We start from the raw sequence: 72089 nt of genomic DNA, 5'->3' as shown, positions 1-72089 counted from the left end.
GCAAGAACAAGGAAATTTCAGACCAACAGCTTTATCCCTATTATCCAGCAACTAACCTAAATTGTGCTGATTAAATCAAGGCAGAGAATGTCTTACTTCAACTGAAAAATATTTATTTTCAGAAACTAGTACTTTTCTATCCTATTTTTAGGGATGTTAGCAATAGCAATAGCACTTAAGCTTACAGTATATAGCACCTTAGTGCTTTACAGCATTTCCTTGGCGGTTTACAATGTGTTATTTACACGTTGCCTCCAACAATCTGGGCCCTCATTTTACCAATCTTGGAAGCATGGAAGGCTGAGTCAACCTTGAGCCTTGTCAGGATTGAACTGTAGGTTGTGGGCAGAGCTTGCCTGCAGTACTGCTATTTAACCACTGTTACACCGGGGATCCTGTTGGGCTTAGAATTCCCATTGATCAAACACACTAGCTCAATTCACAGAGTCCTGCTGATGTAGTGACCTAGAGTCTGAGGCTGTTCATGCCTTGGTTGACTTTGGATCAATTCTAACAGTACTGAGTGACTGTGTCTCTTCGGACACCCAGGGTTGGGGATGTTACTATTGTTGATTTTGGATGGGGCTGCACTTCCTTATTCAAGACTGGTACACAATTTGGAGGTCCTTCTGGATCCACAGCTACTGCTTGAAGAGCAGATGGCAGTTGTGGCTGAGAGTGCATGCCTGAATAATTAGGTTTGAAGTTCAAATTTATTTATTTATTCATTTATTCATTCATTCATTCTTATTTATTTATTTATTTATTTATTTAAAACATTTGGGTCTTATAAGCAGCTCTTGGCAAGCCCCAATCAAAATCCAATAAATTTCGATAAAAGACAGGTAGAATGCTGCTGTGCAAATACGCACACAGTGACACATCAGTAAATATAGGGGAGCGAGGTCCTGCCTAATTGCAGGTATGGTAATTCAGAATTCAGCCCAGAGACAAATAGAGGTTCAAAGAAATGGAAGCAGCAGAAACAGCAGGGTAGATATAATCCATAACTATCTAGGAATCAAATGCCAAAGAAATTAGCCAATCAGTATTAATTGAGGAATTGAGGATCAAAGAAAGCAAAGCATAAGGAACAAAGATCTGAGGTGGGCAGCTGCTGTTGGCTGTTTTTCAAGTAGTCCAGATGCAAGTGTTGGCATACAGGTGTTGGCATCTTTGCAGGGTTTTCCAAAGTTGCTTTCAGAGTCTGAGGTTGGGCATTTTGCCATCTTTGTCCCCTGGTTTCTCCCACATCTATTCCTTCTGATTATGTGTGAATCAATTCCAGGTGGTTGGTTGCTGGCTGGCTTTTCAGGCAGGTGATCTGCTGGATTAGGTCCCTGAATGACATTCAGGCTATTCATTCTTAAATCAATGAATATTTAGGCTATTACTTTTCAGCTTGTACTCTATAATGCAGTGATTAAATGTAAAATTAGTCCTCATTTAGTGACTACAATTGGCAACTCTATCATTAAGCAAAGTGATTGTGACCAGGACTATGCTTGTGATTTTACATCCAGCTTTTCTTTCACTGCCATAACTGTGATTGGTCACTAAACATCTGTTGTTAACAAGATCTATCTATGGAACACATACACACTCAACTATCTGTACAATACACACACATAAGGCATGCTTCTGTAGAAACATGCATGGTATATACTATATGCAAACTGTCAAGAGTTGGGCTGAATCTCCAAATGTGTTGGCAGGACACGACAGAAGTTTAACATTCTATTAGCACAAGAGAGAAAAATGTTAAGACTTATACAGGTTGTATGAAGGATGAGAGCTAAGAAAGTGAATATAGCCTAATGCAATATTTTATTATCTCCAAATAATTTTGAAAGGTACAGAATTTAATGATAAAACTTATTTGCCAGACAGTCATGTCTATGTCATTGAAGCTATCAAAACATTTATGATCTCCTTGGTGGTCTTCATAGGTAGAGGTTTTCCTCTGCAATTTTGAAGGAATGCTTAACAGCCTGGAGATTAAGACCTCAATCAATCTGCATGAATCTAATCACTTATTAAAGCCACTCCAATTAGTGACCATTACCACGTCTTGTAATAATGAATTTCACACATTATGTATTTTGTGAAGAAATATGGCCAGTTCTCACTTAACAACTGGTCGCTTAACGGTTGTTCAAATTTATGGTGGACTTCCGAGAAGCTGTTTATGACCTGATCCTGAAGATACAGTCTTACAACTGACCACAGGGATGCAGCAGTTCCCCCTACCTATCTCCCTCCATGACTCCCACCAGATCCTGAAGACTTTCCCCCCACAAAATCAGGTCCCACAGGCCTTTTCCCTCAAACACTGGATCCCAGCAGGCCTTTCTCTCCCCCTCTGAGCCTCAGATGGCCTTTTTCCCACAACAGGCCTTAGATCTGATTCCCATCCCATCAGGGCCCTCATTTTCATTTACCTTTTGAGAACTCCTATGAGGATCAAGCAATCGGAGCCACTCATAAATAGCTAAAATAAGCAACTTTATTGTTTTCCGCTTATGTTACAAGAATTTACCCAGACTACTTGCTTTCCTTGGGAACAACCATATAAGTCTTCTGGGGAAATCCTGGGGAAATCAAGCTAGGTTGTGGTGTCTCAAGATGTGGGGGAAGTCTTGGGAGGCCTGGAGTGGGCAGGCATTTGCCTGTGCTAGGCCTACCAAGACCTCCCTCATCCATGAGGCTCTGCTTAATGATTCACACATTTGTTTTAACAGCCACATCAGGGAAAGCAGGGAATAGGGGTCATTAAGTGAGGCCATCTTGGTCAATGTGGGGAACAGAACAGAATTTCAGTTAATGATGTAGGAAATTTTTTTATGAAGTGATGACAATGCTGGCAATTTATTTTCAGTCCCTTTCCTAATGGTACCTAACATAAAATTTGCTTCTTTTTTATATAGATGCTACATACTGAGCCTTATTTTCATCTTATTCATTGTGCTTTCAAATTTTTTTTATATTTATTAATTAATATTGTAGAATTAAGTGGCTGACAATAATATAAAAAGAATAAATGTAATAAATTGAACCTCGCAAAAACAACAGATATCCCAACCCTGGTACCACAACACAATATTCGTCCATTGGGCTCCCTTCTATCACTTCTATACAAACTCAGTGCCTGGCAAAGAATCAAGTCTTTACAGCCCGCTGGATGCCTAATAGGATGGGGGCTTTCTGAATTTTTTGAGAGAAGATTTTCCAAAAGGTTGGAGGAGCCAAGGAATATGCATGTCTCTGGGGAAGAAATACCAAACTGAAGACAGTTTGCCATTTGCCAAGTGATGACTGCAGTGGAATGAAGAGCTAGCAAGTAGACCGTTCCTTTGCAATTCCTCTCCAGAGAAGGAAAAGAGTTGACATTGCCCACAAGTTCTTCAGATAGTTGCTTCCTGTGAGAAGATCAGAAGATAAACAGTATTAGGCAGTTTTAGTTCTCTGGGAGTTAACCCAGTATATAGCCATTTTGCTTAAACTATAGTCAGGGCGTTTGGAAGGACATTAAGTTTGCATACTTCTTTTTCCAGTCAGTTTTGGGATGGGATAGGGGAAGAAGTGATCATTTGTTTTATTTTAAGAGAAGATGAAAAGTTACTAAAATTGTTTATACTTGTGATAAAGGTAAAGTAATTTCTTTACACATTTCTTTTTCTTTACTATAATATATCTATATCTATATCAAGAGAAGGGGGGAGGGGTTGTGCGGGAGGGAAGGATATAATATATATGCTAATCCTGCCAAGAACTAAGTGTTTGATCCTGACAGGGCTTGACTCAGTGTTCCCTCCTTCCAAGGTCAGTAAAATAGGACCCAGATTGTTGGTGGGGAATATGCCAACTTTGTAAACTGCTCAGAGAATGCTGTCAAGCACTATGGAGTGGTATATAAGTCTAAGTGCTACTGATATTCTTACTTTTTTTCTATATTTCTTTTTTTTCCTGTATTTTGTATTTTTACTTTATTTCTTAATTTGTATTAGTTTTTAACTTGTAAATTGAAATTTTCAATAAAATTACTATTAATTTTAACCTGAGCCTTTTTCATGCCTTTTTTGTCTCTTGATTGTCTTGCCTACTTGTTAATCTATTTCTAACATTGGCCTTATCCTTTACATTATTTTCTGAGAATCTACATGTTTTCAAAGTGCAGGCTGCTCAGCATCTATTGGTTTTCCTCCAGGGATCAGTTTAAAAGCTGCTTTATTATCTATTTATTATTAGCTAACAAATCTAAAATATTCCTCCTGGTACTGCCAACTCATCTATATCATGAGAACTATGAACAATGGCTGAAAACTGAATCTAAGAGTGGCATTTTGGCAACCCTGAATTTTATCCTACAGTCTACCTATAAAGTAACTTGGGTTCCAAGACTGTCTTATTATCTCATGAGTTATTATCTCATATGAAAGTTTACTGAATCAAAACCATTCTTTCAAAGCTTTGCACTTATCTAGGGTTTTAGTTTTCTTTGTTCATGTTGATGACATGAATTAAATGCTGTCTGTCACTCTGATCTCAATTCTAAGTTTTTATTATTAGCCTCATTTACTTCTCCCCATCTCCCCATTCTTTTGCTTGCTGATGATGAAGGCAGCTATTCCTGAAGGAAATAAAAGAGGGAATAATAAAATTACACAGAATAATCAGTTAAGAATATCAGTAGTATGAAGGGAAGATTGGATTGGGCCACCAGTGTGGCTCCTGATCACCAAAATATTATTTCACCTTTGCTTTAACCAGGCTGGGTCTCAGGTTATGGCTCTTCTCATTTCAGACTATAACTTAGCTCCATTAAATCTAAGGTACATAAATCATCAGTGTATGGTTTCAGTTGTGTTCTGGGATTGTTTCCATTACTCATGCAACCCCTCTCTTTACAAATACAAACAAATAAATGGGCCATAATAGGGGATACCAGATAAATCATTTACACAATGGCTTTCTGTACTTCATTAGTGAAACCTGTTCTGCATTGGAAATGATGAATCCAAACAATTCTCAATAAAGTGTTCCACAGAGAGCTGATGCTTCTGCACTCCACCCAGTTAGTGAGAAACAGACATTGTTGCCAGGATTCACGGATGTATTTCACTGCTGAAGCATGACTTTATTATTCTTCCATCTTCCGTCAAGAAGATTACAACCAGATAATTGATACTGGAGCACCACACATTTAGCAAGTTTCTAGTTAATGACAATATGGACAAATGCCCAACTGGAGAATTAAGCTGGAAAAACTAACTTTATGGCCTGTTTTTTGGCTACAACTTGACACAGCTGAACTATTGCCCCCCCAACCCTCTAAAAAACAAATGGCTTAACGGTTTTGAAGGCAAGTCAAGACATATCAAGCAAAAGGACACATTGTTTTAACTTTTATTTGCTGCTCAGCTTCTTACAGAATGCCAGATGGAAATCCAGGACTAGAGGTGGTTCAATTTGTCCAGAATCATAAGGCAGATTACAGTACCATTGTTCTCATAAAAGGCAAATGAATTAACTTCAGTGCAAGGCAATTTAAAGGTCAAGAAATGTTATATTGCTCTGTTAATGATAGTGTCATGCAATTTGTGAACAAGTTTCTCTTTTGGACATGTGTGGTCTGATATTATTATTATGTAGAAGTATTTCTTTGATTTCATGCACCATTTATGTATTCCGATTATTCCAATATGGCTAGCAATCAGTCCCTAGAATAAATTTTAGCCAAGCTGTTCATTGTCATGAATGTAAGATAGGGATCCATGTTATTTGTATCTATTCTTTCTCCCTTTCCCTAAAGTAACTTTATTCATTTCAAACCATAATCTATTAATCATTCTCCAAATCTGGGCTGTCCACATCCTAAAACTGTTTCTTATCCAGATCTCTAGTGTTGATCTTCAAATTATACAGTATGTGAAATTGTAAGGAGAAAGTATATAACATTATGAATCTGGCGTTGGACCCTGATCTCTCCTAAATCCCTGCCTGTCTGCTTTTTAAAAAAAATAAAAATGAAAAGCAAATGATGCATTTTTTTTTAAAAAAAATCATGATTAAAACAGTTTATAACCTGCAGGTAATGTCCCACCAGAGTCATTTTATTGGAGAGATGGGTAGCATATACATTTCATAAATAAGTAAATAAATAAATAATAATTGTTTTGAATTCAAGCATTTCCATTTAGGTTAAGAAAGAGAAATCCTTATATATTGGAAAGTTTTGTAGGCACATCCCAGCTCTTTTGCCTATAAAATATTTCACTGTATGAGTATTAAGGAAGAGATTCGATTGTTGCCTGAATAAAGACTTAGTCATACCTAGAAATAACAGATACCTAAATGTCATAGTGATTGAAAGCAGGATCCAAACCAGTTATTATATTAAAGAAAGTCTGCCCAGTGATGGTTTTTTAAAAAGTGTGACAAGGAACTTTGGGGAACTGATGGAAACCTTTTGAAGCCTAAGTAAGACAATCAGTTTAAGTTGCTGCTTTGAGCAACACATGTTGAAACTCATCTGCAGTTTGAACAATTTACCTGTCTTAATTTAAATATACATGAATCCAAAGAGAAAATTCCAAAACATCTGGCCCCATTTGTCCTTAAATGATCTTCTACTTGATGTGTATCTGTATAGGGAATATGTAAAGCCAAGAATAGGGCTCCACCCGGACTAGATGATCTACCCTGGTGAGGGGAACAGCAACGAGCATATATGGGTGTCAGGTGAAAGGTAGAGAGAAAAAAGACTACCAGGGGTGGATCGAGCATACATGATAAGAACATGAGCGTGAATGTACCAATATAATTGGTGCGACCAAAGGCCTGGGAAAGAGCAAGTAGGGAGAGGTGGTTCCAGATCATTGAGATGATCTTGAAGGTGTAACCAGCGGCCTTGGAAAGAACATCAAGGGAGGAGTTACAATATATGGACATGAGAAGCAGAACTGTATGCTTTCAGTGGAAGGATAGAGGGCAAAAAACCATCAGAAGGTTAAAAGAGGTATTTCAGTGTTCCAAGTAATACCCCAAACAAAAGAAGACTCCAAGACTTGAAGTTCCTCAAAGTTCCATTTTATTAGAGATGTCATATTGACACATCTGGAAAAAACTGAATCTGAAAGCTTCCAGGTTTTCCCCACCCAAAAGAAAGTCCAAATCCATGCCCAGCACTCACATGTCCATCACATGGTCCAATCAATGAATGGTCCTGATTAGAGATGCCTCCCAGTCACACCCCTTCAGGTATAGGGCAAAATGTCCTTGACTCTTGGAGAAAGGAATGTTATTATGACTATATATCACCCCTGCTCCATACAATCCCCCCTCCCAGTTTCCCACAGCAGCACTGGTGGGATTCAAATAAATTAACAACTGGTTCTCTGCCCTAATGACCGGCTAAGTGGGCGTGGCCATGGTGGGCATGGCCAGGAGGTTTGATAGGCAGCATTTGTCCTCCTGCACCCCACTGGGAACATAAAACAGGCTGTGGGAGGGCACTGCTCCCACATTTTGGGCCTAGTAGGCTTCCCTGCAGCCTCCTGGGAGCAAAAATGGGCTGTGAAGAGCCCATTTTCCACCTCCCTGGGCTCCGGAGGGTCTCTGGAGGCTGGAAATAGATCCATTTTTTCCATTCACAAGCCTCTGTGAGGCCCATTTACCACCTCCCTGGGCTCCACGTACCCTGCACTTACCTGGGATCCAAAATGGGCTGCATTCCTGGGAGGAGCGGGGCAGGGCCATCTGGTCGTTGGAACTACTGGTTTGCCAAACCAGATATAAAATCAACATCCAGTTTTCCCAAACCAGTCTGAACCGGCTGAATCCCACCTCTGCACAGCAGTAAATGTGGCATGCCTGAAAGCCCAGTGCAAATGTGGCAGGCCTGATAAGGTACTGTATCAAGCAAATAAGTTCCATATCATGTCAGAAACCATAAAAAGTCTGTTTTGTTAAAAGCACTGTTAAGTTTGGACACAAACAGAGAGTCAGGATGATTGTAGTGAAGTAAAACAACCATTTATTTCAGGCAACAGGAACAACAAAAATAACTATGAACTGAGAGCTGCCCGAGGCTGCAGCTCCTTTTTTCAGCAGCTGTCCAGCCTGTCAGCCACTTATGCTTGTTAATTTTCCAGCCAGGGAAAATGAACCAATGAATGAAGGCTGATATAAGACTCACTCCTACTTGCATATTCAACACCCCTCCAAATGAGTGATGGCTGATGTAAGACTCACTCCTACTTGTATATTCAACACTAACAATCTCTACCCTGTCTCAATAATACAATTAAAGAAAACCATCAAGAGGTTGGGGAAAAAATCTACAGTTCCTTCCTTCCAGCCAGGATCATGAGATCAGCACTGATGAACAAAATGAGAAGATGGGAAGTGAGGGAGGTTGTATTTTAGAAGCTAGGGACTGCAGTGACAACAGCATTGGGTTCTGGGTCAGTTGGTAGCTTGGAAGGGTGAGTAAAATGCTTCTTATACCCTTCTAGACTTTTGTGATTGAGATCCCTGATGATTTGATTAGTTCAATAATGTGTCTTTTCGTATTTTGATTGTCCCTATCTGGTTTTCTGGGTGGTGGATGTCTAGCCTTAGGGAAGGGAGGAGACTGTAAATCTAGTGAGTTTTTGTGTTTACCTAGTTTAATCCTGTCAATCCTGGCTCAGTCTGAAGTGTGGAAGCTGCTTCTTGTTACATTCTTGCAGTCGAATAGTAAGCCACTGTTGTAATGGTTTGCACCAATATGCCTGAGTCCACACCTGATTTTTGCAGATAAAAAGACAAAAAGGTTTGTGGAGACCTAGCGCTGGGGCTGAAGCAGTGGTGGAATTCAAACTTTTTACTACTGGTTCTGTGGGCGTGGCTTGGTGGGCATGATGTGACTTGGGCGCCATGACTTGGTGGGTGTAGCAGGGGAAGGATACTGCAAAATCTCCATCCCCACCCATTCCAGGGGAAGGATACTGCAAAATCCCCATTCCCTCCTCACTCCTGTGGGAAGGATATTACAAAATCTTCATTCCCACCCTACTCTGGGGCCAGCCAGAGACGGTATTTGCCGGTTCTGTGAACTAATCAAATTTTCCACTACCGGTTCCCTAGAACCTGTCAGAACCTGCTGAATAGCACCCCTGGGCTGAAGTTAATGTTTGTTTTATTTTCTGAAAAGTCTAAGCTAATGGCTTTGTCCATGAAATGGGATCTGGCATGACTTTGGCTGTCAGTTGGTTTAGGGGTTTCTCTAGTTCTCCAAATGAGGAGATCCGGAGTGGCAGAAACCCAGGACCCCCGAAAGAGCTTTGACTTGTCGCTTTGTCTGTGTGGGGATTTCATACCTAAGATAGTCTTAACCAATTCTGGGGCTAGTTTAAGGATCTTTGGAGTGATGATATAGCCCAAATAAGTCAATTCCTGTTGTAAGTATTGTAATTTTGTCAGTGAGGCAATAGAGAATAGATATGCCTTAGGATTTGGGAGAAAAACGTTGGTGACTCCGTATAGCCTTGGGGAAGGCAAATCCAGGTGTATTGCTGATCCTCCCAAGTGAAAGCAAACAGGTACTGGGAGGTGGGATCAACTGGAATGCTAAAGAAAGCTGTGCAAAGGTCCATCACAGTGAAATAGGTGGCTGACTCAGGTACCTTTGTAACTATAGTGGCTGGGTTTGGCACTACTGGAATCACCAGTATTACATAGTTATTAATGAAATGTAAATCATGCACAAAATGAAAAAATGCCATCTGGGTTGGGTCATGGCTTTGGACTGGAAAAATAGGGGGATTACATGGGGAGATGCTCTTGCGGAGGACTTCCTGTTCTAAGTATGCTTTTATTAGTTTCCTGATTGGCTTTACTGCCTTGGCTTGGATTTTATATTAGGGGATGCAAGGAGGTGGCCCTGCTTTAACTTGGATTTTGACTGGATGGCTCCCTTCAGTAAACCCACTTTAATGGAGATCCAACTCTACAGGGAGGGAGACAAGTTCCCTTAAGACAGGATGTAGCTGACTTTCCTCTGTGGCTAAGTGTGTGGCTAGGATGTGTGTGTGTCTTGATGGGATGTTTAGAGTGAGCCCTTCAGGGGTGTAGTTAATGGTGGCTCTGAGTTTGCATAGCAAGTCTATCCCCATTAAGGATAGTGGGGGCAAATGGTAAAGAAATGATCTACGGAGAAGGGACCTATCTCTACTCTCAGGTCTTTGGTAATTTCCATGGGAATTATTTCCCCCCCACACCCCAGTGGTATTGTCTCCAGCCCCTGGTACCACTGACCCTTTGAAAGGCAACTGCCTCTCATCCCAAGCATTGAGCAAGTCTCCTAGTGGGGATCCTGGCAAGATTCTCTGTGATGATCCGGGACACAGCACAGAGACAACACAGGCAACTGGCAATTCAAACTGTCCCTTTTATTGCTCCAAATTTCCCCAAGTGCTCCCAATTTTCTGACAAGTCCCAGAGCAAAATGATGACACACACACACACACACACACACACACACACACACACACACACACCCCTCCAGCAGGGATGCAAGTAGTCCATCCCAACACTGTGAGCACAATGGCTGCAAAGCAAAAAATCCAGCAGGGCAAGGCAATGAGTCCAGGAAGCAAATGGAGCAAGGCAATTAATCCAGGAAGCCAGGAAGAAACCAGGAAATCCAGGAAACTTCAAATGTCAGCAACGGCACTCAACACTGCAGCAAATCGGGATTTGTTCCCAACAAATGCCCCTCCCCACAGCATCTCCTTAAGTCTCAGTTCCCAGGTGTGCCTTGTGGAAAGGGGTAGGGCATTCTCCTCCTGAGTAGTTGGGTCAGCCTGCACTGTTCCTGCCTTCTCTCCACTCTCCATGCTCGAGGATCAGGAGGGGTTGGTCCTTGCTCATCACCTGAGCTGTCTCTCATGTTCACACTGCTTAGTCTTTCTTGATCATCCTGCCCCTGTTCCTCCCTACTTACAAGCTGCCCCAATCCTGAAAGGCCCTGGCCTGACTCGGCCTGCTCTTCCCCATTTTCCTCTGAAGCCAATGAAGCTGCCCCTTGATCTCCATCTACTTCAGTTCCAGCTCATCTTCTTTTGCAGATTCAGGCTCTGACTCAAGCTGGAGCTTTCCATGTCTCTCTAATTCTGATGCCAGGTCTCCCTTGCGGCCAAACATCTCTATAAGCTTGCCACCCTATCTGTCAGTTTGCAGACAAAAAAAAAAAAAAAAAGAGATCTGGGAAGACTCTAATTCCCTTTCATAGTAAGAGCATCTCTGTTCTGTCCCCCCACCTCAGTCCGGGAGACACGTGAACTGACTCAATTACCCAGCAATTTAGTCCACGGCAGCTATCAGCTCTGGCAGCAGACCAGCGAACGTCTGTCAAACTTTTCTTTATCTTCCTGATGCTGGCGTCACAGAAGCTCGTTACCGGACCAACCAGGAAGTCAGAAACAAACAGCAGTCCAGGCCAAATGCTCAGTCAAATAGTTCAGCTCAAGTTTTCTCCAGTCAGTTTGTTTTGTCTGTCACGAAGTAGTAGAGCAGCCTCTCCTGCTTTTATACCCTGTGGGGTGTGGCTCCATGACTCAGCACTCTCTAGGCCTGCCCCACCCCTTCTTTTGTTGTTCCTGCCTCTCTTGTCTACGAAACCTGGGATCTAACCAGGACTGATTGTCCACAGCTGGGTCTGGAAGCGTTGCCTGGGTGGGAGGAGATACAGGAGACAGAGGCCTTGTCACCTCCTCCACCTGGCCTACCTCCAGCCCTGCAGAGGGGAACCCCGAGGCCCTTCTCCCTCACTCTCTGAGTCACTTTCTGGCAGGGCGCCAGGCCTGGGGGGGGGCGGGGGGGGGGTGGAGCCACAACACTCCTTCCAAGGGAACATCCTGCCTATCAGTTTTCAGACAAAAAATGGGTCTGGGAGGACCTCTACTTTCCCTGCAATAGTATGGCCATCTCCTTCCACAACCTGCCTCATGGTTTTCAGACCCAGTAGAGTCTGGGAGGACCTCTGCCTCCCTTAGCAGTAGTATGGGCATCTATTTTCTGAATAGCTTTTGCTCAGAGTGACTTGTGCTAGGGCCCCCAGATACTATCCTATTCTTTATCCTTTCTCATTTAGTTGCCACTCCTTACAGAAAGTCCTACACTCTGGCCAAGCCCCTTTGCTTTCCAGAAACCTGGGTCATGGTCCTATGGGACTAGCAATGTCTGGATGCAGCTAGGAATGGTACGGAGGGTGCAGGATCCAACTGCAGCTGGGAAGGGAGAACCATTTCACTCTCACAGACATATTCACGTCCTTCCACTCCCCTGGAGTTTCCAAATGTTTTTAAATTTAGCGATACTCACCTCCTTTCTGAGTAGCTGTCACATGCAAAAACTCAAATACTCCCCTTACTTACCTTTCACCACCCGGACAGAGTCTGGGAAGCTCACCTACAGACAAAAAGACCCTGTTGCCGGCAGAGTGGTAACCTACCTGGTATCCTTCCATGTATATGAGGAGATATTAAAATATTAGGGCAAAAAGTACTAGTTATTAATATAGGTACAATATGTTCTTATTAGCATCTCTATTAGCCATTCCCAGAACAATTGATCCTGGAGCAAGTCAGTTTTCATAGCAGAGTTTGAAAAAAGACAGAAAAATTCCCCTTTATGCAATCAACTCATTCAACTGCAAAAGTGGAAAAAACAAAAAAATAAAATAAATATATACCAAATAATATGGTCAAAACTAACTTTTAAAAATATTCCTATCAGAAGGATCATAAATGTATATCCAAGAAGTCAAGAATCTCCCAAGATGATATTATCAACTTTATAGATTAATTGTGTGCGCATGTGCGTTCGCCACACATGCGCTGTTGGGTTACTGTTGAGTCCTGGCAATTGCTTGAACCTTATCTGCAATTTTCTTGGCAAGATTTCAGTAGTAGTTTGCATGGCCTGCTTCCTAGCACTAAGTGGGAGTGACTGGCCCAAGGCTACCTGACTGGCTTTGTAGTTAAGGTGACTAAAATTTATGGTCTCTGGTTTCTAGCCTAGTGTTTTAGTTACTATACCAAACTGGTTGTCAATAGACCGAATTAGAAATTCTATAGATTTTATAACCTTTTATAGGAAATAACTTTCAAAATATGCAAATAGATTCAAAGGAAGAAATTCAGGTGTATGCATAATGTTTTCTATGACCCAATCCACAGGTCATGGCCCACTACGAGCCATGAGCTATTTGGTATTCAGTTGTGGAAGTGGTGTGCGAGCTTGCATGGGCATATATCCCACTTGCGCAAGCAGTGGGCATGTGTGTGCATGCTCCATTTTCATGAACAACGGGCACACCTGCCCACTGCTGACGCAAATGGAGCTGTACGTGTGCACTTGCCCACCACTCATACACAACATCTCCTCTCCCTCGCCCTGGTGGTCCACAAAGCCAGAAAAGGTAGGGAACTCTGTTGTATGATACAGCTAAGCTTAGAATGAAAATATTACCTTTCAAATAAATGGGTGTTTATAAACCATTAGCAGATATTTTTAATTTAAATCTGCCAAAGACTATTCAGAAGATTACATTTCTTTCTTATTTATTTATTTATTTATTTATTTATTTATTTATTTATTTATTTATTTATTTATTTATTTATTTATTTATTTATTTATTTATTTACAAAGCTTAGAGGGAATGATTATTTGAGAATTAAATGGGAGACATGGTTTAATGTAGAGCTGGTTGACTCAGAAGAAAAGCAGTCATTTACTTTCTTTAAAATGTGTGGCTTTGGTTTGCCTGATTTTGGCAAAATGAAAATGTCTCTCCACATTTCTGCTTCCAGATGAAATTCTTAATTGAGTTTGTTCAGGTAGTTTCAGATATGGTGCAGTAGACCCCAATGAATTTGCTCTTGTGAGACTTTAAAATGTTGAGAATTTGTTCTTGTGAGACTTCAAAATGCAGGATCAAGCCTGGTTAGGATTGGATGGAAAACCTCCAGAAAATAATGGGGCTCTGGGCTAGAGTTGGAAATAATCATAATAAGAATAAAACAAGAACAATTTAATAGATGCAATAACAAATAACTTCCATAAATATATGATTCTCTAAGTATATGTGCATCAATTTAAGTCATCAGGAGTTGTGTGTGTGTGTGTGTGTGTGTGTGTGTGTGTGTGTGTGTGTGTGTGTGTGTATGAAGAGAGAGGGAGAGAGGAAGGGAGGGAGGGAAGGAGAGAGAGAGAGCGGGTAGTTATAGATGCAAAATATGAGAGTAGTCACCTTGAGCAGTTGTGGTACCAATTAGGAATGGATTCAGTTTATCATAGGTACTCTCATAAAGTAAATACCATATCACTGAAGGAGGAAAAGAATTGAAGAGTTTTCTGCCTGATTCATCTATGCAGCTCAGCTTTAAGGATATGCCAGTTAGTTAGTATTGTTTGTTAGTAATGTTTGAAGAAGCTTAGTTTCATATTTGATATTGAAGATGCAATGCTTGCATTAACTGATATTTCATTTTATTGGCAGGGCATTTTTTTTGTAAATACCATAAGGATATCAATACCAGAAATTGTAACCACATTTCACGAATTGATTGATAATTAAAACTGCAACCTTCAGGGTAATAGCAGTCATTCCTGCTTTGGTGCAGTATAAGTGAATAAATGTATATATGTGTGCACTAATAAATGTATAAGTATGCATTCCAAAAATGATCTCCAGGAGAGGAGGAAAGTGTTGGGCCGTCCTAAAACTAGTGAGAATTATCTGCACAGTAGATACATAGTACATATGTTGGTTAACCAGATAAAATGAAAGATTTCCTCTATATTTAAGATATTATTTTATTGGAGTTGCTTATGATATACAGTGAGCAAAACCAATGTGAATGCAATTAAGATATACTATTTGGTTAGCCCACATCCCGTTTTAGAAATGATTAAGCAGTTTCAAGATGATGTAATTTTAATGAACAGAAGATCTTAATACATATTAGCAACTAGTAGTTGGAAGACATTCATAAAGTGCCTACAAAGTTTACTTACTTCGGGTAACTTAAATAATCATTAGACTTTGTGGCACATTTGATTTTTAAACCAATCATCCCAGTCTGAAACATATGCTTAACATATTTTTTTATGTCCCAGTTTCAAATATCCAGTGGAATTCTGCCCTGGGAATTATCAAAATAGAAATCTGATATTTATAGAAAGCACCAAGAAGGAAGATTTGATTGAGCAGATATTGCTGAAAAATCACTTGCAAGTTCATTTTCTATGAAAAAAACATGACTCCACTATCCTTTTAACAATGAGAAATTAATAAAGCAACAATTGCTTGTTATTTAAAAATGTAATAAAAAACTTTTGGCTGGCAGATTCAATTATGCAATATGGTAGTACATGTATAGTTCAAAAATTCTCGCTAATCAATACATTTTGAAAACCAGCAACACAGAGAAACAAGAACATGAAATTGATGAATAAAAATCTCATTTATTATAATAATAGCTTAAGGATATACCATTGCTAAAAATAGGGAATATTTCGTGCAGATATTCAACCTCTTTTTGAAAAGAAAAGTGACAAATTCACATTCTTTTCAACTTACAATTTTTTTCTGCCAGATGTTCATATTGCTCTCCATACTGAATACTTCTATTACTACAATAAACTAACAATCCTAACACAAACTTATTTTAAAAACATTTATTATTCTTTGTTTATGAAACTTTAAGCAGTGTTCCAAAAGATGGCCAACTGACAACATGCCTAGGGAAAGATCCCTGAGCTCCCTGAAGGGTTTTTCCCTGGACTGTCGCTTTTTAATAATAATACTATAAATAATAATAACCTTTATTGTCAGTGTACATCATGTATACAACGAAATTGGTTTAGCCTCTACTGGTGCAATCCATAATAGAAAATACAAGACAATACAATCCCCAATTTATGCAAGTAATTGGGGGTGGGGGAAACTAGTCATACATTTCTATATTAATTAATTAATTAATTTAATTTATATACCGCCCTTCTCCCGAAGGACTCAGGGCGGTTTACAGCCAAATAAAACAAAGTTACAAAAATTAAAAACATTTTAAAAATCTAAATTCAAATTAGGCCGAAACGAATAAAACAGTGATAAAACCAAAATAAAAACCCACATTTAAAATATGTTAGGCCAGCCCTGCACGATAAAACAAGAAGGTTTTAAGCTCGCATCGAAAAATCTGGAGGTCGGGGAGTTGACGTAACCCCGGAGGCAGCTCATTCCAGAGGGCAGGAGCCCCCACGGAGAAGGCCCTCCCCCTGGGCGTCGCAAATCAACATTGTTTGATTGATGGTACCTTGAGGAGGCCCTCCCTATGGGAGCGCACAGGTCGCTGGGAGACTATTGGTGGCAGCAGGCGGTCCCATAAATAACCCGGTCCTATGCCCTGGAGCGCTTTAAAGATGGTAACCAACACCTTGAATTGCATCCGGAAGACCACTGGAAGCCAGTGCAGCTTGCGCAGGAGAGGTGTTATATGGGAGTTTCGAGTCACTCCCTCTATTACCCGCGCAACCACATTCTGGACCAGTTGGAGCCTCCGGGTGCTCTTCAAGGGGAGCCCCATGTAGAGAGCATTACAGTAGTCCAGGCGAGAAGTGACGAGGGCATGAGTGACCGTGCATAGGGAATCCCAGTCTAGGAAGGGACGCAACTGGTGTGTCAGGGAACCTGATGAAAAGCTCCCCTGGTGACGGCCGCTATATGATCTTCTAAAGACAGCTGTACATCCAGGAGGACGCCTAAGTTGTGAACCTTCTCCATAAGGGCCAATGACTCGCCCCCAACAGTCAGCGATGGTATCAGCTAGCTGTACCGGGATGCTGGCATCCACAGCCACTCAGTCTTGGAAGGGTTGAGTCGAAGCCTGTTCTTCCCCATCAAGACCCGCACGGCCTCCAGACAGGACATCACTTCAATGGCATCGTTGGGGTGGGTCGGGGTGGAAATGTACAGCTGAGTATCATCAGCATACAGATTACATTGCATCCCGAAACCACGGATGATCTCACCCAGCGGCTTCATGTAGATGTTGAACAGAAGCGGCGAGAGAATCGACCCCTGTGGCACCCCGCACATGAGGCGCCTCGTGGCCGATCTCTGCCCTCCTGCCAACACCATCTGCGACTGGTCAGAAAGATAGAAGGAGAACCACCAATAAACGGTGCCCCCCACTCCTAAACCCTCCAGCCGACACAGCAAGATACCATGGTCGATGGTATCGAAAGCTGCTGAGAGATCTAATAGAACCAGGGCAGAGGAACAACCCCTGTCCCGAGCCCTCCAGAGATCATCTACCAACGCGACCAATGCTGTCTCCATGCTGTACCCAGGCCTGAAGCCGGACTGGAATGGGTCAAGATAGACAGTTTCATCCAGGTACTGGGGGAGCTGATGCGCCACCACACTCTCAACAACCTTCGCCACAAAACGAAGGTTGGAGACAGGACGATAATTCGCTAGAACAGCTGGATCCAGAGAGGGCTTCCTGAGGAGGGGCCTCACCACCGCCTCTTTCAAGACAGTAGAGAAGACACCCTCCATCAAAGAAACGTTGACAATTCCCTGAAGCCAGCTTCGTGTAACCTCCTGTGTGGCCAGTACCAACCAGAAGGGACATGGGTCCAATAAACATGTGGTCACATTCAGCCTCCTCAGTATCCTGTCCATGTCCTTGGGAGCCACAGTATCGAACTCTTCCCAGATGACATCCTCAAGATCTACCTCCGTCACCCCGCCCGAATCTACCCAATCTGAGTCCAGCCCATCCCGGATCTGAGCGACTTTATCGTGCAGATATTGTCCGAAATCCTCAGCACGCCCTTGCAAGGGGTCCTCCTGAGCTCCCTGATGAAGGAGGGAGCGGGTCACCCTAAACAGGGTGGCTGGGCAGTTATCTGCCGCTGCAATAAGAGCGGAAAAATACTCACATTTTGCTGCTCTCATCGCCACTAGGTAGGTCTGAATATGAGACCTTATCAGTGTTCGGTCAGATTCAGAACGGCTGGCCCTCCAACCACTCTCTAGGCGTCTTTTCCAGCACTTCATCTCTCTCAGCTCCTCAGAATACCAAGGAGCTACTCAAGATCGGTGCCAGGTCAGAGGCTGCAAAGGCACGACGCGGTCCAGAGCCCCCACCGCCGCCCTTTCCCAGGCGGCGACTAGTTCTTCAGCCGAGCCATGAGCTAGATCCTCAGGAAATGGCCCAAGCTCCGTCAGAAACCTCTCTGGGTCCATCAGGCGCCTGGGACGGAACCAACGACGGAACCTGCGGTGAGGGTTGGTGGTTCGGGAGTCAAGTCGAAGGAACGAATGATCTGACTGTGACAGGGGTTTAATAACTAAGTCCCCTAATTCTAGATCATTCAACCACTGTCCAGAGACAAAAATCAGATCCAGAGTGTTTCCCCCTATGTGAGTGGGACCATTAACTAACTGAGTCAGGTCCAAGGCTGTCATGGAAGCCATGAACTCCCGAGCCCCCACAGATGCTTCACCGACTGATGGCAGGTTGAAATCCCCCATAACCATAAGTCTGGATATGTATGTGGAGTTATTGTGATTGCGTTTAGGAGTCTGACAGCTCACGGGTAGAAGCTGTTTTTAAAACTGTTTGTCAACTGTTTTGTCTTCAGAAGCTGTTTGTCTGGCTGGCTATACTTCAGTATCTTCTGCCCGATGGTAAAAGTGAAAAGAGATATAGGCCAGGGTGTGAATCATCCCTAACTATCTTCCTTACTCTGCTGAAACAGCCAGACCTGGCGATCTCATTCAGTGGTATTAGAGGGCAACCAATGGTTTTTTGTGCCGAATTGATCACTCTCTGTAGTGCCTTCCTGTCAGCAGCTGTTAAATCAGAGAGCCATACTGTAAAACAGTATATGAAGACACTTTCTACCGCAGAGCATTAGAAAGAAGTCATCAGCTATTGTTGTTCCACCTGATTTTTCCATAGGACTCTAAGGAAATGAAATCTCTGTTGAGCATTACTAACCACCCGGGACTTGTTGTTTTTCCAAGTGAGCTCTTGGCTAATGAGCACTTCCAAGAATTTAAAAGATGAAACCCTCTCCTTGATATACAGTGAGGCAGGTTCTTTTCTTTTCTGTGCTTCTGAAAATCCAGCACCATCTCCTTTGTCTTGCTAGTATTTAGATGTAGGTTGCTTTTTGAACACTATGTGGATACCTTCTGGACTTCTTCCCTGTGTGCTGATTCATCCCCTCCAGTTATAAGCTCCAGCACCATTGTGTGTTTATTATGATGTTGGATGGATTTGAGGATATGCAGTCATGTGTATACAATGAGTATAGGTAGGGGCTTTTTTCAACTTACAAACAGAGGTACTGGCATACCTTTAGTTTATTAGACTCTCCTAGGTTAGGGATGGAAACTAATCAAGGAGAGAAGCAGCCTAAAACTAAGGAGAATTTTCCTGACAGTTAGAACAATTAATCAGTGGAACAACTTGCCTCCAGAAGTTGTGTGTGGAGGTTTCTAACTACATTATTCTGTTATTCTGCAAAAGTACAAGAATTTGCAGAATTTGTACATTTGAAACAAAACAAAGCAATAGAAGTATTAATGATTTTTTTCCAAATGAAATTCCATTTTTTAAAATAGAATTTATAGAGGACGTCTCTTAATCCTGGGCTGTTAAGTATGAATAAAGTTCAGAAGAATCCTTTCATGTTAATATCTCACTTACCAAAACTGATTTGTTTACATTTTTGGGACTTGATATGTTAAAGCTCATCCAGTTACTATATGATTCATGCCAAAATACACACCCAACTTTCATCAAAAAATTGTCAGACCAAATTAAACAGATTTTTTAAAAAAAAAAGGTGCTAAAGAGCAAACCATTTTAAAACTTGGCACACCCATTGTAGCAGTCTCTTAACAGATAATATTGCTTGATGGATGCTGTTTTCAACCAGAAATCTATAATATGTTGCAATTATGTCTTCCCTATTATACTGCCATCTAAATCTGATAAAATGGCTTAAAATATTCTGCTCTCCATGTACTTGATTTATAAGATTGAGGCTTAAATTAGTGGGTTGCAAGAGCAACTGAATTGGTTGCTACTGAGCTTACTACACAATGCTAGCATTTTTACTAATCCGCTCAAATTGCCTTGAATACTATATCTATCTGCTCATATTTTTCTTTACCCATTTAAATAATGACAACTCAATACATATGCAATGTATTGGAAGTGAGCCATATTTTCAGTTATGTACCTACAAACTATATGACTTTTTTCGTCCCTAACATTTTCCTGCAAGCACAGGGCCCCCTTATTTTTAGATCAACTAAGTGTAGTCTATTTCAATATTATCCTATTTTTAATCAACGTTTTGCTTCACTCCCTTTTATACATTAATCTGTAATGCAAAATTAGACCAATCTCAAAATAAACACAAATACTAGAGAATATTGCAAATTCTTTTGAGTGGCTGGGTTCCATTCTACATTAGCCTGAAGATATAAGACAAGACAAGACATGCTGGCTAGTTGTTTTAAGAACCATAGGTCTGACTTTCTTGGAATCTGCCTTTATTTTTATAAAGGCTTAAAACAACTGAACACTTCAAGCAAAAGTGGTGCCTGGCAATAAACTACACAATCACAACCACTACCTATCCCAAAGGAGATCAGATACCAATTGCAGGGAAGCATTTTACTAGCTTAGCATATTCTGTTCTCTTTACTTCAGACATATTCATAAAAACTACATTTTTTGGACTGTATCCAACTTAACACTGGCAGATCTACACATATGATTTTCAGTTGGCCCAGAAGCAACGTAATTTAATTATGATACTTTCTGTTAAAAGAAATGTTTGACAATACAGTTGGTTTATTCCATCAACCGATCAAAAGAGCCCAGGGATAACATATATAATTTAGGTAATAACTTTATCCAAGAGGAACTAATGCAAAATAAACTCCAATCTTTCATGTAGGCAGTTGATAAAACAAATATTTCAGATACGTTGGACTTAAGATATGACCCTATTTTTGTCTAAGTGTTTCATTACACAAAACATATGTATTTGTGGGTGATCATATTCTTTTTAATGTGGAAAAATATGTTTACCTTCTATCAAGTTATGTTAGAAACAGAGAGACAGAAGAAGACAGAGACTATCAACTCTTCTGAGCACCCAGATCTTTTCATGTTTGGTTCTTTTATTTATAAGCTACTCTGAAAGTTTTTCTAGCTATGGTGTATAAAATTATAAAATAACAACAACAAAACAATCCCCAATAAAGCAGAATATTTGCAGCTCAGGATTGAAATGAGGAGTCCTTGATGCTTTCTGAGCTGGCTTGTTTTCTTGCAATCATTTCATTACCCAAACTAGGTACCATCATCAATGCTAGTCACCAGCACTTTACTTAGTTTGCACCAGCATGTTACCTAGTTTGGATAATGAAACATCTGCAAGAAAACAAGCAAGATTGGTTCCCATCTACTTGGCATAAGACTTGGACCACCTATCTCCAATAGTTTCTGCCTCCCTGTTTAGGCAGAGTAGGCACACTCCAGGTGTTCTCAATTTAGCTTTGCAGTCTTGTGGGACCAAGGTAGAGTGTCTTGTTTGTTGATGCTCTATCCACCAAAGCAGCATTTCCTCAGAAATATAGATGGTGGTCTCCCTCTCTGGAACGTTCCTGTTAAATCCTGGCTTTGGTCCCTGGCTTGGAATTTGTGTGGTTGTGAAGCCCCTGACATGTTTTGATTGCTATTGTTACTTTTAGAACAGACTGTGACATTCTGTTTTATGGGAAGTTTTGTTAATTGGGAGGCCATAAGAAATTTAATGCAAGAAATAAATAAACAATTTACGAACTGAGTCCGTTTTGATAAAAAAATCAATTTGCTGAGAAGCCCTGTCATAGCATCAGATTCTTGCCTTCAGGTCTACCTGGCTGTTAAATGAGTGCATTTTTCTATGGAAATTTCCCTCTGATACCAGTGGCCAACTACCAGATATAACCCTAACCCAGATATATTATATTTAGAAGGAATAAATAATGCAGCAGCCTTGTGCCCTTTAGTAGAACCGCATTCTGATATTCCTTTGCTATTGGGTACGCTAGTTGGGACTGATAAAAAATGATGTCTGAAATAACTGGTGGGCAATAAATAACTATCCTGAAATTGATATCAAAAATATCAGGCAAAACTTTGTACAGAAAGTTTTCCTGAAAAACCAGTATGTTGACTTCATCTCTGTGATTCAATTTCTTTTTCTAAGTATAATATTGGAACTGGCCTTTTTATGAAAAAGAAAAGGAAAAAAAATAGAAAGGAAGCAGACGGCAGAGACGCAGTTTTGCAAACACTTAAGTTTTCATGGCAAGAAGTCTAACTGTACTCTTGCAAGTTTAATCAGTGGTCTTTATTTATTTAAATAAATATTTAATATTATTTTATTTATTTATTATTTAATAGGGTGGTCTTTATTTATTTTATCCCAAAAGGCTACATACACATCACAATCTTTATGTGTGCATTTCAGGGAGGGGCAAAACAATTTTTTATCTTTTCAAGTTCACAGGAGATGGTCCCCATACAATTATGAGCTGACTCTATTTCATTCTGCTTTTACTGACCATTGTCAAAATGTAAAGCAGTAATTAAAAAACAACAACAGGTTAGCTTCCTTTGTTTTTTGAGATATTTATCTTCATCAAATTCATATACATAGATAATAGGCTTGAAACATATTCTTCCCTGAGCAAATATCACACATCTTCTTGGAATCAGGAAGAATCATTTTAATGCTTATCAATAGCCTGCAATTATGGAGCTTTTTCAAGCATACAGTTTTTTTGATTAGACCTTTCAAGTTAGCTCTTTGATTTGTTGGATATGGATACCTTCTAAGAATTTGACGTAGGATTTTGAGACCATGAGCACAAAAATAATTCCTAGCCAATTCTTGTAGCTCTGTGATGTGCTGCATATAAACTCATAGAGGGTCCATATAATGACAGAGGATGACTATCTGAAAGCTACTAAGTTTCTATAGTTCAGTATGTAGTTAATCCTACCATAACTACTAACCTATTTTTGAAGTTGGAGATAGAGAGAAGCAGTCATCTAAGTTTGTCCACTTCCTTAAAAGTTTGTTTACTTCTTTAAACTAAAGTACATTATGACCTGTCCTGGATTTCATGTCCAGACATTGACGGAATCATTTCTTACTTTACTGCTGATGTCAGAATATTGAGAATCTTCAAACATATATAATGGCACCAGGATAGGTTTGGGAGAATGTAGTTGTGTATCCTAATCTTCAAAACTTTTCCTATCATCCAAAGTTTGAAACAGCTACCTTGCTTGGCCAAACATTATAGCTATCTTTGGCCTGAAATGTTTTAAATGTTAACATGAATTACATGGTTTCTAAATATTTACCTGCTACGATAGACAAAAACAAAAAAGAATGAAAGATATAGTTAATGAAATTTACTAACAGAAGGCATATTTTAGCTTTGCAATTGGAAGAAGGTATATTGTAGCTTTATAATATATAGTATATTATATATTATAAACAATACTATACTATACTATATAATGCTATATTATATAGTATATTATAGTTCTGCTAGCAATTGGAAGAAATTATTTCCCAAGTCTTCAGGCTATTGGAAAAGGTGTTTCAATTGGTAAAATTAAGTTGTTAGATTTTTGATTAACTGACAAAATAAACAAACTGAAAATAAGTCTTGTCAACCAATTGGCTGATTTACCTAATAACAGCCAAACTGAGTATTTTCAGGAAAAACTCCAAAGGAAGGAATTATTTCTAATTTATGAAATCAAATAAATCAACCCAGAAATTTCACTTGAAGTCCTAATGATCAAGCTCAAGTTATCTCCCTGGACAAGGCCATAATGCTAGGAAAGGTGGAAGGAGAAGAAGATGAAGAAGAGAAGAAGAGGATGACCAGTGGCAAAATGGATGGGCTCAATTACAGTGGATGCAGGTACAATCTTGGAGGACCCCAAAGGCCAAGTTAGGTTCAGTTTGTCATGGAGAAAATCTATTTATATGGTGCCTCAAAATAAAAAAAACCCAAATAATCAATCAATTGATTTATGCTAGTTAAACAGGGATCTCTCATAACACCAAGTAAATGGTGGAAAATTCTTCTGGCATGAAGTCACTTGGCTTTTTACTTCTAAGGCAATTTTGAAATAATGTAAGTGAAATGTTGGCCAAGTAAAGAGATAATGTATTTCAGTGGGCTTTTACAGGAACAAACCAAATACTTTTCAAGGAAAAATCCTGATGAAGCTTTTTACCTAAGATTTAAGTAGACGATAAACACAAAGGAATAATACTACATTTATTATTGGGAAAAAAGTTTAAAATTACAAACAGAAAGACTTTTCTTTTAAGAGGTTGTGAATAGACAGTAAGCTATCAAATATAAATTTTATACTGCTTTAAAAATGTCAGTAAAATATCAATCTTAGGATGGAAGAGCTGATTCCAATTTCTCCATGTCAATTGTAATTGATAGAATGTGTGATGGCAACTTACTATAGAGCATCTTTAGGTCTCTTTGGAAGTCACAATTAACTTTCAAAAATATTAAGGGAAATGAGAAGTAGGACAATATAAGATATCAGTAATATTATTTATTTATTTATGAACATAACAATTGAATTGTTAATAAGGAAGGCTTAAACAGTAATCTGGAACAGTGTACAAAATGCCAGCGGCAACAGATCTACAGAATCTCATTTAAGGAGAAGTTTGATAAAAATAGGTGTAATCTATTAGTCCAAAATTTGTTTTAGAACAAATGTTTAGATTGCTTTCATTTGACCCAGTTACAGTAGTGGATACTGTCCTTTGTCTTGTTATAGATTATTTTTTCTTGCTTCTTACCTTTGTTTTTCATAGGAAATGTTGAAATTCTTTACAGCTACAATACTTGCAAAAACGTTTTTTGCTTTCGTCATTCATATGTTCTGTCAATTGTAATGTTGATTTTTAATTATAACTTGCACAAGACTTTACCAGCTACAGTAGTGCAATTCATAGATCATTGCCAAATATAATGAATGATTCATATGTTTCCTATTTCTTTTAACTTGAGGTTGACTCTTGCTCTGGCATTAAGAACTCTGTAATGAAAAACAGACCTAAGCAATGCTTACCTTGTACTGTTTCTTTGTGCACTTTTTATCTATAAGGAAGATATGAATGTTTTTGATATAAGAAAGAGGTCAGCTTACCAGGAATTGTTCTGTCTGTATCTCACAATCTAGTGGGACATTCATCTATATAATTTAAAACATATATTTGCTATTGGTATTAAATCTGTGTTATTTATTCCAAGTTTCTTCATGTGCCTGATAGCTTCTGTAATTTCCATTTTTAATTCTCTACTTTTCAACAGTGGCATCCAAGAAATAATCATACCTCATTAACAATCTTAATTAAACTATTGTTTGCTTATTCCATGTTCATTTGGCTTTTTAAAAAATTTCTTCCATATTATGTGTTTAGTTCATCTGCATGTTTTAGTCTAGTAATAGTTGCACTGAGCAGTGAGCAATAGGCACAGGAAGGAATATAAATGACCAAAACTCTTTGCTACTATAGTAACATTAAAGGCATTGTGGATGAACTCTTTCAATTCTAATCAAAGGACAACAGAGATCAAAGGTATGGTAAGATATCAGAATTACTGAACAGATTCCACAACTCTATTTGAATTTTTAAGCATGTTATTATGCAGAAATCAGACTGTATATCAATGAGCAGCTATTTCGATCAGTAGCTATATGAAACCGCATAGAAAATGGTAAGAGGTGGCTCAGACAATATTATTTCCATACAGGAGATGTTCTTAAATTAATATGTGATAAATTTTATATTTAGGTGGCAGACAGGACAAATGCTGCAGCCTAAACTACAATCTGATAATAGAGATCTGAGTCCAGATGAGGGATGGGAAGGAAAAAGCATCTCAAAAGGATTCCTCACTAGTTTTCTGGAAAGGAAAGGCCGGAGAGGGAAGAAACACTTTCTGACTTGCCAGATTCTGTTAGTGTAACTGTACAATAAAGGTAGATTAGTACTCATGGTTTTGGTTTCCTGTGTGGAATACATTGAAGAGCTGATACTTATTAATCAGCATCACCTTATGTAATATCTTTGCCAAGTCCTATGCTAATTTGTGTCTGGTTTACTTTCACTGAATTTCTTCTACTTGTGTGACTACACCATTTAGTTAATGTTAATCATCATTCTGTGGATGATTTCATAATATTGTGCTTGTCATGTCTTGTCATCATTGTTAACATTACCCATCTATTGTGAGACTGACTATAAAAACATAAGGAAAGGATAATATGTAAATATTTCAAGTTAGCCAAACCAACAGGAGCTTAAGAAGCAGTGGCCCTCAGTGACTAGGCTAATCGTTAGTTTTGGCAAGCATGGCACTTGTTTTTCCATTCTTACAAAGCATGATGTCTTCTAAAAAATATTTAGGGGAGAAATAAGGGTCACATCACTTGAGTAGAAGAAACAAAAGATTCTTGAATAGGTACAGCAAATGAAATTCTTTTCCAACAAACAAACCTTTACGAGAAAAGTTCACAACTGGGTGTTAATTTTGTAAAGTGTTATGTTATTTCTGTTCACCTTCTCTTCCTGCAGATGTATGTAGGAAGTGCCTTTCTTACAATGGTAATTTCATTATTAATAGCTGCCGGCTTTTATATTTCCCATTATATTAAGTTTGTTGGAGGAAAAATACATAAGAGTATTGTGACACTATAACTGGGTATTATAAGTATTGTGACACTATAACCTTGGGGTAGGATTTCCATGGACTATGCCTGATGATATCAAATTACTGCTTGTGTCATGCAGTAATTTCAAATTTCTTGTTCAAAAAAAATGAACAAGACTGTTCATTTTTGCTTGTATTTCCATTTTCTGTTAAAATCAAAATTTGGATCATGATATGAACTACAAATACACTTTCCACACTTTTCAGCGTCCATTTAAACTTTTCAAATCCACAAAATCAGATTATTGCTGGCTCTTCATCAATATGAAACAAACCTAAAATGTAAATGTTTAACTGGTTACTGGTACATTTAGCAACATTTTGACTAAGTCATAATATGGCATATGTTCGTGAGGCCAAGGACTAATAGGTACTTCTCAAAGCAGCCAGCACTTAATAACAGGATAGGAATTTTATAGAGGTTAATTCCTTGGCTGTCATTTCATATAATCTAAATCTGGGTTTTGATTAATTGAAATGACCTTACTGTAAACTCTTGGAGGCTTATGTGAATTAAATAGGTTTGAGAATCAAGCCAGTAAAACTCCTCTTTTCTCACTCTTCTATCCTACCTACCTACCTACCTACCTACCTACCTACCTACCTACCTACCTACCTACCTACCTACCTACCTATCTATCTATCTATCTATCTATCTATCTATCTATCTATCTATCTATCTATCTATCATCTATCATCCATTTAGCTATCTATCATCCATTTACCCATCCATCTAGCTATCTAACTATCTAGCTATCTAATCTATAATCTGTCATCATCTTTCTTTCTCTCCCTCTATCTCTATAGGTTCCCCCAGAGCTCTATATGACACATGGCCAGGCTCTTTGTGAAAGCCCATTTCTCTAAAGGAATCTCATGCTACCAGTCAGAAAGAATGGGCAAGTTTCTGGTGTCTTCTCCCAAATTGTCATCTCATGAGAGCTAGGAATTGTGCCTTTTCTATGGCAGCCCCTGCCCTATGGAACAGTCTATCTCCTGAAGTTTGACAGTCCTCCATCTTTTATTCATAAGACCTGGCTTTTCCCCAAGCATTGGAAGTAGATTAATTCCCAATGGTAGAATGTTAACATGGATTGCTGCCAGGTTTTTGTTGTTTTAATGTTTTAACTGGGTTATAGTTTTTAAAATGATTTATATGTCTTTAAATTTTTGATTGGGAGCTGCTCAGAGTCAGCTAAAAGTTGGGCAGCTATATAAATGTTTTAAATAAATAAATAAATCCCCTCCTCATCTTCTATGACTGTAACAAACAACATGAGCTGAGGAATGTATTCTTTCTGGAGCAGAAATATTTCCAAATTAAAATAATATTTTATTTTGTAGATATTCGTAAATCCGCTATGGAAACTTTGGAAAAGATAAAGTATTCAGATTCCATGTTGTGTCAGATCAGAGTAGTGCAAGCAGTTGGTATCCCTTGGGACACTCAACAGAAGCAAAAGTTAAAATAGTATAGGAAGATTATTGATCCTTGCACTTTGGTATTGGAGAAGACTCACGAGAATATTATGGAGAGCTGGGAAAAACAAAGGAATCATCAAACAAATCAACCCTGAGGCACAAATGACTAGGGTCAAATTATCCTATTTCAGACAATTCATCCAAAGATCTAGTTCTTGGAGAAGACTCTAGAGCTAGGAAAGATGGAAGGAAAGCAAAGAAGATGATGACCAGGAGCAAGGAATGTGAACTCAATTAGAAATGGCAATTGATGCACCATTGAAAGGTATGAAGAGATCTACTATGGTAGATCACTGGAAGGTATGAAGAACTACTCAAGTTCTTCGAATAGTCATGGAGAAAATCTATCCTTGTGACTGCTAAAAGGTGACATTAACTTGATAAAGGTCAGCTTCCCTCCCCTCAAAAAGACAAACTCAGTATGCAGTGTCACTATTTGACATCTTTTACATCATGGATTCAGCCCAACTGAAAACAGAAAAAAAGACTTATAGCTACCAAAGGATCAAAAACATGAAATTATTTTATGATTCCCTATTTAAAAATACAGTTATAGAAGTTTGTGCAATTTAATTGTAGCAGCTAAAATAATCATTGGTGAACATTGGAAAACTCTAAGAAATGGAACAACTAAAATGTAGATTAATAAGGGCCTTTTCAATTGGCATATTAGGGAAAAAAATACAGTTATAATAATACTGTAAGTCATCAGAAGCTAGAACCATGATTTTATCATTAAAAAATTATATGGTTTATGTCAACAGCAATAGATTATAATATGGTATACAGGTACATATGTATAAATTGTATATTGTCTACATATATACATATGCAGTATACAATTTGTACTCTTTACTGTACTTACATTTTATATTTTTCTATAATTTCTGTATCTTTTTTCTTTACACATCTTGGATTTATGTTATTTTGGTTATTTGATAATGTAGTTAATCATACTTCAAAAAACAAGAAAATTAGGAATAGATTGGTATTGTCATTGTATATATATGTTATACTGTATAAAGCCTGTTTTTTCTAACTAAAAACAGATGCCTTTCATGTTTAATAGGTATGTAGGGGCTGGTCAGTATTTAATATATTTATCATTCTTGAACAGTGCCAAATCATTAACGGATTGAAATATTTTTGTTGTTGTTTTGTCTGTGTGCGCAAAACTATTCTATAAATAACTTTCATTTCAACAAAACGACTACTTCCCTTTTAAAAAATCTTGATGGATTTTTAAGATTTCAGGATTATTACAAATTCCCTAAAGCAATGGCAAAATGCTGTGATTTTCTGGATCATACGTGTATTATACAAGTGCTAAAAATCTTAGTCTTACAATTATCAAGCAGGAGAACTGAATTGGCCCCCATTCGTGTAGAGAAAAATCAGCAGTAAATAGCTACTGTTATTGTTGTAATATGCACCAATCTCCAAAATGTGGATGTATGATGAGGAACAACATATTCATGAAAAATCAGCATGAATATCTGAAGTTATGATTGCACAAAGATTGCTATGCAGTGCATCCATGAGTATTTACTTAGCTGCAATATCAACTAGACTAACTGGAATCTGCTTTTAAACTGGTTACTGCTACTTTTTCTGATTTTTGTTGCTACTCTATTGCTCTTTCCTGACATTATTCCTCCTCTCTATAGGCCCAATTTGGAATTGATGACAGCTCTTTCCCCCATATATCTCAACCAGTTTCTTCATCTAAGTTTTTCTTTTGATCCTGGACTAATGACAGTAACAAAACTGAGAGCAGCACTTATCAGATCAGGCACAGAAGTAGAGGATAGATGGGAGGATAATTCAAATAGAGGTTGCACTCCACTAAACACAAAGATCCAAGTCTGTTAGCTTAGCCAACACTATGTATATATTTGTGTCAAAAACATCCAATATGGAGATATAACTCTAACAGCAAATTATACATATGTCATCCTTCTGTTTGAGGCTATTTCTCTGACAAAGATTCAGTGGCAAAAATAGGGCAATTATGCCCTCATCTGCAATCATTTGTCTTTGGTGAGCCATCAGTCAGTGCAGCAAACTTTGGAACTAGTTTATTAGCATGTATCTGATGTTGTCCTGTTATATTCTATTGTTTAAAATAAAAAGCTTACTAAGCAAGGGAACCTTAATGGATTTCTTGACACCCTAGTAAGAGATTTAAAATGGCAATTTATCATTATATTAATAATGTGCTTTCCAAGTTCTTTTATTAGATCTTCAAGATAAGAAACCCAGATTGAACTAATTGTGCAATGCTCAAACCACTAAAGCATCTATACACTATTGTATATATACATATCTTTTGGCAAGTCATTTAAAAATAAGAACATTGCTTTTAAATCTAAAGTAACTTTTAATATTGTTATTTAAATAATTAAACAGATAGGAATTAAAATGGAATGAAGTTGTTATTTTATATACCCTCATTGGATTCTGCAGCTTATCTTCACCCTGAAGTTATCAATAAAAAAAGCCACTATGAAAAAAAATGTGGAAAATATTTTTATTATAAAACACAGTATATTGATTTTAATATTACATAAAATACAGTAAAATATCAGGGTCTTGTAAAGACCAATAATTTATGTACTGAGACACCTGTCACTGATATTCCTCTAGTCTCATAGTCTGAAAAACACATATAGACAAATATAAAATAGAAGGATGTCAACTAGGACTTCTGTGGCAGAGTTCTATTTTTACTTTTACAGTAATTATTGTTTTGCCATGATGAAATAAAATCAGAGGGTTATTACTCAGTTACTGCTAATTGAAAGATTTAAGAGAACTGCAAAAGAGAAAGGGGGAACATTTTGATGTTGCTGAGTTCTCATCATCCCTGATTTCTGACCATGGTTCCTGGCATAGGAATCTTCAGGAGTGTAAATGAGGTCACATTTATCACATCATTGCACAAATGGTAAGACTTAAAGACAAATTGCAATATGGCTTGTATCAAAAGCCCTTGCTGCCTTGGGTTACTGAACATCATAGTTTGACTTCTAGAGATCCATAGTTTCCTTATCCCTTGTGATAGAAGAATAGTTAGGACTAATTTTACAGCAAAGCTTAAAAACTGGATGTGGTAGAATGAGATATAAAGGAATAGCTTGCAGCCAACAATGAGAAGGAAGCATTTTTTTCCTGTGTCAACTTTTGTTAGATAATACTACTATGGTATATCTTAAAGTGTTTGTCTCAAAGCTGAATTTAAGCTTATCTGTGGTTAGAATAGAGTAGAAATGGCCTATGAAAAATTGTCAACAACTGTTTAGCATTCTTTGTAAATATTGCATATTTACAGTACATTCCAATTTGCTTCCTGTCCAATAACATTACAAGTTATCAAATTTCAAAGCTATATTCAAACACATCCATTTTATAGTGGTCCCCACTGAGTTTTGATTGTATACCCCCTTGCTCTAATGTTAGGTTCCAAGGCAGATGGTGAAAATTTCTATTAACAGCATAATGACTGTTTCTAAGCCTTCTCTAAAATGATATCTGTCTCAATTATAGTTTGTTATTTTGTTAATATTAAGCTGTGTGATTCACCATTTGTATTCAGCTACTTTATTTCCTATCATTGTTCACTTGACAAGGATTTTAGATACCTTTATATATTCAAAGATGTTTGCTGGGATTTTAGAATATGTGTATATAGGTTGCTTTGGAATCAGTGCCTAGTATATTTTTAGCGGTGCATTTATAGAAGCCGGCATCCCTTTGTGTAGCCTGCTGGATAATTAGGGAGCCCTGAGGATGAAGGAATTTGTTTCCATACAGACGGGACTGAGCTCCTGTGGTTAGATGCAGTTTCTCTGGCAGTTCCCATGTTATTTCTGCTTTAGGGATTCCAATGGCCATACAATTCAGCTTCACTGTATTCCCAGGCCTTGCATAAATGACAGGTGCTGGTTCACTTGTGATCCGGGGTGGGTAGGCAATCACAATCACAGGAACATTCATAAGAGAAGAGCCATAATCTGTGGCTACCTTGCATAGGTAAGTCCCTCTATCAAACACAGAGGCTTCACGTACAATGAGGGAGCCATTCTCAAGCAGGGAGAATCGTCCAATGGCCTGGGGACTATCTAAGACCATTCCATTAGGCAGAGTCCAAGCTACCCGAGCTCGCTGGCCAGGTTGGGTGGCACAGTGAAGCTGCAATGTCTCTCCATTGATGATGCTCACCAAGTTGTTATAATGATTGCCGATTTCTGGTTTCACTCCCACTTTGAGGAAGACCACCCTCTCTACATAGCCCCCGGGGTTTCTGGCAGTGCAACGGTAAGTCCCAGCATCTGCTGCAGACAAAGCACTGATATGTAGTATCCCATCTCTTTTGTGATAAAATCTCTGCAGATGACTGCTTTTCATCAGTTCTGTACCATTGGGAAGGATCCAGGCAGTTCTGGGTGAGGGGGTCCCATGGACTGAGCAATTTAGATTGATGCTGTGACCCGCAGTGGCTGTAATCCTTTCAGTAACAGGATCCCCAAAGAAGGGTTTTTCCACATGATCCACAACCTGAAGCTGCATAACTAAGCGGGCTTCTCCCCCTTCATTTCTGCCAATACACACCAGCTGCACAGCATCTGTGTGCCTTACCCCACGAATATCCAGTGTGCCATTGCGATGTACAGTGATTCTGTTGCCATAATAGGGGGCAGGGAGGATCACTCCTTCTGGGAAAGCCCACATGACCCGGGGAGATGGGATGCCTTCTGCCTTACAGTCAATAAGTTTCCGGCTGTCTTTTACAGCCATTTCTCTGACTGAGGTGATGGTGCTGGGGTGACCATTTATTTTAGGGGGTTGAACATTGACATGGATCCAAACAATTTTGCGGTCCTCTCCAGCACTATTGCGGGCCACACATGTATAGTTGCCACTGTCAGATCTTTGGGCTTTTTGTATGAGAAGTGTCCCATCTATGTATACTTGGTATTTATCTGATAAGATTGGGATTGGTCTATTGCTTGGGGATAACCAGAATACCCTTGGAGTAGGCTCCCCTTTTGCTTCGCATCCTACAGATACTGCATCACCATATGAGATGTTGAGAATGACATAGGTTTTATTCCTAATTCTGGCAGGTTCAGCTACTACTTTAACTCGCACTTTCATCTCATCTTTACCAATCTGATTCTCAGCATAACAGGTGTAGTCTCCTTCTTCTCTCAGCCCTACTTCATTGAAATATAATGTTCCATTGTTGAATACCACATATCTCTTTGTTCGGCTTCCACTGTCATCTGATTGCATGAAGGTGTTAACCATACTTCCATCTGGAAGACTCCAGGAGATCTCAGGGTTTGGTAGACCTGTGGCAACACAATCAACTTTTAGATCTCCTCCATATATCACTTTGTGATTATTCTCATTCTTGTGTTCAATTTTGGCAGGTTTCATCATCACATTCACTTTGAGGACCACATAATCATCTCCAATCTTGTTGCGGGCCATACATAGGTAGTCTCCTGCATCCTTGTCAGTGACAGAGTGGATAACCAGAGTTCCATTGCCAAGGACCTTGATTCTACTGTCCAAACTGTTTTAAAAGGAAAAAGGAAGGAGAATATATGTTTATTAAACCATCATCTGTTGAGCTATCAAGAAACAAAAATAATTATGCAATAGTGGTGAATATCTATAACTTAGGTATAGGATGAGGGTGAAGGTTCATTCTCTGAGCTTGATACAGAAGAAGATAAGATATAAAAGGATGAAAGAAACAGTGTAATTTACAAAAGCAATACTAACAATTGCAATCAATTCTACGTGGGACAAACTTCACATCAGTAAAAAACCAGCATTCATGAACATCAGCTGGCAGTTAAATGCCGTGATCCCAAACCCCTAATTTCTACTCATACTGACATCAAATAGCCCCAGTTTGATTGGAGAAACACAAAAATCATTGACAACACTACCACCTGCCACACTCATGAGTTCATCAAAGCGTGGCACAAAACCACAAGCAATTCCATCAACAGACCCATTGACCTAAAACCAGTCACAAGACCCATCACAAGGGTCTCACTGGTGACTTATGCCTGACTTATGCCTGACCCATCACAAGACCCACTACAAGATCCTCTCTTGACACACCCACACTGACCCATCATAAGACCCATCACAATACCCTGACCTGATGGGACCTTCACGATGTGACCTCACCACCACAAGACCTACTACGAAGCCCTTAGAAACAGAAGAACACTGACATTGGCATCCCCTAACTCTGCTGAAGATGTTACCTAGCCTGATAAGGAAACATTCAGAAACCAAACCACAAGTTTGGAGAATGAACCTTCACCTTCAGAAATAATTATCTTCATTTTCAGACTAACAACCATACTGAAACTGACTTTATTTTAATAAAAGGATGTTTTTATTTACTTCCAATTTCCCTTTTGAAGACTGTGGTTTTATTTATAAAACTGAATCCTGCATGTAGACATGAAAAAAAAATCTTATATATATATACCGTGGATAAGTTCCAAGTAACTTTGTATGCATGGATGCACATGTTTATAAAATGAACAGGATATTGAGACTACAGTCCATATGAAAAGATATACACATGTTTACTAACCAAGAACCCTTTCCACAGAGGCTGATAGTATTTTGATTATAGCAGTTAAAAATGCATCTATTAAAAGTGAAATATATATGTATTTATTAATATGCAATTTTTGGCACCAATCTCATACATACTTCTGGGAAATATACTTCACATTTGAATAGACATACATTTAATTATGCTGTCAGTTAATAATAATCCATCATGGATTTTTTAGCATAGAAAAGTTCATTTTTACAAGCCTTATACAAAATATTTACATGATTTCTTAAAATGTAGCCAATATACTTAATCTATAAGGGCAAAATATTGTACATCACAGTGAAATATATGATCAATCTATTTTAAGTCATTATAGAAATCTAATGACATAATTCCAGTTTATTATGCTTATTTGGCGAATTAGATGTTTGCCCTGGATATTGATTCTGGTTGAAAATTTCTCTATCCTTAAACTGTTCCCACTTTTTGAGGCATTTCTTGTTCCATTTGTATCATAGTGAAAAACAAAAATATTCAAACACTGTATTTTTGCATATGTCTGTGTGTATGTGGGTAAAACTAAGACAAAGAGTTAATGAATGGATTTACAATTATTTCGTTCAATTCAAACTCCACAAGAATAAAAGAAAGGAATTTAAGACATACCCAATAATCATCAATGACATTTATATCTTACCTTCATTATTTTTTTAAATAAATAATTGAAGGTGATAAACAGGACATACCTAATACTCCTTCTGCCTCCTATTTTCCCCACAATAACTGTGAGGTGGGTTGGGCTGAGAGAAAGTGACTGGCCCAAAGTTATCCAGTTGGCTTTCATATCTAAGGCAGGAGTAGAACTCACAGTTTCCTGGTTTCTAGCATGGTGCCTTAACCACTAGACTAAGCTGGCTTTTTCTTAGTCTTTCAAGCTCAAATCAAACAAGAGAGGAAAGATTATTTGGGACCAGTAAAGAGATTACATTTCATTGAATACATGCTTGCTCCTTTCTTGTAATATTTCATTAAATATATTATGGCAAAATATGTTAAATATTTTAATAATCCCTTTTGGCATTCCAGAAGTTTCTCAAGACATGGATTTCTTATCAGGCTTGGGGTTCCCAGGGAATTAGAAACATGCTTAAATGGCTTGTTTTGAGGTCACAATTTTTATCCTCTCTGTGCCTAGGCTTTGTATATTTGTTTTTCTAATATTTATCTTTTAATGTGAATTTTATTTATTTTGTATTTGTTGTTTTTATATTTTTGATTTTTTCAATTGTTGTACACCTGCCAAAGTCACTTTTTGTAAGATGGAAGGCACAATATGATTAATAAATAAGTACATAAAAATAGCATTGGATCATGTTTTCAGTATTTTGTGGCAATTATCTAGTCATAATTACCACAGCTTTGGTGTAGAATGCAGTTATAGGTCTCAGCCTAGTACTCTTGAGATTCAAAGCTGTGAGAATAGAACATTTAATTGCCACTCATTCATCTGTAGCTGGTATTTTAGCTGATACTTTTATACTTTCTCCTTATGATTTTCTATAATTAATTTCCTTTCTACCATTCCAAGTCTGGCATAGAATACCATATTCAATATAGGTTCTGTGAATCTGCCCCTTTCATAATGCAGTGGGTAAGTAATTAAAGCCCATTAATCTTCCCATGCTACGGTCTTAATCTATGTAGGAATGTGTAGATTGAGATAGAGAATAGGGTTATCAAATCTGGGCTGACAAAAATAGCAGTAATGAACTAAGTGACAGCAATAAAGTATAGAAAACTAATAACTGTTGGATCCCTTACAGTGGCTATGCAGATTTGTGCAACCAAGATCTGATAACTTTAAAATGAGCTCATATTCCATAAAAATAAATATTATTTCTATTACATTAAATGTTGCAGAGGGCACATTAAATCCCCTCTGCAATATAAATTACAAGGATTACTTATGTGAAATGATACTCAGAGCGCCACCATTTCAGTCAAATATATCATCCTCAAAAAGTATCTCAGCATTTATTATCCAAGTTTGATAGATCTCTCTCTCTCTCCCCCTCCCTCCCGCTCTTCCCCCTCTCTCCCTCCCTCCCTCTCTCCAGGCAAGAGAAGCAATTGCCTAAGCTTAATTTGCTGAATCTATGACAGCTTGGTTAAATCATTTTTTTAATTTGCCACTTTGCAAACTTCATCAAGTAAGTCATAGCAAACATATTTCCAGCAGTTATAACCAAAGAAGCATTTTTTAAATTAATACAGTCTTGATACTTGTAATGGGAAACTTATGGCATGCCTTAATATAAGGGTATCCTATCATTATTTATCTAATTCCTGCTAAATGATTTTTGAGATTATTTAACTGCAGTACTAACTCATGTACTGGACACTTAAAAAGAGTGTCATGTGATATCAAAGCAAACAAAACTGATCCACATTGTATCTACTGTACATCCTTAGACTATGCACATGTTACAAATATTACAAGAAACATTTCCAGACAACTGCAAAGGGGACTATTAATCTATTCATGCTTTGGTATTAGCTTTTCAAAGCTATGGTGGAGCATTCCTTGGCCCATCATGAAAGACTTGAGGCCAGGAAGTTAAATCGGGGACCTTTTTCATATTAAGCATGTACTCCACCAGAAACTGCAGTCTGCAGCAAATGGAACAAGATATAATTCCGTCAAAAGCTGGAATATGGAGTTAGAAAGTGACCTCACTGCTGCAGTTGGAAAATGATTCTGTGCTAAGAAGTAAAGATGTCCAATTCTCCCTGTCTTACTCCCAATTCAAAGATCAGCAGAGCAAAGTTTTAGCTTTATCAAACCCATCCAAGACACTTAAAGAATGGCAAAGGCTGAAACTGTGACCTAGTTCCTGCCTCAGTATATTTGTCTCTTAGGGTCAAGTTCAACTGACTTGGCTTATTCCTGAAAATACATACATAAAATAAGCAATCAACAAATGTTGCAATGTTACATGAAAGATAAATATAATGGTATGAAAATTATAATAAATTTGCTGATTAGTTCATATTCAGAAACTATGATAGATTCTAATGTATCTTTGAATATTCAGATATAAACTGATCATTTATAATCATGGAACATAAAACAGATGTGGAATTTTTGGGAACCCAGGACCAGATTTCAAATTGCCAAAGCAAATTACAAATGAGGTAATTTGAATTAATTTAAGTAACCTATATATTTAGTCTCCAGAAGTTAATAATTTGTCCCCTTAATATCTAACTAAGGTTACACATTGGCAGCAACTTCTGTAAGGACTTTGAAAGTCTTACCCATAGCTTAGGAAGCTATAGATAATCATGGGCCCAAAGTCCATGCATCCCTGGCTTAATGTAGATATTACTGGAAAGAATAAAAGGATGATGCTAATTTGAAGAATTGTTATTTATAAAATCAAAATACAACAACTTATACCTAGAATGCCAAAAGAAATATTTACCTTTGTAGGGAATCCACCATTCTTTTTGAAGGAAGCCTCCAGAGGATCCATGGCCAGGGATCCCCAGAAGCACTGCAGTTCAGTCGCAGGGTGCTACCATAGGTCACATCTGTTCTCTGGGGTGAGCTTCCTGTGATCTTGGCATTTGTTGACTGCTTTTTGACCTGCAGCTGTACAGTTCTCCTGACTGTTCCAACCATATTTGCTGCAATGCATTCATAGCTCCCACTGTCTTTGGGCAATACGTGACGTATATAAAGGGTTCCATTTGGAAAAACAAACAGATTACCATTGACAAATTGAGACGGCCGAATCTGAGTCCCATCAAAAAGTACCCAACGGATGCCAGGTGGAGGGGCCGCTTTTGCACTACAGTGAATGTTAATGCTTTGTCCCACATTGAGGGAAAAGTTTTCTTCTTTCTTTTGCTCAATAATTGGTGGCAAGGCAGCTATGTGAAGTCTCACGGCAATACTGTCAGCTCCTGCAGCGTTGCTGGCTATGCATTTGTAAATTCCCCGATCTTGAAAGTTAGTGTCTTTCAGGAGCAAGGTTCGGTTCTCATATAGCGTAACCCTTCCTTCCATAGTACTCACAGTTTGAAATATTTTACGATTAGGAAAAATCCAAGAAATATGTGGGTTTGGGATTCCAGTGGCTTGGCAATCCATAGTCACTTCTTCTCCAAAATAAACAGTCAAATCCTTAAAGCGAGAACCCAGCATTTTGGGCTGTTGAGCTATGACGGTCAACAGGACAATCATTTTATCAGTGCCATGAGAGTTCTCAGCAGTGCACAGATACTGTCCACGGTCCTGAAGCTGAACACTGTGAATAAGGAGTGTGCCATTTTTCAAGACGTCAAAACGTTGCATCTTTGTTTGGGCTGTCATCGTTGTTCCTAAAGTTTCAGGGTAGGAAAATGAAACACAACTTGTTGTTTCAACACTTTTTAAAATGCTTATCATTTATTAAATGGAACCTAGACACCAGCAAAATCTAAGAACTCAGTAAAATCTAAGATGTAAATTCAGCAAAATGTAAGTACCAAATCTAACCATTTGCTTCAATCATTCAATAAAAATTAGAGACTTTAAATTTAGGGTGTCCTTTTATATTAAAAGAACCACCACACCCTATAACATATATTAGGGCATTCTTCAGATATTTTAAAACCCACGATCGATCCTATGCTCTTGGCCAGATTTCTGGAATTAACATCTCTATGGAACCAATTTACTGATTTAACACATTCAATATAGCTTCAATGAATTTTACAATAAAGCTGGGAATGCCTATCAAAATATAATTCTTTATTTTGCATCAATAATGCACGCCAAAGACTGAAAATATGCATGATGCAAGAATCTATTTTACTGATTGAACAATTTATAAATGTAGTGCACCTCTGAAATCATCAAAAGAAGCAAAAATACTTGCTTATGTTAAATAAAATGCATTCAATCTAATTGATTTTACATCCAACTGCTGTTGAAATGGGAGGATTAAAAAGGTTACCTGTAGAGATTTTTGTCCAAGAAAGGAGAGGCTTGGGTTCTCCTGTGGCATCACATGGGATAGCAACTTCTGACTCAGCAAGAACAGAAAGAACGTTAGACATTTTAGTGATAATTTTAGGTTTTTTTCCTTGTGTTAAAGGCACAGAAGACTGAATGAGGCTTGAGTTGAAAACCTTAATTCTATCCAGTTTAGGCACAAATAACACATTTGGATTATTATAATAGATATTACTGGAAGACTGCAAGGTTGAACTCATTTGAGACTTTATTTTTGGAGTAGTGAAGGTAGGAATGATTGTCCCAGATGCTGGTACAGTATCCAAGGATATAGGAGGTACTGGGATAGTGGTGGCTTTTAAAGAAGTGCTCTGCATTTTCTTCTTGGTAACAGAGAGAAATGTTTTCTCAGTTGTGCTTACTGGTACTGATAGCTTAGGTACCAGTGGTTTAGAGTTCACTCCCAAGTGTTGAAATATCCTGGTTCTGTTGATCAGAAATGGTGTTCTGGTGTTCTGCAAATATGGTATAGCATGATTGATTGTTCTTTCAGGCTTATCTCTACTTTCAGGAAGAAAGTTGCTGACAAAAACTTTGGAATGAATATTTTGTCTGATTTCCTCTTGGTTGTCAGATTTGCCTGGAATAGGCGTTTTAGGTCTATATAATGGAGCAGGTGTGGGGGTAGGGAAAGTCGAAGTGGTTTTTCTCTCTTGTGTGGTATAGGCTGCGTATGCTGTTATCTCTGGTTTATTGGTATAATGAAGGGGCACTTGGTGAGTTTTAAAATGATGAAAAAATCCTGGTGCAATGAGATATGGAGGTTTCACAGTCCCCCTGACATGAATGTACTTTGGAGGTGAAAAACCTGGGTTTTTTCCAACTGGTTGATTTGGAATATTTGGATTTAATGAAAAGCTGCTGTATGGCCTGCTACTACCTTGCTTTTGCTGAGTGGTGGAAAGTTCATTCTGTTTTGAGCTATATCTGGCTCTTATACTATCTACAGTGGGTATCTTCCTATCTGGATATGTTAGTTTAATAGATGTGAGATTTTCCTTTGTTGAAAAATTATATGATAATTTAAGATCCATAGGTGTTAATGGAGGAGGAGGAGTGAGCGTTGAAATGGATACAACTGAGGGATGTTTTTTTTCAGTTCTATATATTGCAATCTCATCTTCATGATTATGGATCTGGCTAGTAATTTCTTTGGAGTATCTTGAAGTTGGTAAAATGTGTGTTTTATTTTGCCAAAGATCAAGAATTTGGTTCATTTCTGTAGGTATAGAAGTATGATCAGAGACTGAACTGTAATTAGGTATAGTCACTTTTTCAACTTTATGAAAAAACGGTTCCATTGTAGTCTTTAATAGGTAATCTGAAAAATTCCACAATTTTTCTAAAGATGGCAGAGTTTCAGGATGTTCTGTTTGGCTAACAGATAGATACTGTTGAGTAACAGGCTTTGACTGAGCTATCCTTGAATCAATAACATTTGGGGAATCTGAAGAGAAAGAGGCAGCTTTTTCTTCAAGTTCTGGAATCACTGAAGAGATGAGACCAAAAGATGATGTTGAGCTCTCTCCTAAACTGCTTGCTGTGGTTGTATTTGTCACTTCATTATAACCTATGGGTAACTTATTTTCTGTAGCTGTTGTATGCTCTGGATTGTGAGATAAATGCAGCTGCTTTGGGAGTGATGTAGTCACTGAATGATACGTCGATGTCACTGTTTGACTTTTCTGATCCTTTATGACACTAGAAAGAGTTAATGGCGTCTTAGGTAATAAAGTAGGAAGTTGAACAGCTGAAGTTGCTATTGTGTCCTGGGGTTTTTGTAAAGTAACTGCATTTATTAATGATGAAGAACTCAGTTTTTGTATTTCATCCTCTGGCTTCTGATATCCAGCCATAAAACCTTGCATGGTTTGAGTAGTATTGTCAAGTTTAGATATTTTTGGAACAATAGTTATCTTTTCGATATTAAAAGCTGTAGGAGGAATTGGTTTTGGTCTTCTGAATCTATTTGTTCTCCGTCTCCCATAAGGTCTTCTTCGTGAATGCTTACTGATCGCTGGTTCAGATGTACTCATCTTTCTTTCATATGCTGTTATTATGGTTTCTGTTGTTGGTTTGTTAGCAGTAGCAGCTGTCAGCATCCATTCTTCCTTTTTCAGTGGATGAACAGTACTTTTTATAGTAGAAGAGGATTTTGTTTTTTCAAGATTTACATTTGTTAATATTAGGTTTTTAGAATCTGTAAACGGATTAAAAGGAATTACTTGTACACGTTCTGTGCTGTCATGTTTTTTAGAAGCAAAAACTGTCATTTGAGCAGCAGATGCAGCAATGGTAGCAGAGTTGTTGATTTCAGCATGTGTAAAAGTTATTGCAACATTACTTACATTACTCATAGATTTAGTTTGTAAATATTGTTTGATAGTTTTAGTCTTATGGCTTTCGGCAATGACAGGATCTTTGACTGTGTTTTCTGAATATGGATTTGGTGTGACTTTCTCCCTGTTGCTGTCTATTGTTAAAGTGCTCTGAGTATAAGGTACAACTTCTTTTTTTGAGATCCCATTTATTTCTCCATTAAAAATTTCTATCCTTTTTGGTTCTGCTACTTTTGATTGGTCTGTGTTTGAATCACTATGATCCCAAGGTTGTGTCTGCATAGTTGGAGAGAACTGGATTTCTTGTGCTACAGAGGTTTCCATGCTGAATGGATCTTCTGGCATCTTTGAGAATTCATGTTCCACATGCACTGCTGAAGAAAGTATTTGGTCTTGATTATAATTCTGCATGATGATAGAGGGAATGGTGACTGAAAATAATTCTGCTTCATCCAAATGGGAAGTATCTGCTGAAGATTCTTCTCCATTGATTTCCACAGCACTTCTTGGTGAGAGACTGGAGAGAGGTAGATGACTTCTTGTGGTCCATTGTGTAAAAGGAATCTCTGATGTGGTACTTAGAAGAGGAACAGAAGTGGTTGTAAGTCTGGGAAGACTTTTTCTTCGGACTTTTGCCAAAATGTTAGCCCAGTGCTGTGGATTAATTTGTTTGTTTGTCATATGAATTCTCCTCCTGGATTCAAATACTCTTCGCCCCTCAGCAATATTAATCTCTTCAGTCCTATCAATGCCTTTCCATAATTTCATTTTACGTTTTCCTTTTTTATTTGTTCCTACCTGAACATGAAAAATGTCATCGCTCTTCTGTTTAAGTAATTGTTCATAGTTTTTGAGATGAAATTTCTTGCTTGGCATACTGTAAATCTCTTTATCACCTGATCCCTCATCATCGCCGACGACCTGCCCCCTTACTGAGGCTCTTGAACCAGGTTGCTTTTTAAATTTTATCCTTTTAGAAGACTTGTCAGAAACCATCTTATTTACTGTTACTTTAAGAACAACTTCATCTGATCCTTGTTGATTGATGGCCACGCATCTGTAGTAACCGCTGTCACCTACATGACTGTATGGAATTAACAATGTGCCATTTTCCAGCAAATATCCACTAGAAGAGTTTGACAGATCATTAATTATTTGGCTGCTTGGAAGTATCCAGTTTAAATGAGCATCTGGTATAGCCACTGCACTACAGGGCAATAGTATGGAATCCCCCACATTTTTTTCAATTTTTGTTAGTTCAGAGTCAACTTGCTGAATGACTGGGGGTTGCACTAGAACTCTGTAGGCCACTGTGTCCACATCACCTCTCACTTGGGCAACACAATGATATATCCCTGAATCAGCATAGGCGACTGACCTGATAATTAACTGGCCACTACTGAGGACAGAAAACCTTTTGCTTTCCATTTTGAATGGAGCCTCCAGTTTTGTCCCATCTGGGAGAATCCACCTGATAGAAGGACTTTCCGATGCTTTGACATTACAGCTAAGCTGAGCATTAGAACCTTCTACTATACTTTGAGCAGTTCTTGTGTGCTGGTCTTGCTCTATCATAACCCAGCTGCTTCTCTGTTGCTTGTTTTCATGAGGTTGAATAGTTTGAGAAACCTGGGAAGAAAAAGAGAGAACTACCATTTTTCCTGTGCTCTGGTGTCTGTTTAATTGGATGTGTATGAATGGCTGCATCACCCAGGCAGGCTCAGCAAAGATTCTGCCTTTCACACCTGTGTAATAGGGAACATCATCATAATCAGAACCTTGCCTATAGTGATAGCTTAATTTAGGTTCACGAGTGAGCACATGTTCTCTTTTAAGTTTGACAGGCACTTCACTGTAATATGCAATAAGCTTCCACAACTTCTCATAGTTTTCTCGGTTCATATGGCATTCCATATCCAGAGAAATAGTACCATTGACCACAATTTCATAAGGAGAGGTGTGATTCCACTGGATTTTGGTAGAGTCTGTTGGTTTTTTAATTTCACATTTGAGGTTCACTGAATTTTTGTGTTCATCAGTCAAGTTCAGAGTAATGTTCCATGGAGGCCACTGAAATTCTTCCCTTAGTAATTCAGAGACGTCATCTTCTTTACTCTCATCATTTTCCTGGATGTTGATGCTCTGTTTTAATGGGGTCTGTATGATTGGCTTTCTGCAGGAAATGTCTTTCATATTTTGAATATCTTGTTTCTGGAATTGTTTAGGAAAAGTACATTTAGGACAAAACTGACCATCTTCATAGGCTTTATCTTTTTTACACTTTAGGATACCTGAAAGACAAAAAGAAAAGGCATTCTGAATTCACAGGACTTTTGTTTGGCTTTCTCTGTTGCCCCATATTTTAAACTATACTCTGAATTTAGCAATGGGCTTTGAATCTTATAATCATAGGATTGGAAGGGACCTTGGAGGCCTTCAAGTCCAACCTCATGTCTTGTGCGGAAATCTTCAAGCCATTTGGAAAAAAGGTTGTCCCATCTTTTCTTTTATAATTTAATTAAATTATTCTTTTTAACTGCCCTGGAATGATTTTAATTATTTTTTGTCTAGTTTGTTCATGTTCTTTTCAAGATAATCTATTTTATAAAATTATAATTATCTTATAAGTAAGCTATCTAGGTAACCATTAGATAATGTATATTTTTATAAATGTGTCATTTTATATTTATTCACTTAGTTTCATACTACCCAATAGCTCATTGGTTCATAAATAAGTTTATGAAATAAAATAAATCCAATTAGATGTAATGTTATCACTATTATGCATTTTTACAGAAATGCAGATACAATCAGAGACAATACTTAATTGAAAATATTATAAAGCTGTCTGTAAAATTTGAAATACCTTCATTTCTCTTGGGTTTGTCCTTTCTTTCCTTATTCCCATTTGTAGCTATAATAAATTTATTGTAGAATTTACCTATATAAATGACATCTTAGAAGGAGCTTCTCTTGAGTCCTACTAGTCATCCCATAATATCTTTAAGCTATTAGTGGTGACTTTTAATGAGACTAATCTAGCAAGCATCCAAACATCATTTGCTCTTTGCAACATCTGGCATATACTGGTTCCAAAACTGTTTAATGGAATGGATAATTTCTTCTAGTACTGCTGAAAAGTAGTCAAGGCAGATGACTACAGTGACCTCTTCAACAGTGGTGTTATATATTTGTAGCATGCCATTCCCAGAAATTTCCCTTAATGTCATGTTATCAACATAATAATAATAATAATAACATAATTATTATAATAATAATAATAAGGGGCGTGCATAAGCGCGCAAACGTGCCTACCGTTCCTGTCCTATTGTTGTTGTTGTTTTCTTTTCTTCTTCCTATATATATATATTGATGCTTATACCTCCTAATATTTACTCATATATATGTTTATATACTATATAATCCTTTTTATATGATGTTGTGACAAAAATAAATAAATAAAATAAAAAATAAAAATAAAACATTACAGTACCATGCAATTAAAAAAAGAAAAAAAACAGAGTATACTTTAAAGATGTGAAACATTTCTTTTTTGTTTCTGTCAGAAGCACCAACAAATTAGACACATATAATATTCAACACTGAGCAAATAAAATAGGTATATAATAGGGCATACAAAAATAACACATGTAAAAAGTACGTAGAATGAATAGGATTAAAACCAAATGACATTCATCCAGTATCAGGTCACACTGACAGCATTTTCTTTGACTAGCACGATTAAACACTATTTTGCTGGTATGGTATTTTTTGGATTTTTTAAATATTACATTATTATTATTGTTGTCATTGTTACCGCTGCTGATGATTTTGTGTTTTATTAAACTCAATTATTTATGTATATTTATAATCAGTGGTGGGTTGCTACTGGTTCGCCCCAGAACTGGTAATGGTGGCAGTGGGAGGCTCCGCCCACCCGCCCGGACAAAGTGTTGCATGCGCACCCATGAGCGAACTGGTAACAGCCGAAATTGAAACCCACTACTGTTTATAACGATATGCTCCCTAAGAAATCATGAATATAGGGCAGGGGTGAAATGCTCCTGGTTTGGACCGGCTCACCCGATCCTGTAGCGACGGTAGCAAAAATCCCTGGTACCACCCTCTGCCCTTGCTGAGCCGTGCCATCATCAGAGGTTTGGTTTTTTTTACTTTTAAAAGCATCTTTCCTTTAGCCGAAAAAAGGCTTTTAAAAGTAAAAAAAAAAGCCTTTGATGATCACGCAGCTCAGCTGGGATCATCAGAACCCTTTAAAAGTTTTTTTTTTAACAACCTCTTCGGCCGAAGAGGTTGTAAAAACAAAAGGTTTTAAAAGGCTCCTCTGGCGATCCCAGCTGAGTTACCTGATCACCAGAAATTTTAAAAAACATGTTTTCTACAAGCTCTTCGGCCAAAGAGGTTGTTAAAACAATCCTTTTAAGAGGTTTTAAGAGTTGCGATCAGGCAACTTCAGCTGGGATCGTCAGAGGAGCTTTTAAAATCTTTTTTTCCTCTGGCGATCCCAGATGAGTTGCCTGATCATCACAGGCTTTTAACATCATTTTTAATGACCTCTTACAACAGCCCCTGCCCATGCCCACCCAATTGCCTCCTCCCCACTTACCTAATTACTGCTCCTTTCGGGCTCGCTCTGACTTGCTTTGGCTGCTGCAATCAGTTGCATCAGCTAGCAACTGAATTTGCCTGCCTGCAATCCATTTCCTTGGTGAGCAATTCAATCTGCCTGCCTCCAATTGGGTAAGTAAATGGGGGGAGCTTTAAAAAATAGTTTATTGGGCTTTTTTTTAAGGAGTTGGTTTTTTTTAAGACAGCAATTTAGAGTTAAGGAAGTTTTAAATTTAGCTGCTTTTATCTAAAACAGGGGTCTCCAACCTTAATAACTTTAAGGCTTTGCTGGCTGAGGAACTCTGGGAGTTGAAGTACACAAACCTTAAAGTTACTAAGGTTGGAGACCCCTGATCTAAAAATATAAATAAAATAAAATAATAAAATAAAATATTTGTGCAGCTTTCTGAGATTTGGTGTGTTTCTGTAGTATTTCACTCTAACTGCACAAACACACAAAATCTCACAAAGCTGTATGTGGCATTTTGTATGTGTGTGTGTGAGTCAGTTGTATTGTGTTGTGTTGTGTGTGTGTAAAGTGTGAAAGTTGGTTTTTGGTACCTCTTATTGTTTTGTATACTTTGTTTATTATTTTTATTATTTATTGTTATTGGCCACACCCACCCAGTCATCTGACCACCAAGCCACGCCCACCAATTAAGCCACGCCCACAGAACCAGTAAGGAAAATTTTTAGATTTCACCCCTGATATAAAGCACTAAAATTTGATAAAAAACAAACAAACAAACAAACAAACAAATAAATAAATAAATAATATTCAGACTATTCTGCAATATTGGTTTTGCTTCTGGCATAGAAAGCCAAATAAGTTATTTTTGTTGTTTCTTACATTACTTGCAAATTTCAGCTCATAAATACAAAATATCTCTTACAACCCCAGAATTTTATGAAGTTTTTTTAGTAGTTAAAAGCAGGGATGGGTTTTAAATTTTTTTACTACCAGTTCTGTGGGCATGGCTTATTTTGTGGGCATGGCTTGATGGTCATGTGACACTGGGCATGGCTTGGTGATCATGTGACTGGGTGGGCATGGCCAATAAGAATAAATAATAAAAATAATAAATAAAGTATGCAACACAATAAGCGGTACCAAAAACCAACTTTCACACTTTATACCCACACAATACAACACAACGGACTCACACACAATGTAAAAGCAGCTGCACCTCACCCAAAATGGCCCCTGCAACAAGCAGGAACTTCACATAGCCATAAAAAGCTCAAAAATCAACTTTCACACTTTACACACACACAACACAACACAATACAACTGACTCACACACACACACACACACACACACACACAAAATGCCACATACAGCTTTGTGAGATTTTGTGTGTTTGTGTAGTTAGAGTGAAACACTACAGAAACACACCAAATCTCAGAAAGCTGCACAAATATTTTATTTTATTATTTTATTTTATTTATATTTTTTAGATCAGGGATCTCCAACCTTAGTAACTTTAAAGTTTGTGGACTTCAACTCCCAGAGTTCCTCATCCAGGAAAGCTGGCTGAAGAACTCTGGGAATTTAAGTCCACAAGCCTTAAAGTTACTAGTGTTGGAGACCCCTGTTTTAGATAAAAGCAGCTAAATTTAAAATTTCCTTAACTTTTAATTGATGTCTAGAAAAACCCAACTCCTTAAAAAAAAAACCAATTAACTATTTTTTAATAGTTTACTTACCCAATTGAGGCAGGCAGATTCAGTTGCTAGCTGATGCAGGCAGATTCAGTTGCTAGCTGATGCAACTGATTGCAGAAGCCGAAGAAAAGCATGGCTTTGCAAACCCGAAAGGAGCAGATATTATAGGTAAGTGAGGAGGGGGGATTGGGTGGGCATGTATGGGGGCTGTTGTAAGAGGTTGTAAAAAAGTGATTTAAAAAGCCTCTGATGATCAGAAAATTCATCTGGGATCGCCAGAAAAAAAAATATTTTAAAAGGCTCCTCTGACGATCCCAGCTGAAGTTGCCTGATGCAGCCCAGATGATCGCAACCTCTTAAAAGGATTTTTTCTACAAGCGCTTTGGCTGAAGAGCTTGTAGAAAACATTTTTTTAAGGTTCTGGTGATCAGGCAATTCAGCTGGGATCGCCAGAGGAGCCTTTTAAAACCTTTTGTTTTTACAACCTCTTCGGCCGAGGGAACCGGTTCGGGGGTGTGGCCAGCTGGGCATTGTTACTGGTTCTGCGAACTTGGCCAGATTTTTGCCAGTGGTTCTTAAGAACCTGTCAGAACTGGTAGCAACCCACCACTGGTTAAAAGACTCCTCTACTATCTACTTAAATGTTTACATTATAAGAAAGTAAATTTGTTCCATCCAACCTAACCCTGTACAATAGCAGAAAAAGTGTGAAGATTCCAAGTTTTGCCTTATTGACTGAAAATTGACAGCAAATGTGATTAATTTTGTTAATTTTGTGAAGAAATGCCATTGCCATTTGAAGTGTATTCATCTTAGTATGTTTATTTTTGATGTATTCTTGATGATACTTTACTTTACCTGACTCTGTGGTCTCTTCCCATAATCCTAAAAGCTTTAACCAAAAACTTTATACTATTGACCTCACCCCATTCCTAAGAGGACCATAAGGGGTGTGCATAAGCGCACAAACGTGCCTACCATTCCTGTCCTATTGTTTTTCTTTTCTTCTTCCTATATATATATATATATGCTTATACCTCCTAATATTTACTCATATATATGTTTATATACTATATAATCTTTTTGTATGATACTTACATATACTGTTGTGACAAAAATAAATAAATAAATAAATAAAATGATGGAAAGAAGTGGTTTTCATTTTTGTTCATTGAATGGCATGGCGAATTAGGCAAATAATATTCTTTTGAGGAAAAAAACCTTCAAACATGATGAATATCATGTTTCAAATTCAGATTACAGGATAAATTGGAAAGGCTGGATTTATATAATACATTATATGAAAACACTTCAAGATGATTTTATAATAACATAAGTTGTTATCAACTTATGACCACAATCGTAACCAAAGCATCGATTGCTGATCAATGTAGCCATTAAGTGAGTCATCATGTATCCTGGCTCAATTTTATGACCATTTTTACCACAGTCATTAAGTATATTACATAGTTAAGTGAATTATGTGGTCCTTAAGCAACTCTGGCTTCCTGACTTGTTAGAAGACAGCTGAGAATGTTGCAAATCATGATTGTATGTGAATGCAAAATGCTGCAACTGTGATAAATATGAACTCGTTGTAGATCACCTGATTATGGGGATAACGCAATGGTGGTAATCTCAAGTTTCTAAGTCACTTTTTCCAAGCCTGTTGTAACTTCAAACTATCATTAAAGGAATGGTCATAAGTTGAGAACAACTTACACAATGCCTGTACCCAGACAGTATTTCTGGCCAATGACTTCTGAAGGTAATTTCCTACAACTGTTTGTTACAAAGTTCTCTTACCCGCAGATTTCTCAGTCCATTCAAGGAACCATTTCAGCCTGCAGTCACAAGACCAGGGATTCCCATGAAGATAAATATTCTCTAGAAGAGGCATCCTTTCAAAAATGCCCTTAGGCAATGTTCTAATGGCATTTTCAGATAAATAAAGATGTTTTATTGTTGACATCCTGAAGAAATCAAGAACTAAGAATGTTGAAAATGTGTTTGGGTGAAGCTGCTGAAGCAAGTTTCCTTCCAAGTGGAGAAGTCTGAGGGAAATTAATCCATTGAAAGCATTTGGATGGATAAATTCAATTCGGTTGTGGTCCAGGTGCAGTCTCATCAAGCTGAAAAGCCCATGGAGGGTTTGTCCAGTTACAACCTGCAGTTTGTTATAGCTTATTTTGAATACCTAAATGGACAAATAAATTAAGGTTACTATCTTTATTGATATTTGAATTTTACAGAAAAAGCATGTTTTAATAGAAATAGAAAATCTGTGTCCCATCAGAGTTAGCTAAATTACAATTCTCAATTTTAAACCAGTGGTACATGGTCACTTAAGGGCTCAATCTAGAGATTCTTAGTTATCCATTTTCAGAAATAAGGAAATTTGAGTTAGATACATAAAAATTTATCCACAGGAAATTAACTGTAGCAGACCTTACTCTATTAGGACTATGAGATATAAAACCTTAATAAGATGATTCAAGAATTTTTCGCTATAAAAGAATTAAAATGGGTTAGGGTTATTGCACAAAGTTTAAAAACAGTTGTATATTTATTACAGTGTCATATATCACTAGCATGTATGAGTAGGCACTTCTATTTAATATTGTGATAATATAATATAATGTAATATCTTATAGTCACCGATGGACTCTCTAGTAACAAAATCATTGACCTCTGTATAGCCAGATTTTGGGTGCCTACTGGAACACACTTTTGTTCACTAATGCTTAGGAAATAGACTGTAAGGCTTGTGATTTATTTAGTAAATATTTCTGGCTTTACCTGTAGTGATGACAGATCTTTTAAAGCACCATTAGGTATATTTTGGATATCATTGCCATGAAGCATGAGCAGTTCAAGCTTTGAAAGTCCCGCAAATGAGCTTTCATATACAGCTTGAATGCTGTTAAACCTGGGAAAAAAAAGAAATGGAGATTCATTCACCATTATTCTGTAATGAGGTTTGTCATTATGGGTAACTTTGGTTTATCCATAAATTATAAATGGACTTTGAGAAAGTTAATAAACCATTTTAACAGCATTATTGTACCTGCAATTGACATTTCACAAATTCTTTTTAAATATTTTCCTTCTTCCTTCCTTCCTTCCTTCCTTCCTTCCCTTCCCTTCCCTTCCCTTCCCTTCCCTTCCCTTCCCTTCCCTTCCCTTCCCTTTCCTTTCCCATAAATTATAAATAAATTCCACTTGGAATTTAAATTTATGAAAATTGCCAATTAGAATGGGCTGTTTCTGATAACATTCTCTTTAAATGAATAAAAAAGTATGTAGATGACATTTTAAAAATGAATGCCTGCAAAATAAGTTCTGGAAGCAGAAAACCAAAACTAGTAGCTGAATTGTTAGATCTCTACATGTCGGAAAATAATAAGAAATTTAATTGGTAATATAAATCTGGTAGAATCAGTGCCAAGAACAGATTAACATAAACATGTCTGTATTTCACAACAACTTCATTATATTATTGCAGCCGGCTTTTGAAATGTTAACAGAACATAGCATAGTTCCTAATTAAATAAAATCCATTTTTAACTGCTCAAAAGGCCAATTATATTTTTATGTTCTATGTTTGTCCCTAATATTAACAGAGCACCAAAAATTAAAAATACAGATAATTTTTGATCCACAGTCTAATTCAAAATTGCTCTTTTTAATAATATAATATTCAATTATATTAATTGCTTATTTATTTATTATATAATAAATGCTTGAAAACTTGAAAAGTTCTTGATTAGCAGCTAAAATTACTATAAAATTAAATATAAATTAAAATTAAATATTAAATTACTTTTAATTTTCAAAGCATCACACAGATCAACAAATGCTTTTCTATTGTGAAACTTTAAAAAAGTTGCATGTTGCATTTGATTGTTGTGATAGGAAGAACAGATGTCTGGATTAAATAATACATAAGGATTTTAGGGATTGTACATCAGGTATTCCTCTAAATAGTGTTTAGTTTGTTCTATGTCAGCAAAAGCTGCAACTGTGCTTGGCAAGAGAGATAGTGGATATATTCGCTCCAGCTGCTAATATATCCTCTTTATTCTCAAAATGCTGGAAAATATCAGGACTGACAAATGAGATAAGCAGATCACATGCTATCATCAGATAACTGGAAGCAAAAATGAAGAATCTGCACAGTATATATTTCATTTGTTGCAAACAGCATCTGTCAACATCTTTCAAGCTATAGACTTCTTTCTCACTTTGAGGTGCTTAGAAGATACAATGCACTATAAAACTAAAGTCACAAGAAAAGAAAAAAAGAACTTAAAGATTTAGTGCTATGATCTAATCTTACTCCAAATGTTTAAATCAGCTTTAAATTAAAATATGAAAACATTTTCAATACATCAGTAATATTTTTCCTAGAACATGACATAGTGAGCATAATGGTAGTAAAGGAAGGTAAAAGGTAAAGGTAAAGGTTCCCTTCGCACTTATGTGCTAGTCGTTGCGGACTCTAGGGGGCGGTGCTCATCTCTGTTTCAAAGCCAAAGAGCCAGCGCTGTCCGAAGATGTCTCCATGGTCATGTGGCCGGCATGACTCAACACCAAAGGCGCATGGAACGCTGATACCTTCCCACCAACGGTGGTCCCTATTTTTAATACTTGCATTTCTACGTGCTTTCGAAACTAGTAAACTAGTAAAGGAACATATATATTATTTTGTGTTTTGGGGCTATTGTTATAATATGGCAGGGTCAGAAATATAACTCCTAGAACATCTTTATGGTCATGCTGTCCGGAGCACCTTCTGACTCAGCAATATCTGAATTAGAGAATTCCCCACCCTTACAATATTACATAAGCTAGGTAACATCAGAATCCAAATAAAAGCAAAATATATTAACCAGCTGTAGAGTTTTTATATGTAGAATGTGCACTGTTGAAGTAAAGCTCTCCATGATTTGGGAAGAAATATAATGGGGTGGGGCAAGAAGACAGATTTATTTATGTATTTATTGCCTTTATTATTTTTATAAATAATTCAAGGTGGCAAATTAATCTATTTGAACTCATAGTCTCCTGCTTTCTAGTCTGCTCTCTTAACCACTAGACCAAACTGGCTCTTATTTGATTTACCTGATATACATGAATCAAATGAATCAAATGTAATGAGAAATTGATGGGGTTGGAGAACATATCACATTTAACCAAAATTTTGAATTATAATAGTTAATCAAAGAGTATACAATAGTCATTAATCTCTTTATGAAAGGTATTTGATTGTTTCCGATTGCAGTTTATTTCCTTGACAATGAACAATGCTTCATCTAGTTGACATGTAGGATTAATTTCACAGAATTGTATTCACAAATATAAAACTCCACAGAAAAATAACTATACAAACCCCAAATTAATTCGCTCCACATGCTTAGAAATTTTCGATGGCACAGCCACCAAGGACCGAAATGTGCAGTGAACTTCACTGGGAACATAGCAGGCACATGGCTGAGGACATGCCAGGATGACTTCTGAAATCCCCAGACAAACAATCAGCACCATGGATAGTGTCTCCAAATTTGGTTGCCTTTGCATCTTCCTAAAATTCTTCATTTTGCTCTACCTTAATTCATTTGTGAAAAAGATTCATTATTAGATTGGTACAACTTAAATACAGCAATCAAAGTCTCCAAATTGAAGTATTTGTTAATAGGTTTAGAATGCTTTGTAAATTAGAACAAATTGACAAGAAAGCTAGTCTAACACAGGCTTTTAATATTAAGCATCAAAACTGACATTTTTGACAGTACAGTAACTTTCATTCTAAGCACTGAATACAACGTGTGAACATTTCATTCTAAGTATTGAATACAACATGTGAACAACAGAAGTAGGGCCTGGAAAGTCATTTGATATTGGGAGTGTCTTAGTAGCTCAATCAAAATGACCTTTTCCATGTGCTAACCATTGAAAGAGACTCAACCCCAGATGTTACCACATTAGTCAACCACAGGAAATAAGGATCCCTCATTTGTTTACATAATTAAGAATATAATATTACTCTATGGAGTAGAATTGTCCACGATATAGGATAGGCCCAGCATAAGCTCTGTTGACAATAGAAAAGTCATTAAAACCTGACCTTACTAGGAAGCTTATTGGGAGATAAGTACCTATACTTGGGTTCTCTATCCAATAAATGTGATTTAATCTTTTGCATGTGTTTTGGTTAGCACTGTATTATATGATTACAATTTTGTTGATTTTCATAATATTTTACTATGGGGTATATGAAGTTATATTGCAGTTGTTATTGGATTGGTGCATATGACATTTAGAGTTTTTTGTATGGCTGAAGTGAAACATTAGCTGAGAACCAACCAAATAAATAAATTACTGTAATGCAATGCCACAAGATTTCTAAATGCAAGATCAAGATTCACTATTATTCTTAGCAATTAACACAATTTTTTGAGATCACCCATATTATTAAAAAACAAAATTTCTAAATATTAGAAATTAAAAACTAAAATATGACTATACCACTGGAAACAATAATTCTACTGGTAAATACTGACATATGACTGTACAAGACATTCCCTATTCTATATTAACTATGGCTAGTATAAGTCAACATTTTAAAGTGTCATAGAAAAATGCATAAATATCAGATTTTCTGATAATTTACCTCTCAATTTCCTATATGGAAATTTCTTTTCCTATAAGAAAAATTACTTATTTAAAGCTGATATAAATACAAGCTCTCACTTTATTTCTATTCACCAACAAATTTCACTTTGATTTTTCTGATTTTCTGCTTGTTGTACTCAGTTTTTTCCTTAGTATCTTCTCTTTTTAAACCAAGATCTTCAATGCCATGCCTAACCCAGTATGCCACCCTTATACTGCAGGGGTATATTATGATAGGCAGTGGAGAAACCATGTTCTTGAGTCAAATGGTGTCACAAATTTACCAAGTAAGGCCAGTATTATAATCCTTCCTGCTAATTATATAAACCACTTCCTATTCACAATAGTTCATAGCTGAGCCACTGGTCTTCAAAAGTTCTGTATACATTTAAATCTGCAAGCAATAAAGTCCTTTTCCTATCAGCATCACATGTAAGCCATTATAACTGAAAGGTTTCATCAGGCTTATGAAATATTTGTGGTTAGAATGCCCCCTCAAATATTAGTGGACAAGAGTACACTTCTTAAAAACCAACCCTGCCCCCCAAAACCATCTGCTTGAGATGTCTGACAAAGTTCTATTTGACAAGGCATTTATTTCATAAAACTGGCCATATTTAGATAAGTTGCTTATTTTCTTTTCTTTTGGGAACTAATCTATATTATCTACTCTTCCTATAATTCCTGTTTAGAACAAAACAGAATTTGTAACATCAAAAGATGCTATTTAAAATCTCAGACTCAAACTTCTAGTAGAAAATGTTGCACAGTGTAGTGAGGTTTCTCTCTTCCTTTTCAGAAAATAATCTGAATAGCAATGGAAAATGTACACTATGCTTTGGCATTATCTTTCTTTCTCATCATTGTCTTGAAGGTCACCAAATACATACCGACCAGAAAACAACAGCTTTGTGGGGGGGGGGTTTAGGGTCTTGATTACAAAGAAAAAGGAGAATCAAAACTGAAGATTTTAATTAAGCTATTGAGTCACCATTACTAGCTTAAATGGAAAACTTCATCCAATTCTGTTTGCTAGATCAAAGTATAAATACTGGTAGATATTCCATAACAAAATTTCATACACACATACACACACACACACACACACACACACACACACACACGAATGAATATGATCATAGTGGGATAAAATGGGATAAATAGATAAATAAATAAATTGGTGGCATATATTCTTTTGTACTGCAGTGTTCATTTTTCTTTAAATAAAAATATAACAGAATTTTATCCACAGCTGGTGTCCTGAAATGAATAAAGTCTAAGAGTTATGATAAATAAGGTATTTTTAGAATTTATATTTATATTTGCATCTTCATGGGGCAAACCCATCTGATTAGAAATAAGGTTACATCTTTATATAAAAGCTACTGAAAACATTTCTTCATATTGTGCTATTAATCTTCATTTTTCATTCATATAATTCAGTAATTGCAACATCAAACTGCACTCATTGTAAGTCCCATACTATTAGCAGAGACTTTGATATACCACACATTACATCAAACAGCTTGGTTCAGACATAATGTGAAACCAGTTTTGTGCTACATATGTAAATGAGTTTGGAATGTGCCCTAGGTCTATGTAGCTTCTTCTCATCCTCTCTTCCCATTTTATAATCAGTTTAATTAGTTACTACTTGGTTTCATTGTGGCATGGAAAACTAATACAATCCATATTTTGCTGTTTCATGTGTAATAGGAAATTATGGTTTATCATATTCCAAGAAGAAGCTGTGTACACAAGTGGAAAACTAGAATGGAGGAATCCGTATGAGTGTGTGTTTAAGGCTCATTTTAAATTCTTCATGTCTCACTAAATCATGGCAGAGTACCAAGTCTGCACCAAACTGGTGCTTTTCAGTGGAGAGAGATCACACGTTTACTGATGATGAGCAAAGATATTCTGCTGGAAACTTGGCCATCAGCCAGTACTGGTGGAAAGACAAGAAAAACATTTATTTGAATGTTTTAAATAGAGACAGACCACCAATTACCATAAGCCTACAAGAATTATTATATTTCTTCTATTGCTTTAATTAGGACTAAAGTCTCACTAGATTAATAACCATGTATGGAAGAGTATACCACTAAATATACTCCAGCTTTTTCTGAAATGCCTAAGCATGCATCAACTACTCTAATCCCCAGCTAAAATGAGCGAAGTCTACACTGATGGAGGCTATTATAACACTTGAAATCCAACACATATGAGAGTCACTAAGTTGAGACAGACTATTCTGGGCCATTCAACTTCTTTTTGACCCAGAAAAGGAAATCCATCTCAAGTAGACTTTCTGAAAACAGAGCCCCAACACCCTGCTGATAGTTCTACTATCAAATTAGTGTTACCGTCTAGACAGTTATCCCAACATGGAACTGAAAGCTCACATCCTGTAATTTAGATTTAGTATAGCCTTCTACTTATATTTTCTTTTCTTCATCTTAAATATACAGTAATAATATATGACTTTCTTACACATATTTTTGCAGTTAACACATATGAGATTTATGATTTATTATCTTGACATGATTTTCACCTCTAATTCTGACAAACAGGTATTCCATGCTACTCCTATACATCTTTGTATGGTTCTGTATCAATTCCATTCATTTTCATAATGTGGAGATAGATAGAAAGACAGATAGATAGAGAAATAGAGAGGTAAAGATACACACAAACACACACACACACACACACACACGTTTCTATCTGATAAGGTGTATTCTATCTTCCTCAAACATATTTCATTTGCACATAAGTCCTGATGAAAAGTCCTGCCATTGCTTAATCTAAGATTTTGATAAAATAATGGAAGAGTATTGGTAACTCATTTTAAACAAGACCTCCAGGTTAATGAAGAATTATTGATAAGCATTCTATGGTTTTCCAGCCAGCACTGGTTCTACCTGATGGCCTACTTGCCTAAAGGTATTCAATCAGTTTGCAATTCTTTTCTTGTTTCTGGCCTATCATTAATTAATGTGCAGTGAACCCTGGGCAGATATCCATTCATACATGCCCATAAAATTCAGTGAATGTTTAAATTATTCTTGTATCTCAACAGAATAGGTTTGTGTATGAACTTTGGGGGAAGGGAAGACATACATAGAAGGGATTCTAAAGACCTTGAAGAAAGGGCACAATTATAAATAAAACAATGAACATGATCCCAAAATACGTGCTTCAGGCTGTGACCATCTTTATATAGATATGGTCTTTAGAGAAGCAGATAGACTTGAGTCTGAATTATATACTGAGTTAAGTGGTAAAACTTTGATTCCATTCTACTAATATTAACACGATGTAGTGATTGAAGTGTTGGAAACTAGGTTCAAGGATATCTATATTCATATTTTTACTCAACTAGCAATTCACTGGACTATTTTAGGTCCATTACTACATTCACCCTAACCTGTCTCTCAGTATTTCTTGTGAGGATACAAATGGAGAAATGGATGAGGAATATTACTTTTGCCACCATGAAATTCTGAAGGCTACACATCTTAAAGTAAACAATAATGTAACCAAAAAGTGGAAAATAATAATTGTAAAAAGAAAGCAATATTTCCCAAGCTAGCAGTTCAACTGATAGGATGAACATCAGGAAGTACTTCTTTTTATTGTATTATATTGTATTTTTGCTAATTTACATTTTAAGTGTTCTGCATTATTTTATAACCTTTTACAATTCCAAATGGCGCAGCCATTATCAGAGCAAAATATTTAATAACCTGCCTGAAGGACATTAATAGATGCAGCTCCCATTCTGACATATCATATCTTGTTCATGCTTAAACATTTATTGATTTCCAAAACTGAAGAAAAAAAATATTTATAAGATTTAAGACTTTCCCTTCCTCTTCTCCTGTTTTTTAAATTAAATTCAACTTGACTTTTGAATATTCATACTGTAGCACAGTGCCCCCTAGGGACTGTTTAAGGAACTACGTAGTTATGGAAAATTAGAGGAAGCAGGAGAGACCATCTGATGTTCAAGTGTGTTCAAGTATGTCCTAAGGGAGGATTACGGTTTAGTAGTGTTGGGTCAGTGATGGTGGAGGATGCTGGCTGAGAATCTGATCAAGGTAAAGTCAAGAACTAACCTGTTGTTCAGCAGAGATCCACTGTGGGTCAAACTTTGCAGACCATTATGTGAAACTCCAGCATACACTGTATGGATCTCCCTTGTTTTAAATAGGGATGGTAGGATTAGATCCACGAATTTATCCCCAAAGTAGCCTCAGGTTTCCTTCTGAGAAAGAAAAGGAGAGAAAGAGTAGGCGGTGAGGGAAAGAATGAAGGCTGATTACTTCACCAGCTCCACTCTGGTCAGCAACAGAGGAATGAGGTAGAAGTATAGGACCAAGTGACACTGGAGTTGGTTATGCATAACCCTGTGAGTCTCTTTTAAGAACACATGCTTCCCATTAGAGAAGAATGCCTTTAATTTTCTGAGTCGTTACAATTATATATTCAAAGAAACTGACAGACTATAGGGTGGGGGAGAGATTTTAACCTCCTTTCCTAATGAATTTCTATTTCAATCCAGCTCCCAAATACATCTAAAGTGATGGTTGTGAGGGGGGGGGGGGAAACCACACCCGCGCGCAAAACAGAAGCCAAACTTTCCATTCAGGGCAGTTAGGAAAATAGCACCCGCGATCCATTTTTTTTTGTTTGCTAAAATACACGCGCGCGCGTGTTTTATACAATTCATACAATAAAAAAAAATAAAAATCAGCAAACGGCAGGAGCCTAGTGGCCCAACGCCGTCCAGGCAGCGGGAAGAAAGGAACAGACGACCTCCGACGGAAAACCTCCGGGGAGCGGAATAACTGCTTATCCGGCCGTTACCTCAGCTCTGCGCAGGCAGGTCAGGTCAGACGCCTTCGCCTGCGTAGTCCATCCTTTTCTCCGCTAGGGACTGGCGCCTCACGGCGCTTCGTTTGTCGGCGGAGCCGCCGCTGCCGTTCGCCTCCCCTCTTCTGGCTCGTTGCTTTCTCGATTGAGTCCCGGAAAAAAGTTGCAGGCGTTCACATCCCACCTTCAAAGCGCCTGATTCAGAGCCAAGTTTAGATTCTGCCGGGTGTGATAGATACCTCAGCAACTCCGCTCTGCGAAGTTCATCGCTCCCGAGTGGGAGAATAACAAACGTGGAGAAACTGAGGGAGGAAAAAAAATAAATCAATCAATGAATAACGTTGCTCATCGATATCTCCGGGGGGTCTTTGCCCACTGTACCCCTTTCAATCCGGGATTGTTCGTGTGAAAAGCCGAGGGAAAGCGGACCAATGCGCTGGCAGAAGAGCCTCGGTTAACTGAACGCCGCTTGTCTTTTCTTTTCCTCTCCCACCTTGGAAACTTTGGACAGACAAGTCTGCCGGCCAACCCAAATGGGACAGGAGGTAGACTCAGGCAATTGCCCTGCACACTGCATGCCCTGCGCTTCCTCTCCGCCACCCCCACTTTTTGTGTGGCGCTTTTGAAGCGGGCGGGAGCAGAGCTTCTCCAGTCCTTTCTTAGTGGGCGGCTCTTGGAAGAAGGAGAGCTCCGGCGGACGGTAGAATAAAGAAAGCAGCTGGATCTGGTGGAGCTCCCGCTGGTGCGGGGCTGCTTCCCTCTGTACTTGCTTTTTCTTTTGGCCGAGATCCATCCCCCCACGCAGTGTGAAGGGTGGACTGTAACCATAGCGGTCAGCCCCACGCAGTGAGACGCCACCGAGTTTTACAACATGATGTGCCCTGGCTTTTGCACCAAGTGTCTGGCTGCACACGGTGCTGAGATCGGAGGTGGGTTTCAGCAGGTTCTGATCAGTTCTGGAGAAACAGTAGCGGAAATTCTGAGTATTTTGGAGAACCGGTAGTAAAAATTCTGATTGGCCCCACCCCCATCTATTCTCTGCCTCCCAAGTCCCAGCTGATCGGGAGGAAATGGGGATTTTGCAGTAACCTTCCTCTGGATTGGGGAGGGAATGGAGATTTTACTGTACCTTCCTCTGCCACGCCCACCAAGCCAGACCCACAGAACCGGTAGTAAAAAAATTTGGAAAATTTTTGGAAAAAAGAACTCTCACCCATAAATTTTGGGCTTAGACAAGTTAGAATTATGTCGCCTTCAGTCTAACCTAAGCTTAGGACATAAAATTATCTGCTACAATGTCCTACCTATCAATGACTACTTCAGCTTCAACCACAACAATACATGATCACAGAGTAGACAGAAACTTAAGGTAAACCGCTCCAAACTCTATTGCAGAAAATACGACTTCAGCAACAGAGTGGTCAATGCCTGGAATGCACTACCTGACTCTGTGGTTTCTTCCCCAAACCCCAGAAACTTTAATCTTAGACTGTCTACTGTTGACCTCACCCCATTCCTAAGAGGTCTGTAAGGGGCGTGCATAAGAGTACCAATGTGCCTACTGTCCCTGTCCTAATATCCCCATTTATTTGTATCCATTTCATGTATTCATAATCATGTTTATACTTATATCTGTTATCTAATACATGCTAGACAAATAAATAATGAGGGGAAATCTTTTCCCTGGAAGGTCCTCCAAAGTTAGGGAGCTGCTGGTGAGTCATTAGATGGCCATGACTCTGGTATTCTTTCTTTGGGATTCCCACTTCAAGGCTGCCTGCCACACAGACATAGGTCCACTTCTGCAGTTGGAGGATAATGTAGGGCAAATAAGGGAATGCCTTTAACCAGGGGTGAAATCTAAAAATGTTCCCTACCAGTTCGGTGGGCGTGGCTTAATTGGTGGGAGTGGCTTGGTGGTCAGATAACTGGGTGGGCGTGGTCAATAACAATAAATAATAAAAATAATTAACAAAGTATAAAAAACAATAAGAGGTACCAAAAACCAACTTTCACACTTTACACACACACAACACAACACAACTGACTCACACGCAATGTAAAAGCAGCTGCACTTCATACTTCACATTTCACACAGCCACAAAAAGCTCAAAAACCAACTTTCACATTTTACACACACACACCTGACACACACACACACACACACACACAAAATGCCACATACAGCTTTCTGAGATTTTATGTGTTTGTGTAGTTAGAGTGAAACACTACAGAAACACACCAAATCTCAGAAAGCTGCACAAATATTTTATTTTGTTATTTTATTATATTTTATTTTATTGTGGACTTCAAATCCCAGAGTTCCTCAGTCAGGAAAGCCAGCCAGTTGATCACCGAGGAAATAGATTAGCTAAGCAATTGATTCTGTCTGGCTGAAACTGAAACTGCTTTTGGGCTGGAAAAAGAGCCATGTGTTCATCAGTAATCTGGTAAGTGCCTTAGAATCTCTACTCTTACTTGTAGAAAACATGTTTTCTACAAGTAAAAGTACAAGTAAGGTTCTGCTGATGAGGAACTCAGGTGAGATCGCCAGAGGAGACTTTAATTTTTTTTTTTTAAAGTTTAAAGTCTCTGCCAATCTCAGCTGAGGGGTGGGATCCTCAAAGGCTTTTTTTTAACTTTTAAAGCCATGTTTCGGCTGAAGCAAACTGGCTTTTAAAAGTAAAAAAAAACACCTCTGCAGATGGTGCGGCTCAGCAGAGGCAGGGGGGCGGGGCCAGGGATTTTTGCTACTGGTCCTCCAAACCAGCAGCTGCCATCACTACCAGATCGCACGAGCCGGTCTGATCCGGGAGCATTTCACCCCTGCCTTTAACCCACTGAGAGTATGACTTTGTTCTAAATTCATTCTTTCCGAAACCAAAACAACAATAACAAACTGTGATATCAGAATCAGCTACACTGTATTCATCCCTGCTGCCACAGAGATGAAATTTGTGGAAACCGTGGCTGTTTCAGCAGTGCCACACTGTCAGTCAGCCACAGTCACATGACTGTCACTTCCAATGCTTCCTGAAAGCTTCCCTCAAGTCAATGGGGAATCTAGCAGAAACTCTAAACTCAGTTGTGATTGCTGACATTCCCACAAAGTCAGTGGGGAAGCCAGCAGAAAGTTATTAAGTTCAAGGCCGTCAGGCAAGTAAGTGAGTGCTGTCTGGTGGAAGGGGTGCAAGAGAGGTACACTGTACACATGCATTGAAGGTCAGGGAGGGTATGCAGGAATATAGAATATAGAATAACAGAGTTGGAAGGGACCCTGGAGGTCTTCTAGTCCAATCCCCTGCTCAGGCAGGAAACGGTATACAATTTCAGACAAATGGTTGTCCAATCTGTTCTTAAAAACACTTCCAGTGTTGGAACAGTCACAACTTCTGGAGGCAAGTTGTTCCGCTGATTAATTGTTCTAACAAGAGATGTGATGCGGGTGAGGGAGAGTGTGCACAGGGTGCCCAAGAGGTGCAGTGAGGATGAGGGAGAATAATGAGGATACAGCACAGTTTAGTACACTGATAGTGCTCAAGGATGCAGGGTATGCAAGGATGTGGTGCAGGCCAGGAAGAGTATGTTAGGGTGTGGCACAGGTCAAGGGGGAAGTGCATGAATTCAGATCAGGGAGGGTGTGCAGGGTGTGAAAGTGGCCAACATACCATGAGCACAGCAGCCTGGAGGAGGATGCACAGTTGAGGACGACTTTCCAAGCATCTTGCAACCTTCCCTATTGGCTTTTCCATTGACCCTGTAAACTTCCCACAAACAAAATCTAGGGAAGATGGCAAGAAGTTGGAAATCACTCCCACCGCCACTGCTTTTTTGCCCACCCACGGTCAGTTGGTTGATCTATTAATTTTGTTTATTTATTAATCTAATCTGTACAGCCACCCATCTCTCCCAAGGGGGACTCTGGGCAGTGCACAATAAAATAGTCCAATATAAAACAGATAAAAATCTAAAATGCCACAGTAATAAATAACAATAAAAACAAAAATACTAACTCTAGGAAAAGAGGGGATAAAAATCCCCCCCTCAGCAATGGAGCATTGAGACAAAACTCTGATCCCCTGGGAGCCCCAGGCTTGGTAGCATGACCAGATCTTGAGGGCATTTTGAAAAATCAAAAAGGATGGGGCCAATCTAATTTTGGGGTGGGGGGAGGGAGGATATTCTGTAAGGTGGCACCACAATGGAGAAGACATAACTCCTGATACCAGCATGTAGGTTCTTAGCAAATGGTACCCTCAATATGAGCTTTCTGTGAAATTTAATGGGATAGGCTGATGTAAGTAGAGAGAGACAGTCCCTCCAATAACTGCATCCCATGCCATGAAGTGCTTTGAAGATTAAAACCAGCACCTTGAATTTGGCCTTGAAGCAAACTAGAAACCAATGCAGCTCACAGAGTAGAACTGTTTATTTATCTGTTTAGATACTAAACACTTCTCCTCAAATCAGAACTGAACTCAGTTTAGGTAAGTGAACATCTTTTAAATGATAACAAAATCAAAACAATGCAGCAACAAATCAGAGGTTGTATAGTTAACTTCCAAAAATCTGGTGCATATCCCAATGAAGCAGGTACATACTGTAGGAGATTAGATGAGATGCATGAACTAAACCTGTTTCAGTTCCCAATCAGAATTAATACTTGAGAACTTAATCCATAATTATGTCTTATTTGACTGGATTGCCTGAGAAGATGCTATATTTCTTATTGCATGAACATATGGTTTCAGCCATAAAGGTGTCTGTAACACAATTTGTAAACAAACATAATTGAACCTATAGGACTTCAGTAATTACTTGCTGGTTACAAAATGTTATTTCCTGGACAAATCAATTGTTACATATCAAAACATAGTAACTTAATTTATTTCAATCTTAGTTTTGAGTCTGGGAATTCCTCAGTTATGTTGATTGAAGACTCATGTCAGTAGAGGGAATGCAATTTTATTAATTGCCCATGATTTTCCACTGCTTGCAATACCACAACAAAACAAGCAAACAAACTCATATGTTTCCTTTAGCATTATCATACCTTCTAGGTATGGGCCTGGGCTAGATTTCTCTGGATGTGAATTCTTCTCGTGTGAAGGAGCGATACAAATATAAATACTGTATGTCTATATGACTGTACAGTATGTGATTTATCATAAGCCGCACTTTATGTGACCAGGGAATGATTGTGATGTGGTTCTTGTGTCAGTTATAAGGTTAGTCCATGTGGTTGTAAAACCACCGTCCTAATCTAATACTTAGGTAGGCAATTTGAATCCTCCTTCTGTCCTTTCTCTAGGAGACCTTGAGAGCCACCAGTTAGGACAAACATAACAGGCTATTAGGTGCTGGCCACCCAAAGGAGTTTTGAAATTCAATGAGTCTATTTACACCAGCCAAATTTCAAACCTTGCTTCCAAATTCAAAAGGAAAATATATGAGAAAGAATATTTGAGTTATCCCAGGGTTTAAACATGGGAAATGTGTTCCCACACAGCTGACACATTTGAAGAGGATTGGAGATTCTTTGCTTTATGCTAAAAAATGCAGCGTAAAACCTCAGTCCAACAGCTGAAAATACAATGAAAGTTAAAATAACATGCATTTAAACTGATTCCTCTGCAAGTTTGAACAAATTTATTATCTAATATCTTTATTTTTAAGCTCTATATTGCAAGTTTTATCTCCTTTTATTTGTTGTAATTACCAATCACTAGTCTATGTCTAATATCATTTCGTGAGATGACTATCAGCCCTCCAAAACTGAAGATTTATTTTTCTTCTGTACAGTACTTTTTATTGTATTACTCAGCTAAGCACTCCCAGCTAAGCACTCCCAGGCTCTAATATAGTCAATTATTCTTGAATAATAATTCCAGATTCTATTATGACAAGCCTCTTTCATAAAGTCTCTTCTAATATGAAAATAGACATCTGTGGCTTTGTTAAGAGGTCTAGTGCTTTCTTCATTGGCCTGATTAAAAAGAGATTGAATAGATTACGGCTGTGAAGTGATAACAGCTTTGAAAATGTGGGGCAAAATAATGGATTGGAGAAGGGTGACTATGATCATTGGGATACTATAGTGGCTTTCAGGCCTATGCCCCCATAAATGACTGGATGCAAAACCCTGTTAGGTTGTCTCTGGAGATCATTTGAGTTCGTTGCTACTGTGTCATCCTCTGTGCTGTATGCAATCTCCTTGCCTGAACTCTTTGACTCTATGGTTGTAGTGATGGTGGAGTTCCCCAGTTTATGGTCTTTAGGGAATTTAACTTGCCTTATCTGAAGCATTTTTTGAGCCAGGATCTCTGCAAGTAATGGTATTGGATGGAATTAAACTTCAGTTATAGACCACATGTTTCACATGTACGGTGTTCTCGTGTTCTAATCATCAGCATTTCCTTAACCCTAATTTTGCTTGAAACCTGCTTTCTGCTGCCTGTTAACATAGCTACAGCTGAACTAAACAGACAAAAGAATGAATTGCCTTAAAGCAGTTTTCTGTAGTGTGCCATTTCTTTCTGCAGCTTGTCACTACTTAGGTTTACACATCCCACTAAGTCATATTTATTACAGCTATGGTTTGTGAAATAAACCAAAATTGGATAGGCTGACATGATATGCTAAGCCATCCACTGTGGTTTATATATTACAGTAGTAAGGTGCAAATGGCTCATTAAGCCAAAAGAAGTCTGTATCATGCCTTAGAACAATGGACAAATCTAGCCAAAGTATCTCCTATGAATTTCTGCAGAGGATTAGTGACCTCATCACACATTGCATAATTCACCTCATTTGTGCAATGATGTCACTTATATAATGTCATCAATGCTTATATTGGATATCTATGTTCATTCCACAATATGGAGTGTTGTTTGTGAGAGAAGGAGGGAAACATACATCTGATCTCTCCAAGCCTTCATACTCTTTTCTCTTTCTTTTTCTTTAGTTTTAATGATATATCATACTATTAACGTTCCATATTTTTTGGAGTATAAGATGCATCTTTTTCCCCAAAAAAGAGGGTGAAAATCTGGGGGCATCTTATACTCCAAATGTAGCCCTGTCCAGCTTCAGAGGCTGAAAAAAAGCATCAGAAATGGAGCTTCAGAAAAAAAAGCAGACCTTTAGAAAAAAAGCCTCTGAACGGAGCTTCAGAGGCTTTCAGAGGCAGAAAAAAAAGCAAAAAAAAAAAAAAAAGCAAGGCACAGAGCTCACAACCAAGGAACCTATTGCTAAAATTCACCTCTGGAAAACAGTTGATTGGGGGTATTCCGGGAGGCCAATCCACCTGCCAATCAGTTTTTTTCTTATTTTCCTCCCCAAAAACTAAGGCACGTCTTATACTCTGGTGCATCTTATACTCCAAAAAATATGGTAATTATATATATCAGAATATTGAGCTAGCTTAATGTTATAGACTATAAATCAAACTAGTATAGTTAAAGGGTTGACTGATTTAATAGACAACAAACCTCCCCTTTTCCACCAAAAAGGGAATTTTGTCAAGAGATATTGTATAAATGATTCCAGTATATACATTATTACTGTAGATTATAAATCCACTAAAAGTATTTTCCCAAAAGTTTACTTTAAAAAACAAACCAAGCCAAATCATGCTTGGGAAGGCTCACCAGCTCCCTTTTTTCCCATGGAATTTCTTCAGTAGAAGAAATAGTTTCTGTACCATGTTTTGCATCACAGAATAATAATAATAATAATAATAATAATAATAATAATAATAATAATAATAATAATAATAATAATAATAATAATAATAATAATAATAATAATAATAATAATAATAATAATAATAATAATAATAATAATAATAATAATAATAATGTTTTAATTTGTATACCGTCCTTCTCCCGAAGGACTCAGGGTGGTGAACAGGCAAGTAAAATACAAAACAGAAATATACATCATAATTAAAACAACCCTTAAAAAAACTAATTCAAATATGCCAGAAATTTAAAATAACATTACACCCCATACAAATTACAACAATTTAAAACCCACAATTAAAATTTAAAAATTTAAGAATCAGGCCAGTCCAGCCATATGAAATAAATAGGTTTTAAGTTCGCGGTGAAAGGTCCTAAGGTCAGGTAGTTGTCGAAGCCCGGGGGGAAGCTCATTCCACAGGGTAGGAGCCCCCACAGAGAAGACCCTCCCCCTGGGGGCCGCTAGTTGACATTGTTTGGCTGACGGCACCCTGAGGAGTCCCTCTCTGTGGGAACGCACCGGACGCTGGGAGATAGAGGCCGGCAGTAGGCGGTCCCGTAAGTAACCCGGTCCTAAGCCATGGAGCGCTTTAAAGGTGGTAACCAATACCTTGAAGCGCACCTGGAAAACAACAGGTAGCCAGTGCAGTCTGCGCAGGATAGGTGTTACGTGGGAGCTCCGAACCGCTCCCTCAATAACCCGTGCAGCTGCGTTCTGGACTAGCTGAAGTCTCCGGGTGCTCTTCAAGGGGAGCCCCATGTAGAGAGCATTGCAGTAGTCAGACGAGAGGTAACGAGAGCATGAGTGACCGTGCATAGGGCATCCCGGTCCAGGAAGGGACGCAACTGGCGGATCAGGCGAACCTGATAAAAAGCTCTCCTGGAGACGGTCGCCAAATGATCTTCAAAGGACAACCGACCATCCAGGAGCATGCCCAAATTGCGTACCTTCTCCATCGGGGCCAACAACTTGCCCCCGATAGACAGCCGCATCTGCAGCTGACTGTACCGAGGTGCCGGCATCCACAGCCACTCCGTCTTGGAGGGATTAAGTTTGAGCCTGTTCCTCCCCATCCAGACCCGTACGGCTTCCAAACACCGGGACAATACTTCGACAGCTTCGCTGGGGTGGCCCGGGGTGGAAAAGTACAGTTGGGTGTCATCAACGTACAGTTGGTATCTCACCCCAAAGCCACTGATGATCTCACCCAGTAGCTTCATATAGATGTTAGAATGATAGACACATGAAAACAAATCAGTGGTTTTGACATGCTGTTTCTGTTACTTAAGATTTGTTATTGTGAAGACTCTACTCCATGTGGCTATGGAGGCTATCCTTCATGTTGGAAGGATGTAAGCAAATCCCAGGCAGTTTAGAAATTTCTTCTTCCCATCTATTAGACCGAATCAAAGCCTTGTCAATATTGGCAACTATTGACAATCTTTATCTATTGACTGTCTCTTTAACTCTGTCTAGCACAGATTAGTATCTCTAGATATAATGAAGTTCGGAAAGAGCAATGAGCACTTGCTTTTCATAGATGTAAGACTTTTACAGTAAGAGGAAAATAAAAGAGTGTGCTTTAGAATTACTGGGATTGGAGATCAAAAGAATCTATTTTTGAAAAGTGTTATTTATATGCCAGACTGAAATTTTACGGAACCAAATAAGAGAATCAAAGCAAAGCAGCCATGAAAAATGGACATAGAATAGATAAGATTTCACTAAAATAATATTTATCTACTGGAGTAATCAGTTATTTTTGAGTGTTCAAAAACAACTCTTATGATCTGGACAAAACCCATATTGTATCGATTTGGGTGTGTGTTTAATGTATTCACTAATATAGAAATAAACAGTAGTTATAGATCTCTTTAAAATATTTCATGTTGATTGTAGCCACATTCTCTTCCTTTTATAAAAAGTGAATGAAGGCCCTATGTGAATACTATCCAAAAGTTAATTAATAATGATTTTTATTTAGATATCCAATGTAAGGTTGAGGTTAAACAAATCTTTTAGAGTTTTTGTAATTTATTATATATTAGGTGCTATTGATTCTTTATGGACAACAAAAATAAAAATAACAATAACGATAATAATAATACAACCCAGTCTTAAAGATGTCTATCCAAAATATTCCATGAATCTCAGCTGAATTTTCCTTGAGCATTTAAGACCTCATATATCCTTTATATTACTGACTAACTGAATACACGTGCTCCATTATGAAACTATGCAATCTGGCTTGATAAATCGACACATGTTTGAAAATTAATGAGTAGTTATGACTGGCCTCTCCTCTACTCTCCCCTTCTCTCCCTCAGGCTTGCCCCACAGAAGCCCCTCATCTCTATCCCCTCCTCTCCCTCAGCTGACCCCATAGATCCTTTCCTCTCCCCTTCTCTCCCTCAGGCTGGCCCCACAAAAGCTTCTCCTTTCCCCTTCTCTCTCTCAGGCTGGCCCTACAGAAGCCACTCCTCTGCCCTTCTCTCCCTCAGCCTTTCTAGCCCCTTTTCTCCATGAGGCTTGCCCCACAGAAGCCTGCCCAATGCTATCCCATTCTCTCCAAAGTTATTTTCAAGTTGGGAGAGGGATTGGAAAGCCTAACTAATTAGCATCAGAGCATGTTATAATAATATAGGAAATATTAATGCTGTGATAGTCATTTCGAAAAATCCTTTTTTAGAAGGACCTAGAAGCCATGAGGAACATACATGGCAAATTTCAAGTTTGTAGGCTTTGCGGTTCTGGAGATTTAGTGATTAATGCGTGAGTGGTTTTTGCCTTTATATATATAGATGTCTTCACTACTTTTAATTAATGTATTGATTTGATGGATATGTGAAGTGAGTTGTAGAGGAATATTTTTAAATGCTGTAGTAAAATTGGTATGGAAACTCATTGCTATACAACTCTACAGAGCTTAGATTTTCATTTTTCAAGAAGTTTTTCTACAAAATAAAATTTGCTTTACCAAAGGCAGTCTACACATCTGCTTCTGCTTATGGACAATTTTGCACAGCATTTCCCCCCTAATCCCGTCTTTCCTTTGTGTCTTCTAAAATGTGTTTCAATGTATTTGGGGATGTAGTTGTCCATGGGGGTTGGGGGCCCAGGACAGGCAATTGATGGAATGAGAGTTGTGACATTGTGATGCAAACCACATGACCAACATATCTCTATCTGACATTTTAACACATATTTCATACTTTTTCATAATTATTGCAATTTGTATCCTACTTCTATGTCGGCAGACCTTTTGAAAAATATATTTTTGGAATGGGAAGTTTTAGAATGCATTTCATGCAAGATTTTCTTCCTATTTCTTTCTGTGGAAGTCATTACTAGAACAAAAATTCCTGTTGCTTATGTAGAGAGGAATAACTAATCTTTTCTGTCCTATTTAATATGACTGACATGTTCAAATACTTTGAAGTAACCCACAATCCACTGTTTGTATTAGTATGATTCAGATGTTTGAAAGAAAAGATGACATTTACAGAGCTAGTAAATGAATTGTACTCATAAAGCAGTACAATTCCATGCAATTATGAAATACAAGGAGAAAAAATGTTAACATCCTCTATTAAACTTTCCTATTTCTCATAAATTGATTTTATTTGTCATTAATAATCCTAAGCAGCTAAATGCTGACATGTTCTCTCACTCTATCTCATTTCAAAGTTTTTTTTGTTAGTTTGCAAATTTCAGTTGAGCTATTGGATTATAATAGTTAATTGAACAGGAAGTTAACAAACCCTAAGTAATATTGTGCAGAAATTATTTCTAAAAAGAAAAAAAAAGATAAAATATTTTCTCATTGCACATACAGAGACAAACATAAATTATTATTGCAAAGAATCATCATTGGTTTCTCTCTTGCTCCACAATGGATTTTCATGGTAACCAACCAATTTATCTTAATAACACGTGAGTTCACATATATGCATATTTCAGAGGATGGTTGGAAAGAGATGATCTGGGCCTTTAGTTTAGATATTCATGATTATGTCTTCCTTCTTTATTTTTTGCCTTCTTTGTTTGATTGCTTTTTTTGAGCAATCAAGACAATACCTCATTATTGATGTGTTGGGTTTAACCAACAAATCAGA

The 72089-nt window shown here is 37.8% G+C and overlaps 1 protein-coding gene across 2 annotated transcripts; it reads right to left on the bottom strand.

The window, feature by feature from the left end:
* Nucleotides 1-30907: 30907 nt before the first annotated feature.
* MXRA5 (matrix remodeling associated 5) lies at nt 30908-61003 on the bottom strand. 2 transcript variants are annotated; one of them, XM_058186729.1, is made up of 9 exons: nt 60226-61003; nt 59475-59623; nt 55352-55382; nt 54071-54286; nt 51478-51607; nt 50485-50875; nt 39989-44677; nt 38471-39371; nt 30908-33968 (listed from the first exon to the last, which is right to left on the bottom strand). In XM_058186729.1, the coding sequence occupies exons 4-9, from the start codon at nt 54274-54276 to the stop codon at nt 32060-32062; spliced, it is 8226 nt and encodes a 2741-aa protein (XP_058042712.1). In that variant the 5' UTR covers nt 54277-54286; nt 55352-55382; nt 59475-59623; nt 60226-61003; the 3' UTR covers nt 30908-32059. The 2 variants fall into 2 exon arrangements, with proteins under 2 accessions (XP_058042712.1, XP_058042711.1); XM_058186728.1 differs by lacking the exon at nt 55352-55382.
* Between the last annotated feature and the right edge of the window lie 11086 nt (nt 61004-72089).

The sequence above is a fragment of the Ahaetulla prasina genome, chromosome 5 (assembly GCF_028640845.1).
Source record: "Ahaetulla prasina isolate Xishuangbanna chromosome 5, ASM2864084v1, whole genome shotgun sequence".
In the NCBI taxonomy this organism is placed as follows: Eukaryota; Metazoa; Chordata; class Lepidosauria; order Squamata; family Colubridae; genus Ahaetulla; species Ahaetulla prasina.
This window is presented reverse-complemented; position numbering and strand designations above follow the sequence as displayed.

Excerpts from the sequence above, each read along its gene's own strand:
- MXRA5 (XM_058186729.1), bottom strand. The coding sequence starts at position 54,276 with ATGAAGAATTTTAGGAAGATGCAAAGGCAACCAAATTTGGAGACACTA. Across the intron at positions 50,876-51,477 it reads AAGATCTGTCATCACTACAG|GTATTCAAAATAAGCTATAA; the intron begins GTAAAGCCAGAA and ends TTGTCCATTTAG. Across the intron at positions 33,969-38,470 it reads ATGGTGGATTCCCTACAAAG|TTTGGACAGTAGAATCAAGG; the intron begins GTAAATATTTCT and ends CTTTTAAAACAG.